Genomic DNA, 72,089 nt, shown 5'->3' on the forward strand with positions numbered 1-72,089 from the left:
CTGGGGGTTTTAATTGCACCTACAATGAGCTTTGTGGCCTAGGAGGGCACCTTTGAGTTTCAAGCGATGCATCTACTCATGTTTAGCTTACTTGCCTACAGCATTCCACAGTGCCAAGATAAAGCTTCCACACTCGTTAGATTAGCTGCTAAAGACTCATTTTTCCTCTGGGATTGATTTATTAGGGAAGTCTTGAAAACCCCAAAGTTTTAAATTGCTACAATTTTTAATAGCGGGAATTTCAGGCACCTTAGCAGGTTGATGGAAAAAGAGTTTTCGTGGAAAACTTCCAAGAGACTTTAAATCAGAAAGAGCTGATTTACTTATTTGTACTCCTGGAATAGGGGTAGAAGGAAAACATGCCTTTTAATTTGCCAGCTTAATTACATCCAACAGTTAGGGTTTTTGCTTTGTATCGAGCGCTAATGAGATGCTCCTGCGAACCCATTCTTTCCTAACAAAGCAGAGTCTGTGCAGCTCCCTCCTTTTTCCTCTGCTGTTTATTCATGACTTCAGAAATACACATTGCTTGTGGTTAAAGTTATGTTACTAAATAATACCATTGTAAATTAGGCTCCTTGATTCCCTCGTCTTGTTTAGAGCTCATCAGCGGAGCTCTATTAACTCTGGGATATTTTCAGTCACAGATAAATTGCTCTGTTCAATTTGCATTTCAACAATTTTCTGATGTAGACATGGGACTGGCGATGGGGATAATAATTCAAGAAGGGCGAATCGAAGAATGGGAATCTCGTGTAAGGCCTGCATGTTTAACAATATCCCCAAATAGTCTCTGTGTTCCACTCTGCAGTATCTTCTTAAATCTGAGTCAACAAAAGTTAATTGTCTTCATAAAGCTGTCTTGGAAATGGTCAGTGGTTTCCCCTCTTTGCTCGATTTTGTTGTCAATTTGACTCTGAATTGGGTTTGGGAAGGAGTTTTGCCCCAGATGTCCAATTTAATAGTGTTCTCTCTGATTTGTCAAAATTTATCGGAGCACACGGTCTACTAAATCCATGATTCCAAAGAGCAGCTTTCAGAAGAAAGGTGTTGGGTGGTTTTGTGTATTGATTTCGGCTTGTGTCCTCCCAAGCCTTCATTATGCCACTCCGCCTTTCCTGACAATTCCCTAGACAAGTTCGTCCCTCATTATCTCTGGGGCCCTAAGTCATGTTCAATTCTGCACACTGGTGGCCTTGTCTGCATCTTAGGTGTTTACGCAGTTCTCACTTTTTCAAAGACGATGAGCTTCTTGAAGGGGCGTCTTCTGCTTACAGGACCTCATCTGGTGCTAGACAATTAGTACACAGTAAATGAACCAGACTGACCTTTCTAAAGCTCCCACCACAGGCCTTGTCTCAAGAAGAGCATGCACAAACACACATGCACTCTGAGAATGGCTTAATGATTGGCTGCTTTGTCATTGAATACCAAATGTTCTGAAAATTGTTTTTCCCCATTATTGAGTTTATGTAGGTGCTTGTGAGATCTGGGGCAGCACTTAATCAACTGTCCCGACACATGCTTTTTGCCTTCTGAAATAGAGCTTTGAAGCAAGTAAATGGATCCATTAACTGATATGAAACTGCTGCAACCCAATGCATTACACAAAACGTGACATACATGTGAGTGTACGGGTGCATTCTACCACTTGTCTGTCAGTTTGTCATACTGTGGTGGCTTGTGTATTGCTGTGAGACTGGAGGCTATGTCACTAATATTTTAAATTAGTCACTCCAGGTAGATAGGTTCCAGGGGAGCTGCAGACTAAGAATGCACCACAACGAAGGGATAGGCTGTCTACTTCTGAGCGACGAGCCACTGCAAACCTGATGAGCAGTGGTAGGGCATTGTCAGGTATAGTCCAGGAAGAGGAAAGCTTCAGCTTGAAAAGCTTTCAAAATACGACTGGAGACGAGCTGCCTCCTCAAAGTAGAGTTGACCATATTGATGTGGATGAAGGAAAGCTTTGGGAACTTTCATTTGTTGATGGGGCCTGACTCAAACTGGGAAGAAACAGCTGCTAACATCCAATAATGATAATGATAGTAAAGGGAACATGGAATGTATGAAGTATGACTCTAGAAAAGTTGAAGTCAGTAAAACTGAAATGGGATGTAGGGAGCTAAAATTCATTAGTACTGTCCATCATGAATTATATGGTTTACCATGCTGAATGACACGTTCAAGAGGACTGGTGTCACATTCATTATCTAAAGAGAACATTTCAAGACCTACCTTGAAGTACAATGCTGCCTGTGATAGAATAATATCTATCTGTATACAAGGAAACCTGGTCATTACCAACTATTATACAAATTTGCACACTACCACTAAAGCTAGTAATAAAGCAATTGAAGAATTACACCAACTTCTTCAGTTCGAACTCGACCAAATATGCAATCAAGATGCTTAGATAATTATAGGTAAAATAAAGGAAAGTTGGAAACTAAGAGGAACAGATAGCAAATGGAAAATGTAGCCTTGGAAAATAAATGAAGTTAGATATTGAATGATAGAATTTTGCTAGATCAACAACTTCTTTATTGCAAATACCATTTTATAATACATAAATGGTGAATGATTAGACCTAGCCATACAGAATATGCAAAAATCAAATTGACTTTATCTGGGCAAAGAGAAATTGGAAAAGCTCAATATTATTAACTGAAGTGAGGCCAGGGGCAGACAGTAGAAAAGACCATCAACTGATCATACATAAGTTTGGCTGAAGCTGATGAAAATTAGACAGGTCCACTAAAGCCAAAGAATGGCTTTGAGTATATCCCACTTGAAGTTTAAGAATATCCAAGGACAGTTTGACTCATTTTGTACCAGTGACAGAAGATGTGAGGAGCTATGGAAGGGTATCAAGAACAGCATCCGCAAAGAAAGCAAACTGTCCTGAAAAACTGGAAAGAAAGAAAACATAAGAGTGGATGTCAGAAGAGACTCTGAAACTTGCTCTTGAATGTAGAACAGCTAAAACAAAAGGAAGAAATGATGCAAAGGAACTGAGTAGAAAAAATTTAAGGGGAGCACCAGAAGACAAAGTGTTATAATAATATATGTAAAGACCCGGAGTTAGAAAATCAAGGAGGAAGAATATATTCAGCATATCTCAAGCTGAAAGAATTAGAGAAAATTTCAAACCTTCAATTGCAATATTAAAAATTCTATGGCCAAAATTCAATGTTTAACTTTCACATGCATATGAGTCCATGGAAAATGCCACGGCTTGGGTCAGGCCTAGTTGTGAGGATTTTGGTCTCTTTTACATTGAATTGGAATGCATGCTGAATACTGCAATCCGGGCTCTTCCTCAGCAAGTGCTTCAGGTCCGAGTCTCTTTTAGCAAACAAGGGTGTGTCATCTTCATATCACCGGCTGTTAATAAGCATCCCTCCAATCCTGATGTCACATTCTTCTTCATATAAGACAATTTTTCCGACGATTTGTTTAGTATACAGATAGAAAAGTAAGGTGAGAGGATACAACCCTGTCGCACATCCTTTTCCGGTTTTAAACCACGTAGTAGTCCCTTGTTCCATTCGCACACCTGCCTCTTGATCCATGTGTAAGTTCCTCATGCGCACAATCAAGTGTTCTGGAATTCCCATTCTTATCCATAGTTGGTTATGATCCACACAGTTGAATGACTCAGATTTCTTACATTGAGTTATATGTATTAACCTGATAGGCACAGTTCTGCTTTTGTGACTATGTTATTGAAAGTTTTGCCTTATCACTGACCCCATTGTTGGTGTAAACAATGCCCAGTCACTTTAAGTGTTTAATCTGTACAAGTCCATAATTCATGTATTTCACCCTGAAAAGCTGGCCTACACATGTATAGTTTCCTTTTCTCAACAGTGTTTTAAATTCTATTACCTTGGCTAAATTAATGACACTATGAAGAGTCACCTAGTGCCCCGAGGGAATGATTTATAATTTTCTCTATCATAAAATGATAATAAGGTCTCTGAAGTGAACCAGAGACAGATGTAAACATAGATACATGAGTGGATTTGGGGCTCCCAATTCTATCTCTACTCTAAGAACAATTAGTTCTAATAAAATGATCCTACTTGACACTCACCCTCATGAAGAGATCACTGAAGATATGGGCGCTACAGCAAAGTGTCATGAAGAAACCAGATGATACCTGGCTAACAAAGAAACCAGATGATACCTGGCTAACAAAGAAACCAGATGATACCTGGTTAGCAGAAATAATAGCCTCTGGGGTCTTATAGGCTTCTCTTCAAACACAAGGTCATCTATCTGAATCATCAACTGTATCCACATGGAAGAAGCCTATGTGATCTAAGGATTGTAAATCATGACGTCTGAATCTGAAGGAAGGGTATCAGAAATTCAGTTGTGAACGCTTGGTTTGCAGAAGGCTAAGGATGACAGTGGAAGTCCAAAGTTCACTTGCAGGGTCCACAGTAGGTAGGATCAAGCCTCTGGTGAGTCCCCTCTGACCGTCGTCCAGGGAAATGACTAGCCTCTCTATCCATCAGAAGGCATTGTAAAGTTTATTATGGATGTTACAGTTAGATACAAACAGAACACCTTAACATTTTATCTCCCTTCTCACCCATTTTAAAGTTGTTTCAGTTTTTAACATTTTTGCTCTATATTCAATTGGGGCTTTTCTCTGCTTTGTCTTTTCAGTTTTTCTCCCCTTTTGCTTCCCTTTTGGTTTGTGTTTCATATGATTTTCTGTGTTTGAAATCCAGGATAGGTAAATCTATAGAGACAGTTATTGGGTTTATAATTGCCTAGGAGCGTGGCAGGGAACAAATGGGATTTAACAATAAGGAACAGAAGAAGAAAATATTCTAAAACTGATGTGATCATTGCACAACTCTTCTCAACATGACTGCACTGTTAAGTTGCATAATATGTGAATTATTTGCCAACCAGACTATTTTTAAAAAGGAAGAAGAAAAGTGAAAGAATTGAGTGGCTGGAATGTTCCAACGATCATCTCGGCGTATATTAAAACCACAGAGAGTGATAATAGGTGTAGTGTTGAAGAAAACAGATGTGAACTTGGACCTCTGAAGTTTCAAGGAATAAAGGGCACTGACCTGGGCCAATGGATGCCCCAGGCATTGAGGCCAGTTCTATGACATGCCATTGAAGCTGAGGCGAAGGGAGAGCGCATGCCCTGCCAAGTAGCTGTGAGCAGCAGGACGCTTACCTGATTTCCAACTCTGTTGTTCAACAAGGGAGAAAGGGGAGGAAAGATATGCCCCTAAATATGGCTGTGTGGCAGCGGTGTCCTGGGGACAGCCAGGTGAGATCAAAGGTGGGGTAGGGATATTCAGAGAAGCAGTTAAGTGTAGAGGGGATTTATTTATTTTTAGGGGATTTAATTTTTTATCTGTTGTGCAGGGTCATGGTTTGAGGAATCAGGAATGGGTGAGACAAGGGGTCAGAAACAGGATGTAGAAGCAAAATAGGAATAAGGATCCAGATGATGAGGATTTTTTATTTTGAAATAAATAGAAATGCTTGTGCTTGCCATGTATAAGCTAGCTTCATTTATTGTAAGGTGGTCATGACAGGTGCATATTAAAACAGTAATTTTGGTTAGACATGATAGCCAGGGTGCAGTATAACACTGATGAAACACACTGCTTTCCTCTAGTCCTTTAAGGCTTCCTCCACCTCTATCCTGACCCCAGTTCTATCTTACAAATCTGGCTAGACCAAAGCATGTGCACTGGTACAGATAAGAAGAGCTCTTGACACACAAAATGCAGGACAGATAAACCCCTCGGGACCAATAGTGAGAATAGCAATACCATGAGGGTAGGGATAAGGTTAAGGTTGGGGGGGGGGCGGAGAAGGGGGAGAACTGATTTCAATGATCAACATACAACCCCCTTCCCCCAATGAACAACAGAAGCATGGATGAAGGGAAATAGGGGACAGTGTGAAATATGAAAATAAAAATAATTTATAATTATCAAAGGTTCGCAAGGGTGGGAGGGGGCAGGAAGGAGAGGAAAAATGAGGAGCTGATACCATGGGCTCAAGTAGAAAGACAGTGTTAGAACAAAAAATCATATCATTGGGTGCACACCTCCATGATACGATCACTGAGTACAAATGGGTGCATAAGCAAATGTGGTGAAGAAAGCTGATGGTGCCCAGCTATCAAAAGGTATAGCATCTGGGGTCTTAAAGGCTTGAAGGTGAACAAGCGGCCATCTAGCTCAGAAGCAACAAAGTCCTCATGGAAGAAGCACACCAGCCTGTGTGATAACGAGGTGTCGAAGGGATCAGGTATAAGGCATCAAAAAAAAAATCTTACCATAGTGAATGAAGGGGGAAGTGCAGAGTGGAGACCCAAAGCCCATTTGTCAGCCACTGGAGATCCCCTCACAGAGGGGTCTAGAGAGGAGATGAGTCAGTAAGGGTGCAATGTAGCACTGATGAAGAACACAGCTTTTCTCCAGTTCCTAAATGCTTCCTTCCTCCCCTCCCCCCCCCACTATCATGATCCGAATTCTACCTTGCAAGTCTGGATAGAGCAGAGGTTGTACACTGGTGCAGATAGGAGCTGGAGGCATAGGGAATCCAGAGTGGATGATACCTTCAGGACCAGGGGTGGGAGGGGCGATACTGGGAGGGTAGAGGGTGAGTGGGTTGGAAAGGGGGAACCGATTACAAGGATCTAAATGTGACCTCCTCCCAGGGGGATGGACAACAGAAAAGGGGGTGAAGGGAGACGCTGGATAGGGCAAGATATAACAAAATAACAATTTATAAATTATCAAGGGCTCATGAGGGAGGGGGAGCGGGGAGGGAGGGGAAAAAAGAGGACTTGATGCAAAGGGCTTAATTGGAGAGCAATGCTTTGAAAATGATTAGGGAAAAGAATGTACGGATGTGCTTTATACAATTGATGTATGTACATATATGGATTGTGATAAGAGTTGTATGAGTCCCTAATAAAAGGTTTAAAAAAAAAAGAAAGAAAGTGTTTTGGAAAGGATGATGGAAACATATATACAAACGTGCTTGATACAATTGATGTATGGATTTTTATAAGAACTGTAAGAGCACCCAATAAAATGATTTGTTAAAATAAGAAAACATAACAAAAATTTAAGAAGATATTTATTTAACACTGGAAAATCAGAATAAAATTGTAATGTTAGTTTGATAATCGAGTTCTAGTCTTTGCTTCTTTACAAAATTTGTGACGTGCGGAAAGTTTAGAGTTGTGTTACACCCAACAGCTCAGACACCTTTTGCTTCATCTTGTCCCTTGAGATCCCCACAATGGACCGTCATCATTTCCTCCTTATTGTTTTCTGTTTCCATTCCTCCCATCCCACCAAGGGCTACACAGAAACTTGGCCAAAAGTACCTCATTAGAAACAGAACGCAGGCATATTCTCCCATTGGGGGTCTATAGAAGTAATGTTAAGTATTTTTCTCAATGCATGTGGCCCCACCTGATTTAACTACTAAACAAAACAATGAAATCACCTTTTCTGAGACAGAGATGCCCGTTCACCCGACCCATCCTCTAAATGTTCACCCTTGTGGGAGTGTCGCTGCTATGGGTTACCATGGAACAGTGCTCTATGTCAGGAACTAATGAGTCTTCTTCTCCCTCCAACACGAGAAACGACTCCAACTGAGGCCAGGCTTCCTCTGACAAAGTACCGTAGTTTTCAGGATGTATCAATAAGACAGTGATTCGTGGGTCACGAGTATTCACCACCCCATTGCTTAGGAGACCCGATTAGAAGATTACAAGACCTGGGAAGTCGAGATGCCTGCCTGCCTTTGTCTTGGTGTTTATCCTTGTAGTCATGGTCTCAGAGAGCCCTGGTGGCGTAGAGGTTATGCTCTGGGCTGGGATCTGCATGGTCAGCAGGTAGAAACCACCAGCGACTCTGGGGTAGAAAGACTGGGCTTTCTATTCCCGTAAACAGTTACAGTGTGGAAATCCACAGGGGGTCACTATGAGTTAGCACTGACTACTCAATGGCAGTGAGTTTGCGTGGTCTCCTAAGGTCTGTCTTTTTGTGATTGAATAACTTCTCTCAGGATAATGGTTTCCAGGCCCATCCCTGTCATGCGGTGTTTTGTGGTTTCATCACTGGTTGGGTGGGATACGTGGTATTCCATTGTGTGTATGTGCCAGCGTTTCTTTAGCCATTCTCTTTCTGGTGGGCATTGGGGCTGTTTCCGTTTCTTGCTTTTGTGAACTCTGCTGTGTCAAACATGAGAGCACACGTCTGTCCCTGTTGTCTATTCCTTCTTTGCTGCATGTAGCCAGCAGGGGTACTGTGGGTCATGTTGGCATGTCTATTCCCAGAGGAGTCAATAGGACTGAATCACTTGCTCCAATAGCTGTGCATGCTGACTAGCCCGCCAGGAGTGAATCCGAGCTCCTACTTCTCTGCCCGCTCCCCAGCAGTTGTTGTGTTCTCTTTCATCCTCCTCTTCTTCTCTGAATTGGGCTATTGACGTCGGGAGCTATAATTTCTTGTCACAAGATTTCAGAGCTTACACTGGCTTACAAAATCAGGAGACAAACAATCCCTTAAACATGTTTTTGACTTGCTTTTTGGAACCATTCAAAGCGTTATCAAATGACTTCAAAGTCTCTTGCATCAGTGATAATATTATCGTTCTCTCTGGCTGTTGTGAAGGCGAGGAAGGTCAATTGTTTCAACGTGGTTGGGGGTATGGTTCTCTTGAAGTGTGTGTCTATTTCACTCCATTTTCAGATCGCACGTGTACGACTAGCACCTGCTCCTGTCAGGCATTGTGGTCTAACATGAGACTCCATCTCTGACACCTTCCTAACACTTCTAGTCTAATGGAAGAGGCAAACAGGTAAACAAAGGACAACTTTAAGGGGGTTGGTAATCTTAAAATAGGTAAGCACAGATTATCAGAGGAGGACAAGGGATATGCACTCACTCTGGAAGCAAGTAGACAGACAGGTTGTTGGACAGCAGCGGCTTAGAGAAGATATCTAAATCTCGAAATGGAAATCTAAATCTTGAAAAAATAGGAGTTAACCACAATAAAAAAGAGGAAAGGATTTTTCTTATCTTGAAATCAAATATATTAGGGATGGGAACAAACCAGTATAGTGCACTTAATCCTGTTAAGTGTTTCACATATAGTATTTAATTTAATATTCATGCCAACTTGGGAACATATTCTAGACATACATACAAGTGGGAAATCCTTTAGGATTTGAATTCAAGCCAGGCTTTAAAGTGTCTTGTCCTTCCATAGAAATTACACTCTTCAGATTTTATATAAGGTACTTTTCAATAGTATTTGCATTCACCAGAGGACAATTATGTTTACCATCTTGTCCATTCCAAAGATAGGTGATCCGACTGAATGCATAAATTATCAAACAATATCATTATTATCACATGCCAGTGAAACTTAGCTGAAGGTAATTTAAAAATGATTGCAACAGTACATCCGTAGGGAACAGCCAGAAATTCAAGTCAGACTCAAAAGAGGACATGGAAAAGGGACATTGCTGATGTCACATGGATCTTGGCTAAAAGCAGGGGATACCATAAAGATCATCGCTTGTGTTTTGTTTACTATGCAAAGTTATTTGACCGTAAAGACCATAACAACATATGGATGATATTGAAAAGAATGGGAATTCAAGAACACTTAATTGTGCTCATGTAGAACCTGAACATATGCCACGGAGGACTTGTTTGAATAAAAACCAAGAAAACCAAACTCACTGCCACTGAGTCGATGCAGACGAATACAGACCCTACAGGACAGGGTCGATCTGCCCCTGTGAGTTTCGGAGACGGTAACTCCTTACGGGAGTAGAAAGCTTCTTCTCTCTCTATTGTTTGCCTAGATCAAGGGAATACTGCGTGGTTTAAAATGAAGAAAGGGGTGCCAGGCTTGTTTCATAATATTTATTCAATCTATGCTGAACGGATAATCTGAGACACCGGGTTCGATGAGGGAGAATGCAGTATCAGGATTGGGGGAAGGCCTATCAACAGCCTACAATATGCAGGTGACACCGCCCGGCTTGCTGAAAGCAGAGAAGACTTGAAGGACTTACTAATGAAGACCGAAGAGCACAGCCCACAGAGTGGACGTCAACATCTAGAACACAACAATCCCCACAACTAGAACCAGTGAGTGGGTGCATGGAGAAGAGACGGAAGCTGTTGAAGATTTCATTTTACTTTGATCCACAGTCAATGCCCATGGACGCAACAGTCAAGACAACAGACAATAGTCTGCTTTGGGCAATCTGATGAACAGGCCCTCTTTAAAGTGCTAAACAGCAAAGATATCACACTGAGAACTAAAAAGCATACCTTTCCCAAACTATAGTATTTTCTTGTTTTTAAAATGATTTTCCTCATTTTTTTATTTTGGCAAAGTTAATCCATTTTCTTTATATATATAGTTTTATTGGGGGCTCTTACAGCGCTGTAACAATTTATGCATCAATTGTATCAAACACATTTGTACTGATGTTGCCAGGCTCATTTTCAAAACAGTTTCTTTCTAAACCATAGTATTTTCAATCGCCTCTTCTGCATGTGAAAAAAGGAAATAATACGGAAGACTGAAGAAGAATGATGGATACCATGAACTGCTGGAAGAACAAATACCTGACTTGGCGGAAGTACAGTCACAAACTTCCTTGGGAGTGAGGCTGATGAGACTGTCTCATGGGCTGTGGACAGGCCACCAGGAGGCTCAGTCCGGAGAAGGACGCCGTGCATGCTAACGTGGAGTGAAGAAGACAAAGGCCCTCAACGAGAGGGGCCGGCAGGCACAGTGGCTGCAACAGTGGGCTCAAATGCAGTGATGACTCTGTGGATGACGTTGTGTTTTGTTCTGTTGTCCACAGGATTGTTCATTAAGTGCAACCAACTTGCTGGTCCCTCACAACAACAACAATGACATCACAGGATCTTAAAATTGGAATGATACCGAAATAGTTGTCATCGTTTAGGGCTTACTTTCAAAGAAAAAGAAAGGAAACTTTCTATATGTGATTGATAATTACAGTGAGGTGAATGCTATCAAGGAGAATATGATATTTTGGTAATAAATTAAAGATCAGTTCTTCAAAAATAATGTAAAACATATGCCATTACCAGAATCAATGTAATGGTATTCCAATAGATACTCTAGCTTATGAATCTAAGACAAGTTTAGCATATGTATTAGAGTGTGCATTCAAATTAACATTTAAATTAAACATAAATTAAACTTCATGGAAGCTTGTTTGCTTGACAAATCATTCAAACATCAAAATAGCCCTGTGCAGTTGATAAGGCAGGTAGCATCTTCACTTTAGAGAAGAGTGGGTGGTTAGGTGATTCCTTTCAGGGCTCAGCTCTGGGTAGTGGCACAGGCATCTTTAGAACGTAGAGTTTCAGAAGCCAATGGAAAAAGAGAGTGCTTATATTTATGTGTCAAGTACTGTGCTGGAAATTGTCCTGCCGCTACCACTAATTACTGTATAATCTGGAGGCAACAAGCTTCTTACCTTGGACATCGAAGATACATCTAGGCCCATGGTCTAACTTTATGTAGCCTTAGGTTATATTTGGGAATGTGTGGCGATGTGGGGTTAGTCAAAATGATTGAGGGGTGTTGCTAGCATTTAAGGAGCCTAGTGTGACTGTGGGTTACAAGTTGGGCTGCTAAGAGTAAGGTCAGCCGATCGAACGCATCAGCTGCTCCTCGGAAGAAAGCCGAGGCTTACTGTTTCCATAAAGATTTACAGTCTTGGAATGCACAGGGGTAGTTCCGCCCAGTCCAATAGGGTTGCTATGAGTTGGGATCTACTACATGGCAGAGAATTAGATCTTTGAGGCAAGACCCTCAACGCGAGGATTCATACAGCTGCCGGTAGGGGCTCAAACACCGCAGCAGTGAGGGGGCTGCTGCAGGAGCAGGAAGTGTTGCGTTCTGGTGTTCACAGGGTTGCTTGCCATGAGTCCGAAACATCTGGATGGAACCCAGCAACATTAACTATGCTTTGTGCCCACGGACCAGGACTGAGAAATGCCACGCAAGATGGGAATCAGTCTTCCACCACAAGGGCTTCTTTTGATCAGAATGTCAACTGTGCCTGCACTGAGAAACACTGATCGAAATCCTTTCCAACTCTAGCGTTCTTAGATCCACCACGTTGACGGAGAGGCAAATTACAGTTCAGTTAACTCTGGCAAAATAAACAAGTGATGATGTTAAATATAGACAAGGCACTGGCAAAATGCCTTGCAAGGAGCAGAAACAGCAAATGGGAGTATTAAATACTAGTGCTCTTTGCAGCGCACGCTGCCACAGAAGTTGGTAAAACACCATTCATTATTGTAGCACATTTTCTATTAATTATCTCAGATAATTTGTAAAACAGTAGCTTGAATGCCACATGGAACATTAATTCTGCTAATGAATCTACTGGCTGTGTATTGCCTGGCGTCTGGTCATAATCTTAGCTTCATATCACTGTGGTTCTTATGAAAAGGCCCCAGACTTAGTGAAGTTTCCTTTACACAGCTCAATTTCCTTTATTACGGACGCATTCGATGCTCCAGCCTTACTGTGGCCTATTTATTTCATGTTGTCATTAAAGTTAATTGCCAATAAGGATAATGAAAATGTCTCCCAGACATTTTAGTAATTTGAATCACCATCAGCTTCTTGGTAGTAGGATGTTGACTGGCAGCAGCGTTCGGCTGAGTCTGTCGCCATTCAGAACGCATGCCCTGTGGGACACTTCCATTCGGACTCCTTTGCACCTATTTTTTATTTTAATGCTTTAAATATATTGGAAAGAGTTGAGATCATTTTCTTCTTCCTTGTTCCCATCATGATGAGCACCTCATGACCCCATAACCTCCCCTGTCATACCCTGAAAAGCTGTTCATCCTGTTCCTGTCTCTTGGGATTCCCATCCTGGGTCACAGAAAGATTATCTCTGCAGTAATGCCCTTTCCACTGCCCCGTCTGAGGGCATGACTAGTCACATCCCTAGTCAATGATCTGCAGAAGTCCAATGTGAGAGGCAAACTGAGGCACAGGGACAAAGTTAACTGACACAGTTAACTGAAAGGACAAAGGGAGAGCAGAAACAGAAATAGCTTTCCTAGAGTTGGGGGGAGCTCCCGGGTGATGCCCCATGGTCTAGCAAGCAGCCCAAAGGAATCGTGGGCTTTGCCTGGGCTCTGCAGTTTTTAAAGGAAAGCGGGGAGGGTGTGTGTGTGTGTGTCCATGCTGCAGCAGCATGGCTTATGGCCCAGGATGTAGTTTATCCGCTCTGGCAGGCAGGCAGACCAGTTCTCAGGGAGTCAGACATTGTTCTTTGGTCTCTGCGTTTCAGGGGGGGGGGGCAGCTGCTGACCTCCAGGGATGTGTAGGGAAGCGGGGCCCTGACCTACTTCAGCTCAGCCCCATCACAATGGAAGCTTCATCCGAGTGGGGACTCTGCAGATGGATTTTGGGCTTTCACAGTCATTCAGTGCCTATTTTTAACGCAGTGCCATCTTCTCCCCATTTCACCTTGTTCCTATTTTGATATCCATAAAAGAGAGGCTGGGAACTGGTTTTTTTCCCTTCCTTCCTGCTGGCATGAGTCCTGTGTCAGGTCTTGTGAGAATGGTGCCCACAGGCCTTTATATTGCCTGCTGATCCTGGGAGCTGATAGCACCCGCCATCCCATCCGATCCACGGATCATTTCTGCCTCCACTGGCTTCTGACTTTGGCCTTCCCTGCTTCCCAGCCCCCAGCAGCCATGCAAGTCAAGAAAAGCCTTCCTCGTCATACGTGACACCCAAACTGGACTTACTCACTTCTGCCACAGGTACAACAACCTGCGTACTCCAGTTTGGGATTGGGCTCAGCGGTGTGAGTGCAATTTCTTCCATCCCACTTTTTAAGGCAACATGGGCTCATATCTTGGTTTTCATGGACATGAGTACTCATTAGTACCACCACATGGTAGGCTTCAGGACCCCAGCTGAACCTGAATCTAGGTTTTGTTTGCAGTGACCCCGAGTTCCGTCTCAGATGATGGATTTAACTGATCTGTACTCACTGATCTATGCCAGCCGTGACCAAGGGAGCATGGGTGGTGTAATGGGTTACACATTGGGCCGCTATCAACTAGATCAGCAGTTTGAACTCACCAGCAGCTCCTAGGGAGGTGACAAGACTTTCTCTTCCTAAACACTTACCACCTCAAAGACACAAAGGGCTTTATATGAATGGGAATTGGCTCAATGGCCGTAAATTTCATGAGCTATGATAAGCCCATTCATCCCTTCCCCAGCCTCTCTTGCAGAGAACTTCTATGTGAACTGCTTCTGGCCATTGAGATCTTGTGGTCTGACTGGAGTTTTTTGGGTAGGATTTCTGTGCAAACTTCCATTTCCCTGAAGTAGAGAGAGAAATGCTGCCATGCCCTTCTCCTTGAATGAGGGATGGTGCCTGGAGACACAGCAACCCTTTTGTGACCATTAGGTGGGGCAGAAAGGTACCCATGGCCTGCCTCCTTGATGGTGCCTTTGAATACCTGCTTAGACCCGTGTGTCCCGCTCAGGGCTTCTAGTATTGCGAAAGAAGGACCACCACCACCACAGCACCAATAAAACCCAACCCTTATGACTCAAAGGAATTGTAGTAAACATCTCTGTTACAGAAAAATGTAAATCTTGCTGACACATTATGTTTATGGCCAGTGGAAGATACAACTGTGGGGATCTTAGAAATTTAGTATAAAAATCTAGCTGGCCGAAGTGCAGTTTAGTCATCACAACTTTAATGTCTTAAAGTTATAGTGTGTGGCCTATTTCTTCCTTATTCAGGTCTGGAGATGGGGTGTGCCAAACACATTTGGATAAAATAACTCTTACTATTGCCCCAGATGCACTTGAAGAAGCAAAACACTGAGAAGCTAGAAGATGCACAGGGCTGGGTATCTCTTCCATAAGAAAATGGTGTAACTGGGATGAGAAGAGAGCAGCAAATATTCTTGGAAGTAATTTAATTCAATTATGCATATACAGTTGTGAGTTGAGCAGTCTACATGGTATGACCATTTGCCTTTTTTTGTGAATGATGTTCTTGATATCATCCCACAGTGTGCCTGATCTTTGGTCATTCGTACTCAACACAGCAGATCTGTTCTTGAGATGTTCTCTGAATTCATGTGGGAGAGACTCAAGGCTGTATTTGACTCTCCAGGACTTGCTTTAATTTGCTCCTCTTTAATTTGTCATTCCTGGTGTAATCAACCTTGTGACTGTCTGATTAAAAATGATCATGTCAGAATGTCAGTCCCTTTCAGCTCCCTAAGACCGTTTCACTTCTGATGACTTCTGATTTCCCTAATTCGACATTATGATCATTAACAGATGTCTGCAGCTTCTCATTCCCAGTCATGCCCAATCACCAGATCAAGGTCCGTAAAACCTTGCTCCGTGCATGTCGTTAGGATCGTCTCGAGTATGAGGAGGTCGTTCTTTCTCCATCAAACTTTGAGTGTCTCCCAGCCTGAGGGGCTCATCTGCTGGCACTACATATGAATGTTCAGCTACCACTCAGAAGGTTTGCAGTCGCTTATTTTCCAAAGGTGACTGCTTCTCCCTAGTCTGTTCTTAGTCTGGAAGCTCCAGTGAAACGTGTTCACCATGGATGACTTCCCTGGTATTGGAAAAACTGGCTTTATAGCTTCCAGTACCATAGCAACACGCAAGGACCCCCATAAGATAAGCTGGTAATTAGAACAACAGGTACTAGTTTTCATTTATTGAATTTCTTAGGGGGGGGACAAGACAATTTGTATGCTGTTTTCCAAAGAGAGTATAGCTAGCTACCCTTTTCCCTTCTACCTGGTAGCAACCTAGTTGGCATTCACATTTTTTAAAAACAGTAACGATACAGTGGCCACAACTTCTGATGTAATTGTTCATTAAATAAAATATTGTTAGAATTTGGCTCTGTGAAAAATATAAAAATATGGTTTAATATTTTGAATATAAACTTTTACCATAGGTATTCTTTATAATCCAGAAGTTATTTATTTAAATTTCAGAGATTTTTCAGTTTGCCGTTTTTTCAACATATTGCCTTTAAATTTCTCTGTGGTAGTTACATAATCTCGTGCCAACTTGTGGACATTAAGAGTAAATGGGTGGAGTTTAGCCTGTCAATCAGGTCACAAGGTCCCACCCACCATGAGGATTCTGGGAACTTCCTCTTTTTTCTCCTAGGAGGACCACATTCTCTTTCTGATTTACATTCCTGTTGACAAGCCACATGGAGTTATGCTGATGGCAGCCAGAGCCCTGGAGTTGGAAGAGCCACCGGAGATTCACACCAACACTGAGATGCTTCCACCGCCACTGGATCCACAAGACTTTCCACCCACTGGCCTATGATCTTCCTGTATTCGGCATTATTGCATGCATGAGCCACCCCCCCCACTAATCCCAGCCATAGGCTTTTCCTTCCCCCCAGATTGCAAATCCTTTCTTTTCTGTTTGCAGCTAGGTTTACTGAATGCTGATTCAGAAATGCCATTACAATCTGTTTGTGAATGTATTACTTCTGCAGAATGAGTATTTTTTATATAAAACCTTACTTACAATGCATAAAATGTTTCCAGGTTACCAGCTTCAAGCTCTGCTCATATCTGTGGTTACTTTTAGTCAAGCAGAGCCATTGAATTTCTTTTGGAATTTGAATAAAAGGCTGCAGGGATTGCCCTTAAACTAAAGACAGAAAGAACAAAGGAAAGAAAGAACATGTGTTATTTCCTGAGCACTGTCATTTGAGAAGGGACTGAACAGACTACAAGGCCAAGTTAAAGAATGGCTAGCATTGAAACAGGAAATCTGGGCCCGCATAAGGAATGACGGGGACCCAGTTCCTTTGAACACTTAAAACGGTTCCACCCGGGCACACACCTTAAGAAGAGGAGCCTAATTCTTCTCATCTCTTTCACAAATCACAAAGAAAAGATCTCTCTCTCTCTCTCTCTCTCTCTCTCTCTCTCTCTCTCTCTCTCTCTCTGGATAGTGCACAGTGGGTGGTGGGGAAGAGGTGCCCAGGGGGAAGAGCCAGCTGCTGAGTGTGTTCTGAGAAGCATCAGGTTCATACAATGTTACTTTGCTTGGTGCCTCACCCTCGACAAAGAGCATCCTGGCAGGTGAACCCCGCCCAGAGCCTCCAGGGTTTGTTTGGATCAGATGCAGCAGTCATCTTGGTGTGTCGGGTTTTCTCTAAAAATCTCCAAGAGCAAGGGTAGGAGAAGGACACAGAAACCTATTGTTTCCAGCAATTCTCCAGGGTGCTTCAGCTCATCCATGGATGGGAAGAAGACAGGCTCTGTTCTCCTAAGCTGGAGTGGTTTCCGCACTGGAGCAGGGCAGAGAAGCTGAAACACGTCTGCGAATACTTCTCGGGGATGAAGCAGGCCGGCGGGACTGCACTTGCACCTGGCCCCCAGCACAGGAGGGCTTTCCACTGTGCTCCGCGCACGCACGCGCTGCGGCACCCCAGACCCACTGAGGCCCACGTCTGTTGTTCCTAGCGCAGGGATCCCTTAGGATCCCTCAGCTGCCACTCTGGAAATGCAAATGTTGGAGAAGAGCCAGGAAGTGATACTGTTCTTTTTAAAGCAAGAGGCAACGTCTTCCTGATCTGGTGCTGCTATGGCAGAAATCCCACACGTGACTGGATTTAACACACAGACATTGATTTCCTCCAGTTTAGGAGGCTAAACGCATTCACTGCCATTAAGTCGATTACGACTCATATCGATCCTATAGGACAAAGGAGAACGGCACCTGTGGGTTTCTGAGATTGTGACACTTATGGACGTAGAAACGACTCATCTATCCCTTTAGGAGGCTAGATACCAGTTCTCTGGGGAGACAGTCTTTCTCACGGCTTTGGGGGAAGGTTTTAATTTCTTGGCTTTACAAAAAATCATTTTATTGAGGGCTCATACAACTCTTATCATAATCCATACATACATCCACTGTGTCAAGCACATTTGTATATTTGTTTCCCTCATCAGTCTCAGAACATTTGCTCTCCACTTAAGCCCTTGGTATCAGCTCTTCATTTCCTCCCTCCCTCCCCCCTCCCTCATGAACCCTTGATAATTTATAAATTATTATTATTTTCTCATGTCTTATACTGTCCGACATCTCCCTCCCTTCACCCACTTTTCTGTTGTGCGTCCTACAGGGAGGAGGTTATATGTAGATCCTTGTAATCCGTTCCCCCTTTCTACCCCACCTTTTCTCCACCCTCCCAGTATAGCCACCCTCACCACTGGTCCTGAAGGGGTCTCTGTCCTGGATTCCTGTGTTTCTTATTCCTATCTGTACCAGTGTACATCCTTTGGTCTCTCAATTTTCTGGTCTGACAGCAGGCGCTCCGGGCGGGTGAGTCTTAACTAGATGCCGTTTTCCCACGGTCCTCATTCCTTGGCTTCTTGATGGTCTTCATGTAGTCTGCAGGCAGCTACTCTCTCCCATCTTTGTTTGCTTGTTTACTGTCTTTTATATTTCAAAAGAAGTTGACTCAAGAAGATCCTACACTGATACCTCCTCATTATCCTAAGAAAGACCACCCATTCCCAGATGATAATGAAAGGTATGGAGGTTATAATTTATAACACTTGTCTTGGGAGGTACAGTTCAATCCATAACAGGCAGGGGGTCCATTTTTCTCCCAAGAAGACAGAAAGGTTTGTGTTTTTCTGTTTCTGTTTTCCTCTCATGGGATGGCTAATACCACTGAATTGGCCTAACCACTAGTTGCTAGGCTAGTTCTCTGGTCGATAGAAATTAATGCTATATGTGATTCACTGTGGTCATTGTGAATCAGCATTGATACGTTGGCAGTGTTTGGTTTTTGAGTGTGTGCAAGTATTTCTTTTTGAATTCTTAGATCCTTTATAGATTTTATTTTTTAGAGCAAAATTCTGTAGAGAGATCAAAGGCTCCACATGTTCCCTTCTTCTGCCACACAATTTCCCTGATTAGGCCTGTCGTGCAGCCAGCGGAGCATTTACAATGGGCAAAGCAAAACTGACTGACACCTTCTCACCAACTAAAGTCCGTAGCTTTACCCTTCACGTGGGTTTTGACAAATGGGTGGTGCTATATGCCCACCATTACCATATCATACAGAATTTTACAGCCTTTCAATACCAAGTTTTCAAACTTCCTTATTTTTCAGACATTGCTCATATCTGATTACACAGGCTATCACTACTTTTCAGTTCAGTGAACAAGCCTGCTGTAGAGAATGAGGGCGGGGGTGGTGCAAGCGTCCTCCACTCCCGTCTCTATCAAAGACTATATGCATCCCTGCCATATTCACAAGTTGGTCGTGATGGGGGCAAATGAGTCCCTTAGAACTGCTGCTGCTGTAAATTTGCTGTGTATGCCAGCATCTCTGGTCTGGGTCCTGGACTCCTGAATGCTTGTGGGGTCCTTTCAGCCTCCCAAACATGCTTGCATTAAGAAGACCTAAAATGGGTACTGTAATACTGATCTGTGACATACCACTGGACCCTGCATCAGAACCACCTAGGCTATTGTTGTAAAAGCAGACTATTGGTTCTCGCCACAGACTTGAATATAGGACTGGGTCTAGAAATATATATTTTAACAGAACTGGCCTAGCATATGAGGAGTATAACATAATATGATATGATTAAGAAGACAAATGCTAGAAATGCCAGATACTACCTGCTCCTTCTCTTAATATTGATGTGATTCTGGGAAAGTTACTTAACTTTCTTCTGGCTTTTTTTTCTTCTTTTCCGTCAAATGGTGAAAATAACCATAATTCTCACTTCATCAAACCCAATCCAACCAAAACAAACAGACAAAAACCAAACCAAACTCCATTGCTACAAAGTTGATTTCAACTCATCACAACCACACAGAACAAAGTAGAGCTGCTCTGAGACTACGTTGTGACAGGAGCAGACAGTCATATCTTTCTCCCTTGGAGTGGCTGGTGGTTTGAACCTCTAACCTTGCAACCCAATACATAACCCCTCTTTGCCACTAGACTTATTCTATAGAGAGGGATAAATGAAAAATATGCTTTTAAAGCCTAAGCAATGCCTGGCATGTGGTAAGGTTTAATAAAGACTAATAGTTACTATTATTATGTAGCAAGCAACCCAGACAGTTTTTGAAAATCTGCTTCTTGGGAGAAAAATGAAGCTACCTGGTCCTATAAATATTTACAGTCTTAGAAACTCTAAGGAGCAGTTCTACCCTGCCCTTTGGGTCACTATGAGTTGGAAACCACTCAATGGCAGTGAGTATAATCCTTCCCCCAATAATTCTATGCTTTTTTATTTTATACCACACAGAACAGTAGTTTGGGCATCCCTGAGGAACTCAATTCATGTTCCTTTTAAATGTTCTTTGAGTTTGGGGAGCAAAAAGAAGTGAAGAGGCAAGATCATGGCTGGTGAGTCAATAGGATCATGTTTACTAGTGAAATTCTCATAGGACAGTCCTTGCAAGACTTGGAAAATGAGCAGATGAGTTGTCATGGAAAAAATTTCCCAGGTGCAACTCTCCTGGCCTTTTTTAATTTTCTTAAAACTTCTTCCTATTATCCCACTGTGATTATCCTGTGACCTCTCTGCCCTGACTCTGCCTTGACCCAGCAGGTCCCCTTAGAAGAAACTGCTATAAATGAATTTTTTTAAAGGTACTTTAATAGACAAGAGTATTTTGAGAGAACTTGCCCACAGCCATTCTGTGACTGCAGAGATACATGTGGTGTGTGTGTGTGTGTGTGTGTGTTCATTCTCACACCTTATATTCACATGGCATCCGTGGAGCAGCATTGGATGGACTCTACAGTTGGAAGAAGGCTTACGAACAACTTTCAATATGCAGATGGCACAGTGAGGAGGACTTGAAGCTTTGCCGCTGAAGATCATGGATTGCAACGCAACATAAAGAAAACCAAAGCCTTTACTCTTGGATCAATAGGAACCATCATGATAAATGGACAAAAGATTGGAATTGTCAAGGATTTTACTTTCCAGTGCTCATGGAAGCAGTGGTCCAGAGTTCAAATGATACATTATATTAGCTAAATCTGCCACACAAGATCGCTTTTATGTGTTGTAAATAGAGGAGGCTGCTTTGAGGACTAAGGTGCGCCTGACCCAAGCCATGGTATTTTCAATCTCTTCCTATGCATGTGAAATTTGGATATTGAATATGGAAGATGGTAGAAAAGTTGATGCATTTGAGCTATGGGGTTGGTGAAGAACATTGAAGGCACCACGGACTGCCCAAAGAAGGAGAGCCAGATTCCCTTAGAGTCAAGGATGGCAAGACTTTGTCTCATGTACTTTGAACTTGTTATGAGAGGAGACCAGAGGGGTAGTGAAAAAAAGGAAGACCTTTGACAAGATGGATTGACACAGTGGCTGCAACAATGGGTTCAACCATGACAACAACTGTGAAGATGGTGCAGGGCTGGCCAGGGCTTTGTTCTCGTGTACATAGAATTGCTATGAGTCGGGAAACGGCCTGGACCGCACCTAACAGCAACAATTGTAAAGCCCAGTAATTTGATAGGGTTTTATGGAATTCTACAACATGGTGCTTAGGGCACGACACTCAGAACTTATATCCTCCCGTCTGTGTTCTTTCTGATGTGAATAATAACAAGAGTTAAAAATTTCAATTGTTCCTTCAGTCTGGAGATTTCTATGCTGATTACATTTCAGATGAAGAATGGTAGAAAGGCTTGTTTTCCCATTTCCCCAGAAGAAAAGTTTTGGGAGGGAGAAAATAAGGATTTAGGCTTTATAGAGTTGTAGAAATTAGAAATGTTGCCAAGGTAGCTAATCGATATCCAAAGAGAACACAAAATCCCTGCCTGGTGTGCACATGTCTGCCTATCGCCCCAGAGCATGTGGGCAATGATATCAAAACAGAGGAAATTACCTGAGAGGGACTGTGTTGTAGGATGAGGGCAGGGATTAGTTAATTAAAGCATGGTTTAATTATTGCTATAACTTCAGGAAATGATGTGCCACGCAATGATCTGAGCGCATGAGGGGTTGGAGCCTTGTTAGATAACAATTAATTTCAAATAGTTTAGGGGGAGACATGATTAAATGCAGAAGCAGCCTGATAAATGAATCATTAGGCAATTGCATTTTTAACGCAATGGAAATGAGTCTAGGCAGAATTGGGGGTGGGAATCTGTATAATTACATTGGTGGCCTTGTTAAGAAGAGAAAAGATGGTCTGTGGGCCGGAATAATCGCTGAAAGACTGAGCGTTGGGCTCTGCCTTTTGGATGGGAGCCCTGCTGCCCCTGGGTAGAGTCTGCAGAGCATTAAGTCCGAGAAGCAGGACTGCTCAGAAAGACCCCGGAGCTTCCGTGGGTCCATAAGTCATCACTGGACTAGGAAGCCATGGAGTATTGGTGCATAGTCCACCTTGCCTTTGCCCACCCCGCTCCCTGACTAATTTCTTGCAGCGTGTTTCATTTCCCAGGCCCAGAGGACCAGGCATCATCTCGTTCCGGTAGACACAAGGTGCTGTTATCTGAGTGTGTGCAACCGATGCTGCGTCTTTCCCTTTCCCAGCGTTTCTAGCTGTGGTTTTTCATTTGTCAACTAGGAAGCAACACCCTCATTTCTTACATAGAAAAAAAAAGGAGAAGATAATCTATAAAAATGATCCCCGAGGAAAGATCTTTATCTAGTCAAAGATCAAGATGAGGATGTAGTTAAGTGCCGTTGCCATAGAGACCCCGTGTACCACAGACTGAAACAGGGCCTGGTCCAGCTCCCTTCTCCTGAGGGTTAGCCTTGAACCCATGTCGTGCCACTGGCACTCTACCTCTTGCAGGCCTTCCTCTTGGCTGCTCTCTGTCTCTTCTTTGCCAAGGCCTTGCCCAGGGCTGGACTCTTGATGACTCTCCAAAGTCCCTGAGTGAAGTCTGGTCACCCTCACGTCCAAGGGGCGTCCGGTTATCTATCTTCCAAATACCAATGCTGACAATAGGAACGTAAAATATTGCCTTTAATTTTAAGAGAATTGTGCAACATGAAGGACAAGAGAGAAGCTTTTGATATGTTCAGGAGTAGATGGTATTTATACTTATTATTTTGAGATAATTTCAAACACATAGAACATTTGAGAGTAATTCTTTCTTCTTTGTTACTAATCATTTTATTGGGAGCTCTGACAGATACCATAATATTCCACAGATCAAACACGTCAAGCAGTGTTATACAATTGCTACCAGAATCCGTTTCAAACATTTTCTTTCCTCTTGAACTCTTGATCTCTGTTCCCTTTTATCCCCTGCCTCCCCTACCCATGCCCCCCAGGAACCTTCTCCCCGCACCCCATAACTTACAGATCCAATATATCCATTCACGGAATTTTTGTTCGATCCCCAAACATTCTTATTTTAAACATTTTACTTCATTAGTTTTCTTCTCCTTTTTTCTACACACACACACAAGTACAGAGAAATACACACACAGTATTACTTAGGGTAGTGGTTACTTGTGGTTGATTTGGCTTAAACGCAGGGTAAGGGAATAGTGCATGGTGGAAATCAGGAAAGGGTGCAACAATGCAGCATTCTCTCACCAGATTTATTCACTCTGGATATTGAGCAAATTTTTAAAGGATCTGGCTTATATGAAGAAGAAAGTAGCATTGGGATTAGAGGAAAGCTTATTAACAGACTGCAATAAACAGCCTTGCTTGCTGAAAGTGAGGAGGGATTGAAGAACAATGATAAAGATCTAGGATTGTATCCTTTAGTATGGATTACAACTCAATATAAGGAGGATTCAAATCCTCACAACTGAACCAATAGATAACATCATGATCAGTGGAGAAAAGGTTGACGTTGTCAAGGTTTTGGTCTTGCTTGGATCAATAATCAATGCTCATGGAAGCAGCAGTCGAGAGACCAAAAGATGAGCTGCACTGGGTCAATCTGCTGCACAGACCTCTTTAGAGTGTTGAAACATAAGGATGTTACTTTGAGGACTAAGGTGTGCCGGACCTAAGCCATGATATTTTCATTTGCCACACATGCACGTGAAAGCTGGGCACTGAACGAGGAACACTGAAGAAGCATCGATGCGTTGGAATTATGGTGCTGGAGATAAACAGTGATAGTACTATGGACTGCTCAAAGGACAAACAGATCTGTCTTGGAAGAAGTACGGCCAGAGTGCTCCCTAGAGGCAAATATGGCAAGATTTCATCATACATACTTTGGACATTTTGTCAGGAGAAGTCCCTGGAGAAGGACATCATGTTTGGTAAAGGAGAGGGGCAGTGAAAAAGAGGCAGGCCCTCCAGGAGATTAGTTGACACAGTAACTGAAACTATGGGCTCAAGCATGGGAACAATTGCAAGGATGGGGTAGGACTGGGCTGTGTTTTGTTCTGTCGTGCATAAAGTCGCGTGGGTCAAACTGACTTGATGTGCCTAACAACAACAAATCTCAACTGATGCAAAGCAGAAAGCAGCACGTTGCCCCAGTTTGTGCTATCTTCGTGACTGTTGGTAATTGAACAAAGTTCTGTTGTGACCACAGAGTTCCCCTTGGTTAATCTTCAGATGTAGAACACCAGACATTTTTTTAGCCTTCCTAGACTTGAAGCTCTGCTGACATCTGTCCATCATGGTGAGGGGAACTTGCTGGTATTTAAAATATCAATGGCACAACTTCCAGCATTGTAGGCACATGCAAGCCCCCACAGGATGATAAACTGATAGACACTTGAGGGATTGGTTGAATGTATCGCTACTTTTAACACTTAGTTTTGAATTTCCTGAGAATAAACATATACTTTTAATTAACTATAGTAGTTGTGAAATTTGGAAAATGCAACATTAATGTAATACTTTGCAAAATACATATTTCAGTTTGCCAATTGTTCAAGTGATTTGTAGCATATGCTGTATATAGCATAGCACAAGATCACATCTTGTGTTAAATTATCATGTCTCTATTCTCTTTTGATCTAGAATAATTATTCTACCTTAAATAAAATCTTTCAAAAATTGACATTTAAAAAAGAAAACAGGTAAGCCATTTTATAGAATGTTTCTCACTTTGGGTGTAGCTGATGTTTTTCTGATTTGATTCAGGTGATGCATCAGTACTCAGCATATCAGAAAACTGATATTTGTCATTTTCAGGCATTATCTCTGGAAGAACACTAGGTACATTTGTCTCTCATTAGTAGTGTTAATTTTGACCACACAATCAAGGTGCCATCCAGTTTCTCCAAAGGATAGTGACTGTTTTTTGTCTTGCAATGAATAGACATATTTGCCAAAGCAATTTAAGATCACGTAAATATCCTGCTTCTCATCAAGCCCCCCTCTCTGATTTAGCATTCATAGATGAGTCTTGCTAGAGCCAATCATTATTGTGATGTTTTACCTTCCTCACAGCCTGAACCTTTGTCAGCTGCCAGGGAAAATGGAATTATTTTTACATGAGTGAGTACTATCAAAGACCTTTCCTTTCTGCGCTATCTATCATCTATCTATTTCTCTATCATCTCTCTATTTCTCCATCTATCTATTATCAATATAGTCTCCTAGAGTCCTTTTATATTTAATGGCCTATAATTTAGTACCATTCTTATTTATTTGGATGATCATGTTTTCCGTTAGACATCAGAAACCCCTTCAAATCAGGCTTCATATGTAGAAACCAAGATCTTTTTCTAACTATAGTGATTAATGTGATTAGCAGAATAGGAAATATATACATACATACTGACATATATTTGAAATAATAAATTTATACCACTTCCAATCCTAATCTAGTTTCATGGGAATTTCCTTGCCTTCTGTGGTGGTTAGGGATTATGTCAATTAGTCACTCTTGGCTAGGGATGGAGCCAAACCTATGAATCACATTACAGCCTGATGTCATAAGCCTTTTGTATAAGAGCAAGATGAACAGAAATAATATCTCTCTTTGCCATTTTGCCTTCTTTTTTGCTGGGACCACAATGGGACTCAATCTCCAGATGTGGGCCCATCTGGGTTGCCCGATTCTGACAGCTGTCAGTGTTCCCACCGACCTTGGATCCACACAACTCTTCATCTGCTGGCCAGTTATCCTCTTGCTTCCTGTTTCTGTGTCACTGGCCTGCAGCTACATGAGTCTAAAGAGGGATTGATGGACTAACACATAACTTATGGATGTGAATTGGACTGGACTGAGATGTCTTATCGATATATAATTACTTCTTGATATAAAGTTTTTCTTATCCAAAGATGAATGTCACTGAATTTGTTTTTCTAGAAAACCCAACCTAACACATCTTCCTTCTATTTCACATTTCCATACCTATTTCTTCTACGGTAAGTATCCTGGCTCTAACAATATCATCATATTTACTCACTCCTTCAATACATATAAAACAGTTTAAGAATCACTGTTTTCATACCACTATAAGAAACAAAGCATCAAGAAATTTGGGATTTGTTTGTAGTTTATTCCCCCTGTAGAGTGAGGGTATATCATCAAAGTACTGACTTCAAAAGAGTTCTCTTTACATTTGTTGGCCTTCCTTCTTCCCTTTCCCCAAATTCTTAGTTATGTTATTCACTTATCATACTCTTGGGACATTTGTTTTAAATGGCACTCAGTTTGTCCTTTCCCATTGGTGTTGACATCATTTTAAAATTTGTTAACGTGCTTTCAAACTCAAACCTCTATAAAAAGATGTGTACCGTTGTCCTCATGAAGGAAATGCAAAAGATATAGGTGCTACAGTAAAGTGTGGTATGGCAAAGCTATAGCTAAGAAATTAGTTGGTGCCTGACTATCAGATACAATAGCCTCTGGGGTCTTAAAGGCTTGTTTCCCAACATGCATCCATCTAAGTGGAACATCAACTAAACCCACATGGAAGAAGCACGCCAACCTTAGTGATCCATGGACTGTAAAGTATGTAATCCAAATTCGAAGGAGGGAATAATATCAGAGCTTAAGTTGTGAGATCCTAGTGTTCAGAAGGCTATGAATGACAGGGGAAGCCCAAAATACATTTGCAGGATCTACACAGAGAATAAGCCTCCAGTAATTTCCCTCTATCCATAACTGAAGGATGGGAATAGCCTAGTTATCCAACAGAGGGTATTGCCGAGACCAATGTGGTAGATTAAAAGGATAAGTCTGACTCAAGCTGTTAAAACCTTTTCTCCTTCCTAATACACTTTGGCTTGAACCTGGTTTTTACTATTTTCTGTGGTTTTCTTTTTCATATTGTTCAAACACAGCATTTTATGTGTTTCTTGACTCCTTGTCATAGGTTTTTTGGTATATGACACCCAGGAAAGGTCAATCATAGAGACAACTAGGGTGAGGGTCCCTGGGGGTACGGAAGGGGAAGTGGGGGGATAAGGTGTTGGTGATAGCAATGGGTTCAAGAAGGAAGAAAATGTTTTGAAACTGATTTTGGAAGCAATTGCGCAACAATGATTGAACTATGATTTAACTATGGAATGGGATGATGTCTGGATTAGCTGCTAATTACATGTTTGAAAAAAGAAAAAACAAAAGGTGAAAGTTTTCGTTCCCCCGCCCCCACAGGCATTCTACAGCAGCTCCTTCAACTTCAGTAGGTACACATTTATGTCTTTTTTTTACACATTTCTATTTTCTAGTTCATTCTTTCTACCTTTCTTTTTAAAAATCATTTTATTGGGGGCTCATACAACTCTTATCACAATCCATACATATGTCAATTGTGTAAAGCACACGTATACATTCGCTGCCCTCGTCATTCTCAAAATATTTGATTTCTGCTTAGGCTCTTGGAATCAGCTCCTCATTTTTTTTCTCCTCTCTCCTCTCCCCCCTACTACCCCCACCCTCATGAACCCTTGGTAATTTATAAATTATTATTTTATCATATCTTACACTGACCTATATCTCCTTTCACCCACTTTTCTGTTATCCATCCCCCAGGGAGGAAGTTATATGTAGATACCTATAATCGGTTCCCCCTTTCTACTCCCCCTTCCCTCCTCCCTCCTGGTATCGTCACTCTCACCACTGGTCTGAGGGGTTCATTTGTCCTGGATTCCCTGTGTTTCCAGTTCCTATGTGCACCACTGTGCATCCTCAGGTCTAACCAGGTTTCTAAGGTAGAATTGGGATCATCATAGTGGGGAGGGTGGGTGGAGGAAGCAAGTTCATTCATGTATGTTTTCTTATTTCCTGTCACTTTTTTTAATGCAAAAAAGGTAGCATACTACCTATACTCTTTTGCATTTTGCTTTTATATAGTGGAAATCAGTCCATAATAGTTTATGATATCCTTCATTCTTGTTTTACAGCTGCAAAATAATCCATCCTGTTTTTGTAACATAGTGTTTAAATAATTCTCTATGTTTGGGTAGTTAGGTACTTACCAATAAAAAAATTACAAGTAATGAATATAGTGCATTGAATTCTTAACTACAGCTCTTCTAGCCTTTATTACTCCCACCAAAATACCTTAATTTTCCTCCTGGGTCTGGGTTAAAATGTGGGGGAAGATACTGATTGGATTACATAATTCAGCTATGTGTAATAGTAGGCTTAATAGTGATTGCTGTTGTGCTAGGTATAAAATGAGCTGCCTCAGAAGCAGGAAGCGTGATATCACCACCAGCAAGAGAGTAGTTTCAGAAGTAGAGCATGACCTGTAGACCCCGAAATCCGTGCCCATTAAACCTCCTTGATCCAGGAGACAGCTCTGATACCAGAGTGGCAGAGGAGCAGCAGCAGCAGAGCCCAAGACAGTGGTGGGTTTCCCAGCCCACAGAGCAAGCAAAACTGAATGTGTGGGCGGGAAGCTGATTTGGGGAGTGGGATGCCTCTGGGCATTTAATTGAGGGAGTTGTGTTTACTGACCTCCCCAGAGCTGGGACTGAGTGCCTTTGGATGAGGCTTATAGCACAGTGGCATGACCTTTGGGCATGGGTTGGCAGCCCTAGAAACATCTATGCAATATTGCCCAAGCTGGGCAGAGTTTAGGCCTAGGGCTGAGGGTAAAAGAGAGAAGCTAGCAGAGCGAAAACTTTCCTGACTGAACAACCATCTCCTGAGCATGTCTGACCTGAGCTGTAACTAGTTTACTTCCACAATAAACCGGTACTGTGAGCATTGTCTGTCAGCACTGAGTGGCCACTGTAATAAATTGTTGAACCAAACTGTTAGGTTTCTGGAGTCAGTTTTTTGCTTTCACGTCAAAGCACGTTGTGTGGTCCAAGTGGGCTTTTTATGAAGGAGAAGACAAGTTTCAGGTGTTACCATCTCAAAACGGTACATGCTATTACTGGAAAGTGTGCTAAGCCACGCAGAAGTCAGGCTGGGGTTCACAACTGGGCACAAACACCCATATGGAAAAGAGCACCCACACATGAGGGACTGGGTATGTGTAGGGGGGATAGGACTACAGGAAGCCAGAACTCCCAAATCCTAGAGACTAAGAGGTTGTGGTCCCTGAGTAGGCCCAGAATAGGCATATATGTGCCTGTGCAGGGGAGGGAGACTCACCTGACCAGGAGCAAGGTAAGAGAGGGGCCTCCCCACAGCCAGGATCTTTCAAACATTTGGCTGGGAAGATGTGGTTGTTGGTATTGGTTAACCCTGTTGGCTGAGTTAAACCCACATGCCTGATATATCTAAGGCGGATGCGTCAGATGCTGGTTTTACCTGGGCCTAGGAGACTTGTGTCAGTGCATGCTCAGTTTGGGGTCTTCATAGGTACTCAATGATTGTCTGATTTATTTCCAACCTCCTCTGCAGGGACCTTTGTAGGCATGGGAAGGACAACCTCCTTGTCCCTAAATCTAGCTAACAACCCCACAGAAGTAGAGTGCTGTGGGAGGGGTTGTTTTAGAATAGGGATAGAGGCCTGTCTGATCTCTGCCTTGTGGTAATCGGCCTTTGGAACCGGAAACAGTCAGATGTGGCCCCTATCCTATTTCCACAATAAATAACCTTTCATTTGGTAGGGGTATCTTCAGGGTAAATTTTCTAGAAGTAAGATTTCTGGGTTAGTTAAAAGTCAGTGCATACATAGTTTTGTTATATTTTGCCAAATTCCTTTCCTTTGGTCTATAATTTTAGATTTCCTTCAGCAATTTATGAGAGGAAGTTCCCATTTTTGCACAGTCTCAGCCCAGAGTGTAGATCATTAATATTTGGATTTTTGCCTGAGAAGTGAAAAGGAACGTGGTTTTTAAGTTTTATTTATCCTTATGAATGAAGTTACATTTTTTATATAGTTAAGAAAAAATTTGTATCTTATTTTATTACAAATTGTTTTTTATATCCTCTGCCTGTTCTATTACATTTTAGTTGTTTTTTAAAAAAATAAAATTTAAAAAGATTTTTAGAGACATTAGTTTCTTATCTGTGATACGTGTTATACATATTTAATCTTAATTTTTCAGTTAACTGTTGAGTTTGCTTATGATATATATTTAGCACTAAAATGTTCCCCCTTTTATTGATGATTGGGGCAAGTTAAATTGAAACTCTTTAAAAAGAGTAGTTATGATAGCAGTCGTCTATTTTCTTTGAAGTTGGAGTCATAATTAGGAAGCCAGGCCCTGCTTCCACCCACATATCCATATTGTAGAGGAACTTAAACTCTATTTTCTTTTAGTATCTGCATGATTTTATTTTTTACATTTAGATTGCTCATCCATGTGGCCCATGTAGGTGTAAATTGTGTGAAGAATGGATTTTTCCTCCTTCTCTCCAAATGACTATTCAGTGATAATACCATTTATTTAGAAATTCATCTTTGTTCTAGTAATTCAAAATGCATATTTTGTCATGCACTAGATTTATGCACAAAGCTTATCTGTATGTTTATGGAGTTTACATTACATTTATATGTTAAGGGCAACTCACATCAATCCTGTCATTTAAATATTCTATCTAAGAACAAGGGAACACTTTGGTTCAATTTACTAGAATTTTAAGTCCAAGAGACTCAATTCCTAGGAGCATATTAGAGGAAATTATGTCCAGTGTGTGAGTGTATATGCTCATCATACACTCTCCCAAATTCATGTTTACACAAAACACGTACATACACACATTCATTCTATGCTTGAGGGATCTTCAAAAGTCTGTGTAAAAAACGTGTGCATAAGCAAATGTGGTGAAGGAAGCTGATGGTGACCAGACATCAAAAAGATATAGCATCTGGGGTTGTAAAGGCTTGAAGGTAAACAAGTGGCCATCTAGCCCAGAAGCAACAAAGCCCACATGGAAGAAACACACCAGCCTGTGTGATCACGAGGGGTCAAAGGGACCAGGTAACAAGTACTAAAGGACAAAAAATCTTATCATTGTGAAAGAGGGGGAGTGTGGAATGGGGACCCATTACCCATCTGTAGACAAGTGGACAGCCCTTGCAGAGGGGTTGTGGGGAAGAGATGAGTCACTCAGGGTGAAGTGTAGCATCTACGAAACACACAACTTTCCTCTAGTTCTTAAATGCTTCCTCCTCCCCCACTACCATGATCCCAATTCTACCTTACAAAAATGGTTATACCAGAGGATGTACATTAGTGCGTATAGGAACTGTAAACACATGGAATCTAGGACAGATGAACACCTCAGGACCAGTGGAGAGAGTGGTGATACTAGGAGGGAGGAGGGAAGTAGGGTTAGAAATGGGGAACCGATTACAAGGATCTACATATAACCTCCTCCCTGGGGGATGGACTGCAGAAAAGCGGGTGAAGAGAGACATCGGACAGTGTAAGATATGACATAATAATAATAATAATAATAAAAATTTATGAATTATGGAAGGTTCATGAGGGAGGAGGGAATGGGGAGGGAGGAGGAAATGAGGAGCTGATATTAGGGACTTAAGTGGAAAGCAAATGTTTTGAGAATGATGATGGCAACAAATGTACAGATGTGCTTGACACAATGGATGTATGTATGGATTGTGATAAGAATTGTACAAGCCCCCAATAAAATGATTTTTTAAAAGTTTGTGTAAAAATGGAATTAAATGATAATGGAATCGTTCCATGAAGTTTTGGAAGCTCCCTTGTATTTCATTTGAACAACAGAGTTCAAGAGAACATAAAATTTCATAAGCTACAAGCCCTTTCCCTTCCTTTTAAAATGAAATAAATAATGTAGGAGGCCTTATTGGAAGAAGTTCTGGCATTATGACAGATGGATGTTGTTCTTGTCCTAAAAACATTAACTCCAGATGGAAGAAAGGTTTTTCAAAAAAGGAGAGAGAGAGATAAGAGCCTGACTGATGAGAACTCTATTCAGAATAGTTTCTAGGTGTCTGTGACTCTAAGTTATTATCATATCTGAGAACTCAGCTGTGTGAGTCAAGCACCTCCTCCTTCACATAATAGGTTCTTCATTAGAGTGATCTGATTTGCAATGTTAAAAGTACTTGTTCAACTTAACTTTGAAATCACTGCCTTCAGATAGCCCCTCATTATTGGCTTGTGAGAAGTTGATGGCTTAACATAACACTAGCACAGGCATTTCAAAGAGAGACTGAAGACAAAGTGAAATGTGCAGAGACCTAGAGCTAGAAAATTGAAATGCACCTGGCATTTCTTGAGCAGAACCAACTGAAGGGGGTGGAGTGGGGTGGGTGGGGGATAAGATTCTACTTGCAATAGTGGATTCTCAGGGAAAATTGTTGAATGATGCAGGAAATATCAAAAGAAGAGGAAAGAATATACAGAGTCACTGGACCCAAAAGACCGTTAACCATTTTAGGGGGTAGAATATGATCAAAATAGATAGTATTGAAAGAAGTTCAAGTTGTAGTGAGGGCAGTTACAAAAAAATAAGGCTCCAGGAATTGAGAGACTACCAACCAAGATGTTTCAACAAATGGATGAACACTGGACAGGATCACTTGTTTACGCCAAGAAATATGGAAGACAGTTACTTTGCCAATTGACTGGAGGAGATTCTTATCTGTGACCATTACAAAAAGAGGCAATTCAATAGTTGTGGAAATTGTTGGAAAATATCAATATCACATGCAAGTAAAATTTTGCTGAAGATAATTGGAAATTGGTTGCAGCAACATTGAAACGAGTTGCTAGAATTTCAAGTTAAATTCAGAAGAGGATTTGGTATGAGGGATATTATTACTGACATCAGGTAAGTCTTGGCTTAAAGTAGAAAGACATTTACTCGTGTTTTATTGACTATGCAAAGACATTCAATTGGGTAGATCACTGTAAACTACAGAATAGAAATTTTAGAACACTTAATTGTGCTCATGAGGAACCAGTACATAGACCAAAGGACAGTTAGAATAAAGGGATACTATGTGGTTAAAAATTTGGAAATGTGTACATCACGGTTGTATCTTTTCATCATACTTATTGAATATGTATGCTGAACAAATGCTGAGAGATAATGGCGTGAATGAAGAAGAATACAGCCTTAGGATTGGAGGATGGCTCATGAGCAACCTGAAACAGGGAGATGGCACAACTGTTGAAAGCAAAGAGGACTTGAAGCACTTCCTGATGAAGATAAAAGACTACAGCCTTCAGTATGACTTGAAACTCAATGTAAAGAAAACCAAATCACCACACTGAACCAACGGATATCACGATGAACGAAGAAAAGATTGAATTATTTCAAGGGTTTTACTTATTTGGATCCACAATCAAGACTCATGGAAGTAGCAGTCAAGAAATGAAGCAAACTAGTCAACTGCTTATGGGAAAATATAGTTGCTTAGCATTTCTGTGCTTTACATTTACCATCTGTAAGGGGTAAAAATAATCCTGCCTATTTCATAAGATCATGATGTTTGGTGCTTGGTAAGTTAGCCATTAATTCTATGGTAATATTATTATCACATAAATTGGTAGCACAGTGTAGTGGTAAACCACACGAATCCTAGAAACAGAATGCTTGAGTTCATTTACAAAAAGAGCAACTTCTCACCTCTCGTGTTTCTTGTTATCTCACATTTCACATTCACAGCAACAGTAAAACATCTATTTCCCAACTATTTTGCACATTAGCAACATGTGTCTGGTGGCAACAAATGTTGAGGTGCATGGCAAGAGGAAAGTTGCCTGTCGTGATTAAGGTTCTAGGTCAACTTGGTGGAGCCATGACTCTTGGTGATCTGGCAGTTAAGTGAATGATACAATTTGTCGGTTATGTGCTGATGTAGTCATACTCCATCTTGTGATTTGATGTGCCATCCTCCATTTTGCCATCAATACTTTTGGAATCAAACTATGTCCGTATGTTAGAAATAGGTGCAAGGCCCATTTTAGTTTTAAGAACTGTGTGAACTTATTTACCTTACCTCTGCTTCATTTAAAAAATTTGATAAATAGGGATTAACAACTATACTTTTCATGAGGTTATCATGCTGATGATTAATATTTATAAAGCAATATGTAAGTTCTTAGTTTTTTCAAATACTGGCTAAATAAACAACCACGTGGAACTATTTTTAAGAGATACTTCTTGTAGTTCTAACATTTTAGGAATAATTGTCCTTTTTATTTAGTTGCCTTTATATTTTCTCATGAATTCTGAGTTTAAAGAAAGCAAAAAGATGGCAAAACAGATCAAACTATTCTTTCAAGTCATGAGCCCTGGAAATTTTGGGTGTCTAGAGGTTAAAATCAAGTGTCCTGCAATGGTCACAATCTCCTAGACCCTTAACATGGATTTCCTGGGCTATGTTAATTCCCGCTACGTGGTTTCCGGTGCAATTTCCTTACCAACTCACATCTTCCAGGTCTGGAGATCAATGAAGTTCTTCTTGTTATCTCTACTTCTGTATTCATTCTTTGTTTTTTAGCTCAGTCATTTAAGTGTTGGGCTCGCGAGTCAAGATTTGAGTCCTTTGTCTGCTAGGTCCTGTCTATGTACTTGGTCAAGGCACTTAACTTCTTGTGTTTCTAGTTCCATAATTGTAAAATAGGGACACTATTGGTAGGTACTTTATTGGTTATTATGAAGACTAAATTTGATAACACAGATTAAAAGCCCTTTAAAGAGTTAGGTATATTGATTGTAAAATTCTCTACTTATTTTTTTTTTAATTTTAACAATTTATTGGGGCTCATACAATTCTTTTCACAGTTCATATATATACATACATCAATTGTATAAAGCACATCTGTACAGTCTTTGCCCTAATCATTTTTTTCTCTTTTCTTCTTTTACATTTTATAAGGGACTCATACAACTCTTACCACAATCCATACATATACATACATCAATTGTATAAAGCACATCCATACATTCCCTGCCCCAATCATTCTCAAGGCATTTGCTCTCCACTTAAGCCCCTTGCATCAGGTCCTCTTTTTTTTCCCCTCCTCCCTCCCCCTTCCCCCCTCCCTCATATGCCCTTGGTAATTTATACATCGTTGTTTTGTCATATCTTGCCCTATCCGGATTTTTGGTTGTTATTTTTAATTTGTCAATTTTACAATAAAAGAAAAATTGGAAAAGCCAAAGCAACTTTTATTATTTTGTTTTATGTCTACTCATTTTATAAAGAAAAAAAACATGTTTTGTGAATTCCATTTTAACTACTTTATATTTTTACATGGCACTTTTTAATCTTACTGAACAGTCCTCATAACTGTTATTTTAATGACTATATAACGATTCATTGAGAAGATAGACCATAATTCACTTATTGGTTGATCTAGTAATGGATATTTAGGTGATTTCAAATTTTTTACTTCGCATATTATACAATCTTATTCCTCCATCATTTGGATTATTCCCTTAGGTAATAATTTTAGAAGTGAAATTATTGGGTCAATGAACAGAAAATTTTCATGGCTCTTAGTACATATTGTAAATTGCTTTACCAAAAGGATTATTTAAATTTGCAATGCCATCAGCAATAGATAATTCGAAACAGTTTTCTTTCTTTCTTTTTTTATATAACAAAGGGAATTTTGCTCTTTAAATGTTTGGAAGAATTTCATAGTTAAGGCTCCATGCCTTGAAATATATTTAGCTCTTTGATAACGTTCTTCATTTTTCTCTGGGTGTTGCGCCCCCTCTCCCTTCTCCTTTTCTTCCTGGTAGTAGACTGTCTGACTTTTAACTTGGCTTGTAACCACCTAGAATCAAGAGTATACTTTTCAGCTTCTCTAGAGCTACGTGGGGCCAAGTTAATACGTTTTGGTGACTAGATTATGTATTAGTTTTCTATTCTTGCCTCACAACCTTAGCACAATAGCAGCTTAAACACACACATTTATCACCTCACAGTGTTTGTGGGTCAAGCGCCTGCACGCACTCTACCTGAGCCCCTTAGCTTCAGCATGCCGTGTACCCCGTTTCTTCCTTCTCTTATAAAGCTGCAATCTGGGGCTGATCGGATCTAGGGTGTGACTGGGGAGAGACGCTTGGTCTCAGCAAGATTTAGTTCTTTGCAGACTGCTGGATGGCAGGCCTCAGCTCCTTGTTAGCTGCAGGCTGGAAACTGCACATGATTCCTTGCTACACAGGCCTTTTCTGATGGCAAATTACTTCATCAAAGCCAGTAAGGGAGAGAGTAAATAAAGGGAATCTGCTAGCAAGATAAAGACGGTCAATTCATATAATGTAATCAGGAAGCTGATAGCTCACCGTATATTTTATTGATTAGAAGCAAATCACAGCTCATGCCCACATTCAAGGAGAGATGATTGCATAAAGTCCTAAACACCGAGAGAGGGATTTGTGGGTGTCATTTCAGAGTCTGTCCAGCACAGAGCTGTTGTTTTTAGGTGATTGCAAAGTTGATTCTAACTCACAGTCACCCTATGTACAACAGAACAAAACACTGCCAGCTCCGGCACAATCCTCACAATTCTTACCACGTTTGAACCCCTTGTTGCAGCCATAGCCATAGCGCCTAGCCGTCTCACTGAGGGGTTTCCTCTGGTTCCCTGACCAGATGCTTTACCAAGCCGGATGCTCTTCTCCAGGTACTGGTTTCTCCTGACAACATGTCCAAAGTGCATGAGACATAGTCTCGCCATCCTTTCCTCAAAGAGCATTCTGACTGTCCTTCTTACAAAACACATTTGTCTGTCTTTCTGGCGGTCCTTGATGTATTCAGCATTCTTCACCAATGCTATGATTCAAAGGCATCGATTCTTCTTTGATCTTCCTTATTCATGATCAAGCTTTCATATGGATATGAGATGATTGAAAATACATGAGCTGAATGAGGGATACGTTAGTTCAAAGTGATGTCTGATTTTTTTCTTAACACTTTAAGGAGGTCTTTTGCAGCAGATGTATTCCGTGCAATTTGTCATGTGATGTCTTGACTGTTGCTTCCATAGGTGTAGCTGGCGATACAAGTGAAATGAAATCCTTCCCAGTGTCTGCATTTTCTCCATTTATTAGGATGTTTGCCAGCACAGAGAGGATGTAAAACTGATGTATTCCATTTTTGGGAATTGTCTTTTAAAGGAGGTTGTGTGCCACTTTTTCCAGAGACTGGTCTCTCTTGATAGTACTGGAAATTTTTCTTTTAAAATTCTAAATGATTTGCTGATTTTTGGTTTGTGTTTGTATTTTAAATAAAATTTTCTGTTTTGGGGGAGGAGGGTACAATGTACTTTATTGACGGTACATAGCAAGGTCAGGTTCTCTAAGCCCCTCCCCTTCCTTTAGGGAGTCTGGATGGAATATTCTCAGTGTGTTGGGGGATTGAATTGGGGGCAAAGACTCCACAGCGGCCGAGGGCCTCTCTTCCTCTAGTGCTGTTGCTGGGGCTGCTGGTCCAGGGCGCCTCTTACTCCTTGGAGGCCATGTGGTCCATGAGGTCCACCACCCTGTTGCTGTAGCCAAATTCATTGTCGTACCTGGAAATGAGCTTGACAAAGTGGTCATTGAGGGCAATGCCAGCCCCAGCATCAAAGGAGGAAGAGTGGGGGTCACTGTTGAAGTCACAGGAGACAACCTGGTCCTCAGTGTAGCCCAGGATGCCCTTCAGGGGACCATCGGAAGCCTGCTTCATCACCTTCTTGATGTCATCGTATTTGGCAGCTGTCTCCAGACGGCAGGTGAGATCCACGACTGACACATTGGGGCGGGGACACAGAAGGCCATGTCAGTCAGTTTCCCATTCAGCTCTGGGATAACCTTGCCCACAGCCCTGGCTGTGCCAGTAGATGCGGGGATGATGTTCTGGGCAGCCCATGGCCATCACGCCTGAGTTTCCCAGAGGGGCCGTTCCCGTTCTTCTGGGTGGCAGTGATGGCATGGACTGTGGTCATGAGTCCTTCCACGACGCCATAGTTGTCCTGGATGACCTTGGCCAGGGGCTAAGCAGTGGGTGGTGCAGGAGGCATTGCTGACAACCTTGAGGGAGTTGTCATACTCCTAGTGGTTCACGCCCATCACAAACATGGGGGCATTGGCAGAGGGGCAGAGATGACCACCCTTTTGGCACTGCCCTTCACGTGAGCCCCAGCCTTCTCCATGGTGATGAAGACACCAGTGGACTCCACGACATACTCGGCACTGGCCTCCCCCCACTTGATGTTGGCGGGATCTCACTCCTGGAAGATGGAGACGGCCTTCCCATTGACGATTAGCTTCCCATCCTCCGCCTTGACGGTGCCGTTGAGCTTGGCGTGGGTGGAATCATACTGGAACATGTAGACCATGTAGTTCAGATCAATGAAGCGGTCATTGATGGCAACAATCTCCACTTTGCCAGAATTGAAAGCAGCCCTGGTGACCAGGCACCCAATGCGGCCGAATTTGTTCACTCCAATCTTCACCATTGTGTCTCAGGGATGCCACTAGGAATGCACCGGAACGGGAGAGGCAGCTGTTTGTCGCAGAGGAGGAGCAGAGAGCCAAATTTTCTGGTTTTATTGTGATTAGGGAATGTGACCTACACTTTTGTACTTTAAAAAATTTATGGAGGTTTTCTCCTTTTCCTACGTTATGATAAATATTCTACAAATGTCTTATGGCTTCCTCAAAAAGGTACTTATTTTCTATAGAAAACAAAGTAACAATTCTACCTTGCAAGTCTGGATAGAGCAGAGGTTGTACACTGGTGCAGATAGGAGCTGGAGGCACAGGGAATCCAGGGTGGATGATACCTTCAGAACCAGAGGTGTGAGGGGCAATACTGGGAGAGTAGAGGGTGAGTGGGTTGGAAATGGGGAACAGATTGCAAGGATCCGCATGTGACCTCCTCCCTGGGGGACGGACAACAGAGAAGGGGGTGAAGGGAGACGCCGGATAGGGCAAGATATGACAAAATAATAATCTATAAATTATCAAGGGCTCATGAGGGAGAGGGGAGTGGGGAGGGAGGGGGACAAAAAAGAGGACCTGATGCAAAGGGCTTATGTGGAGAGCAAATGCTCTGAAAATGATTAGGGCAAAGAATGTACAGATGTGCTTTATACGATTGATATATGTATATGTATGGATTGTGATAAGAGTTGTATGAGTCCCTAATAAAATGTTTTTTAAAAAAAGAAACAAAGTAATAGCAGGAGTTCCTGCTCAATTAATATTCAAGTTCGATTATGCCAGCACATGAGGGTGAGCAACACTCTTGAGAGATACACTTCCTCTTCCCTACGTGCGTGGCAACAAGTCCTTTGGGAAGCAATCTGAAGTCTGTCCTTATAAAATTTAGGCATGCATAGACACAGCTCATGGTTTGGAGTGCAGGAGCGTCAAATCAGAGTAGAGGGCAGGGCTACATAGTTGAGAGTTAACAATATTGTGGGCAGCACACACTGGGGCTCGGCTCAGCAACAGACTCTGACTAGGGAACCGCACTCTCTAGCAAGGCTGGGCTGCCCTGTCCAAGCACCTAGGCGGCTGTAATGTTCCTGGGAATTCCCTCTGTGAAACTGTCAACAAAACCTGGGAAATGCTGCGGGTTCTTTCCATCTTTTCTCCCCTGGAGAAAGAACAGCTCCAGGGTGGATTCGAACTGCAGCAGGGCAGTTACAGGAAGCACTGGAGTCCCCTGAGAATGTTGGACATGCAGCAGCTCCTCTCGTCCCACAGGGCAGAGAAAACCAGCGACCAAGGTGACAGTTTTGAAGCTGATGTGCACCGGAGCAGATACTGTGCTCAGGACTTAACATGTAGTGTCACATATGGCTGCCTTTATGATTTTCCCATTTTCACAGATGAGAATATTGGGCTTTAGAGAGGTGACGTCATTCTCAGTGAACTGAATCCCTGGGACGTGAACCTAGGTCTGCCTGATTCCAGGGCCTCCTTCTTTATTTCGGGTCAAAGACATAGGGAACAGTGATGATAGGTCTTACTCCACATCTAGTCTTGAAAACTTATAAGTATATACATATAAATATGTATGAGGGAGCTTCAAAAATTTCTGTGAAAAATTCCCTTATTTAAAATATCATTTTCCCCGGGATTTTCTGAAGCTCACCTACACGATCTTTTGCTAACAGAATATTGCCACATGTCTTCTTGTTGCTGCTCTCTTGGAGGTGGTGGCGAGGCGCCTTCAGTTGGCTCCGACTCCTGGTGGCCCGATGCCCAAGAGAATGAAACACCGCCTGGCCCTGTGCCACCATTGTTCTATGTCGGAGGCCATCCGTGCAGACGTGGTGCCGTTCATCGTGTCTGTTCTTAGTCTATAAGCCTGCTCAAGCCTGTTCACAGTGGGGGACCTTGCTGGCATTTGCAATACTAGCGATAGAGCTCCCTGAAGCCATCCCGCTCTGACAAACTGACAGACAAGTGGCGATTTGTAACTCGTTAGCTCCCTAAGCAAGCTCATAATCTCTCGGGTTACGTTAGCTGTGAGTGTTGTATGGCCATTGCCACGGGTTGCTGAACCCAGCAGAGAAGTACAGTCCCGTGGGAAGGATGACTGGTGTCAGCATAGGGTAAAGCAGCGGTTCTCAACCTGTGGGTCGCCCAATTCATAACAGTAGCAAAAATGACAGTGATGAAGTAGCAATGACATAAATTTTATGGTTGGGGGGTCACCACAACGTGAGGAACCATATGGAAGGGTCGCTGCGGCATGAGGCAGGTTGAGAAGCACTGGGGTAACTAACGCCTGCAGGAGGGTGGTGGCTGGTATGAGCTGTGGCTCAGAACTCCTCCTTGGCGAGCTGGGGAGCTCCCCCCTTGTGTAGCTGGAGGATATTGGACATCCTCCCCATGCCATTTCCACAGAGAAAGAAAGGTTTGCTATTGTTTTGTCCTCCCTGTCTCCTGCTTATTTTTATCTATGAAATTTGCACAATAAAATTCATGCTCTTTAATATTTTCTTTACAGGTTCTCCCCTTTTTTGTTTGCCTGGTAAGCACTTGCTTGAAGGATCACTTCATTGTTGTTTCATCGCAAGTTGTTGAATGAAACTCTTTGGCCTCTACCCAGCTCCTGCTTGCTTACGCCTAGTGGCTGTCTGGGGATTCTTTTTCTCCCAGGTTTTAGAAGATTTGGGGTGTAACATTATTATGTAACATAAAATACTATAGTTGAATGTTCATCTACTTTGTACCTCACCTTAGATACTTCCAGAGACTGTTTTATTCTTTTGTCATCATAATTTAGCTCAGAGTCTGGGTCACTTAGCATGAATGGATGCATATAGACTGTGCAGTAGGGGGGGGGGTATCTTTAAGACCAAACAGCTGTTTGGCCCTGAAACCACCCCTCAGGCACCTATTTTCATGAATTAGCAGTATAGCCTTAGAGGAAGGTGCTTTCTGAGTATCCTCTGATCCACAGCCATGGTCCACGAGGAGACAGAGAGGGCTGTAAGGTTTATTTCTCAGCTTCTAGGAGCATTGCCTGCTGAAGACAGAAGAGCTGCTTCCTTGAGGACTTTGGAAGACTTCCAGAGTGAGAGGGACTAGGAAGAATCAGCTGATGAAAAGCCAATGGACTACAATGGTTCCATCCACAGGGATCGTGGGGGAGGCCCAGGACCAGGCAGAATTTTGTCCCATTTTGTCTGGGGTCATCATGAGTCAGGGACTGACCTGATGTAAGCTAACAGCAGTACTAACAAGGGTGCAGAGAGGAGTTGAATAAATGCCAAGACACTTGCCATCTTGATATACCAAGGAACATTTTTGCCAACTCTTAGAGATATGTCGTAGAGGAAGGAATCTCACAGATAGTGACAGCCTCAGGAACGATACCAAAACCCCAAACCAAACTCACTGCAATCAAGTGAATGCCGACTCAGCAACCTAGAGGACAAAGTCGAACTGTCCCTGTGAGTTTCCAAGACTGTAACACTTTATGGGAGTAGAAGGTCTTGTCTTTCTCCCAAGGAGCGCTTGGTGGTTTTGAACTGCTCACCTTGTGGTTCGTAGCCCAATGCATAATCACTATACCCCCAGGTTCCAGCATACCAAAACAATAGCGGTAGCAAAGGGCCGGCCCTCTTGCAAGTGACCTGTGGGTAGTCAACCTCAAGCAGTAGCAAAGAGGCCAGGGCCGAGGGCGACGAGCGCACGTGAGATCCCCTCGGAGCCTCCCAGAAGAGACTCCACACGCGGGGCTGCCCAGGCAGCAGCACATGGACTTAATGGCAACAGACCCTAATGTCTGGTGAGGCTTTAGAAAGCTTGGCTATGAATGAGTCATAGCTTATTTTGGACAGAGGACATGTTAAAAAGCTAAGAAGTGCATTTCAATGGCAGTATACTGATTGTCTAGCTAAGGGCGGGAGCAGATGCCACACTGTGTGCGTATCACCGTGGACTGAGTGGGCCTTTACAGGGAGCGTTGCCTGGAGGACTGAAGTCCCGGTGAGAAATGTGTTTGACAGGGTGTGGAGAGAAGGCCGCCGTCTGGCTGCCAGCGACTTCAGAGAAGGACTTTACCTTGGTGATTTAACCACAGTGTAGGGTCTGGCTCTTAATTTTTCAGGTTCAAAAGCCGAGAAAATTGGTTTTGTCAGCACACAAAGGTAAGATCAGTCTATCAAGCCCTCAGTCATACTAACCAAGCTCACAGGAGACTGATGTGTAGATCAAAGCACCACTGTATTCATTCGCAACGACAATAACATTGTCTAGAAGATCAGGCATGCATTCCCTTTCAAGCACAGCCTCTGCTTGTGTCACATCTCGGTGGGAAGTCAAATTCCCATCAGAAGACAGGGAGGGGAGCCTGGAGTCCAAGCGAAGAGTCAGCGGGCAGCACGACCGGAATGCTGAAAGACACGCAGGCACCACACGCACCGAAGCCAGGGGCGTGCCTGAGGCGTTCACAGAGGATTCTTGGGGCAGTCCACGCACCCCATGTGTAGACTGCAGGTTCCGCGCTCACTCCCCTTCTTGGCCTCATGCTGACCACATCTCTGGGTGCTGGCCGCATCTCTGGGTGTTGGTCGCATCTCTGGGTGCTGGCCGCATCTCTGGGTGCTCACCATATTTCTGGGTGCTGGCCGCATGTCTGGGTGCTGGTCGCATTTCTGGGTGCTGGCCGCATCTCTGGGTGCTTGCTGCTTTCTTTCTTAAGGTGTGTCAATTCCAGTTTGTTCCTGCCTCCTCAGCGGGGCTGGGAAATGGACAATCGTCCCAGGGCAGCCTTAGCATCGTTTTAGGTTCTGCAGGGAGTGCCCATCCTGCTCTGCAGAGTCTCACCTGCTGTGTCGGGTTACTTCCGGCTCCTAGCCACCTTCAGAACTGATGTGCACTGACCCACAGGGCTTCCTTGGCTGTAATCTTTCGGGGAGCAGAATGCCAGGGCTTTCTCCTGTGGCACTATGAGGTGGGCCTCAGCTGCCAACCTTATGGTGAGCAGCCAAGCACTTTATCAGTGTGCCAGCAGGCCTCCTTTTGCCGTCATCACCAAAAGAATCAAACCCATCGCCATCAAGCTGAGGCCAACTCCTAGAGACCCTGTTTAGGGCTTCTGCAACTCTGTAAATCTTTATGGGAACAGACAGCCTCATCTTTCTTCTGAGGGGTGACTGGTGGATTTGAGCCCCCAACCTTGCAATTATTAGAAAGCTGACAATATCATTTTGGAGCAGCCCATGCACCAAATAGCACTCTTTCCTCAAAAGGTTTCTTCCAGGTCTTATTCAGCGGGACAGGGGAGGCTAACATAGTGTTAAAGTCAAGTGACCACATGTATCTCAGAACGGGAGCTACTTTTTCTGTACATCATTTTGCTGCTTTCATTACACACACAGTGAGTCCTGTGGGGAGCTGAGCTGAGGAGAGTGGCCTGCCACCGTCCTAGAGATACAGGGACCATCTCAGAGTCAGCACTGGGGACCTTTGAAATGTTCTTGATGTTAGCCGATCCCTTTGTGAAAGAAAAGAAATGTCCTAAAGGTACCAGCTCTCTTTGACTCGGAGGGGAGGGAAACACTGACCTGCATGCAGTGCTTTGGATGCAGCCCTTTGGTGTACTGGGGTGCAGGCCTCCCCTTCAGACAGTCAGTGAGGTTAGCCCTCACATTACTTACGTCACGTTACTGGACACAGTGGTATCACTAGGGTTGATGTCACCCCGTGTGGCTACACATGGTGCCCTGTGCTCCCCACAAACCTGGGGACCTTCTTCTGTCCCACACTGTGTTCTTGATGAATTTTAATCAGAGAATATCGTGATACGTGGAATACCTGTAAAGTGGGTGCCTGTCGTATTTCTTATGGTAGATGAATATGTCAAACAAAACTAGTTTGCATAGGCTCTCTACCCTGAACTGCAACACTGTATATTTCAACACTATTAGCAACTTGGTGGGAGCCTTTTCAACATGTTCCTCCTCTGTTTCTTTAATGTCTACTTCATTCTCAAAAAATGGACAGATTTACAAATACATTCCAAGTATAATGCATCCAAAAATATACCAGAAAAATTGACCAAATTATTGATCATAAAAAGACCAATAGCAAAGAAAATGATAGTGCGGGTGTGATGATGAAACCACGTGATTTGAAGCATCATTGTAATTGGGGGATCATGACAGCTTTGAACAGAGTCAGCAGGAAGTTCAAAAAGGAAATTAACATGCAATTTTAGACTGGTAGGTACCTTTCACACATGTCCAGTGGGCTTACAAAAATGTTTTTTGTTGTTTTAGCTAACTACAGGGGTGTTTTTTAAAAATGAAAACAATTACTTTCTACAGACACATGGCACACAAATTTTGTAGACAGTCATTTTGGGGTGACCCTGAGTGTGTCATCTAGTGGCTTGCTTCCCTTCTCCCCACACCACCTAGGCGACTCTACCTAATAGATTCAATTCCTACACACTTGTCATGCTCCAGCCTCTGTTCTAAAGGCTTTATATCTTAGTTCATTTGCCCTTCATTGTTATCTTGTGAAGCTTGGTGTCTGGATGTCCTCATTTTCCAGATGAAGAAATGGGAAGCAGAGAGGGAAGACGGTCAGGAGCTTGCCCAAGGTTACTAGAAGGTGACAGAGTCAGATTCTGAACAGAGACCCTCTGATTCCAGAGCCAGTCCCCTTAATGACAATGTTAAACAGAGCGGGAAGGTTCCAGTTTTGCCTTATTCTCCCCCTCCACCGGCTCCCAGTCCCCATGGCCATTGAGCTGATTCTGACTCATATTGACTAGAGGGGTCAATAGGGTCTCAGAGACTGTAAAACAAATATCTACAGAAGTAGGCTGCCTCCGATCATAGTACATTAATTGTTTGACTTATGCAGATTAAATTCCTAAGTAATTAGATACTACTTACACAAACATTTGGGGTTGGTGAGAAGCTAAAACTTTAAGGAATACTTGTTCACAAAGGCAGAAGCATGTCTACCAAAATAATACAGATCATAAGAAAGCACCGAGGATGTTAAAATAGTGACTATATGGTGGTCCTGGGTCACCATCCCCTGGGCACCTTCAAAGCAAGAGCTAGGAACCAAAGTCCAGTGATCACTAATTCAATAATGTTGGAACAGCAGTCATCTGCCTCTCCTCAGACTAGGGAGTTTCAGCCTCAAATCCAAGGAAGTATGCCAGTTCCTTAAATATGGTACAGGTGAGTTTAAGGGGAAACCCCTGAACGCCCTTTTGAAAGACCCATTTTAAAGTTGTTTCAGTTTTTAATATTTTCTGCTTTCTTTTTGATTGAGGTTTTTTCTATGTTTTGTCTCGTCATTGTTGTTGGTTTTCTTTGTTTGTTTGCTTCCTGTTTATGCTTTGAATTATTTCTGTGTATGAAACCTTGGATAGGTAGATCCATAGGGATAGTGTTTGGATTGACATATGCCTAGGGGCATGACTGGGAATAGGGGGGAAAATGGGGGTCTAAATTAACAATCAGTACCAGAAGAAAATGTTCTGAAATTGGTTGTGGTGAGGGTTGTACAAATCTTCTTAATAGGCTTGAAAGATTAAATTGTATGATATGTGTATATCATTAAACTATTTTAAAAAGAAAACTATTTTAAAAAGAAAAGAAGCAGACGGTCTCATCTTTCTCCTATGGAGAAGTTGGTGGGTTTAAACTACCAACCTTACAGTTAGTAGTCCAACATTTGGCCCAGTACACCACCAGGAGTTGTTAATTCTCCCTTTAGAATGGCTTAAATTTTGAGCTTATCAGAGCAGCGGTGATTCAATAGTGGGGTTCTTGCCGCACAGGAGAGCCAGGTTTGATTACCAGCCAATGCACTTCAAGCACACCTGTTTGTCACTGGAGACTTGCACGTGACTGTGATGCTGACGACAGGAGGCCCTAGGTGGTGCGTATGGCTCAGTGTTTGATGGCTAGCTGAAAGTTGGCTGCTCAAGGTGCCTCAGGAGATAAGCTTGGGGATTTGCTGCTGAAAAGTCAGAGCCTTGTAAATTCTGTGGACTTCTATTCTGCACCATGGTTTCCATGGCCACTAGCAACAATGTGATGCTGGTCAGACTTCAGTGGAACTTTCACAGACAGAGCAGGAAGAAGGGCCTGGTGAACTCCTTCTGACAATTAATGAAAACCCTATGAATTGAAATGGCCTAATCCCATCACACATGGCTTCACCAGGAATCGGGGTCTCAAGGATGGAAGCTAACAAGAGCAGTAGACAGAGCTTTTACTGAGTTTCTAGAAATGTTCTTAAAAACTACAGTGTGCTAATAATAAATAGATGTGGGAGAAAGATGGGGCTTTCTACTCCCGGAGCGTCTCAGAAACCCAAAGAAGCAATTCCACTCTGTCCTATGAGTTGGAATCAACTTGGTGGCAGACAGTCTGCTTTTGGGTTGGTTAGTTGTATGTCCTTGGACAAATCATTTTTCGCTCTGGAAATTGGCTTGTTCAAAACAAGGTTAGACTATCCAATCTTTAAATTTCCTTCTAATTTTAATTTTCTGACCTGACTGCCACCAACATGACTACCAACATTACTACTGCAATTACTTCTTTGTCTGGAGCTTGACAATTTAGATAAATAATTTTACATAGAATTGACTATTTGATCCAGAAATAATCTCCACTTATCGTTATATTTCCAGAAATAGCTATTACAGCTTATAAATTCTCTGAATCATCCTATGAGATTGAGAGGCAATGTATTGTCATCATTTTAGAGAAGAAGAAACAAATATTCAGAGGTGGCAAAAATGACCTCAAGTCATGGAGTTAAATTCCTATCTCCTTTGTTCCCTTCGTTCATTCCTCGCCTGCATTCCTTCAGCAGCAAAGTCTCCAATTATCCACAGCAGCACCAAGTGCACTTCCTCCCAGAGAAATAATGAGGTTGGGCCTGGCATAAGGCAACGCCTCTACTTTCGGATTTAAGAGACAGATTCTTCTAAGGTGGTTTGTGTGGAGTGACTGTGTACGCATGCTAGTTTCAAATTGAGTAGCTGAAGGTGAATGTCCCATCGCCTTTCATTGGCCGAGTTGGAAATTCCCCTTGTTGCACAATGACTCAGATATGAGCTCCCAGGAACTTGACACAATGAAGAGGTAGCTCGAGTGACTCAGGCTTGGGAACCCACTTTGTGTGATGGGGGGGACACGATCCAACTTCTGTAAACCACAAATCTGAGGGACATAAGACAAGCAAGCCAAGAGTAGAGCTCATACCTCAATCAATTCGGGTTTTAAAGCTGATCATTAATGACTTTATCCACAAGAGTCTTTCTAGAGGGATACTATTTACCCGCGGAGGGGTTAAAGAAAGCATGCATGGTATTAAGGTCACTCCAAGGTTGTCTTTCAGGAAGCTCTGTTCTCTGGGAGCATTGAATGCCTCCAAGCTTCAGATTGTCTGACTGCAGAAGGAAAACTGGCCTCAGATGGGATGATCCGCTGGGCAAACAGAGCCCTGCAAGTACATCAACTCTAATGATCAGTATGAAAAATCTTTTTTGGAGATGCCCGGGTGTAGGGAGGACTGGGGAATACACAGCTACAGAAGAGGAATGAATGAGACGAAAGTCAGAGAGCTGAGAACTACTTTCATTGGAAAAAGCAGGGTGCGAAGCCCAAACCCCGGGATCTCTCAGAAGGGCAGTCTAGACAGTTATGCCTGCTATTAGCTGTGGGTGTGTTGGCTTTCCTTCTTTGTGAAATAACGAAACTCCTCTGCATGGCTGTTATTTTTGAGAACTATCCGTGTGAGCAAAGAAATAGCTATCTGTACCTACAGTGAGTTTGAGGTTTTGGTACCTAGGTACAGTGGGGTAGTGTTTATTCCCTTAACTTCCCTTAGAAGTTCTGGGCTCTTCTAAGCTATGAGCAACTTGAGGGCGGACACAGTTCAGTTTACTTCTCTAGCTCCTTTATTTCCCAGACTCCTTACTCTCCACAGACTGGACCGCGGTAATTCTTGAATGGATCTCCAGTGGGGTCCCACATGACTTTTTACTCAGAAAATGGTCTATCTTCCATCAATAATTTAAAGCTTATGTTCACACAGTGCACTTTGAGGTCTGGGCTAAAGGGTAGCAGTGAGCTATTTCCTGGGGATGGCTAATGTGTAAGAGGCCAGACAGAAACCCCAGGTGCACTTTAAGATCCAAACTTGTTATTCCCTTGGCTAGAGCAGGTCAGTTGGTCAAGTTCAATGCCAAGTTGGTGGTACCTTGTGTGGCCATGGCATGGGAATGGATACCAGGAAGATAACGGGTTGACAATAATTTAATATATCCCAGATTTAAAAAAGAATGCTGTGTTTCAATGTTTCCCAAAATGGGTGATTCCACCCACTAGGGGCACTGGAACAATGTGTGTGGGTGTGGGAGGGGCTGCAAAAAGCAGATACCTATACTTTATTCAAGGAGAACTTGAAGTATTTGCTGATGAAGATCAAGGTCACAGCCTTCAGTATGGATTGCAAGTCAATGTAAAGAAAACCCAAGTCCTCACAACTGGACCAGTAGAAAAAACTTGATGTTGTCCAGGATTTCATCTTCCTTGGATTCATGGTCAGTGCTCATGGTAACAGCAACCAAAAGATCAAACAACTCATTGCATTGGGTAAATCTGCAGCATAAGACCTCTTAAACTTGTTGAAAAGCAAGGATGTTACTTTGAGGACTAAGGTGCCTGACCCAAGCCTTTTTCTTTCTTTTTTTGGTTTTAATAAAAACAATCCCTCAGAGGCTATTTAGTGGTTCAGTAAGAACATAAGGGTAGAGAAAACAATATGAGCATAAGTTTTAGAACTATATTCATAACAAAGGACACTTAAAAAGGCGGGTGGGGGGAGCTATTGGCCTCCACTTCTCACTTCAATGATCATTTGCAGTTGGACACATTTTGTAGCACAGTAATGTTATCTTTGTTCCAGTTGTTTTCTTGACTTTGTTTCAGAATGAGGCTCTTCTGCATCATCTAATACAAGGTTCATATACTCATGAAAGCCTCATTATGCAGCCTGCTATCCACACAGAGCCACACCTGAATCCAGGATCGATTTCACACCTATCTGAAAATGATCATGATGAGCTGCACCATCACCTGCACTCGCTGGCCCTGGCCACAGCATGCCATTGTGGAAGCTCACAGAGACCGCACTGAGCCGCTCATGACTTTAGAAAGTGAAGTTCGGAATCCAGAACTGGAAACAGACAATTCCCATGGTCTTCTCAATTGCCTCCTGTGCATGTGAATGTTGGACGTGGAATCAGGAAGACCGAACGAGAATCTATGCATTTGAATTATGCTGTTGGCAAAGGACCTGGAAAGTACAAGGGACTGCTAAAAGGACAAACAGGTTTGTCTGGGAAGAAGAAGGGCCAGAATGATTCTTAGAGGCAAGGATGGCGAGGCGTAGAAATCCTCATCCTTCCCCTGTGGAGTTGGCTGGTGGTTTTGAACTACTGACCTTGTGGTTAGCAGCTGAATGTCACTGGTAGTGCCATTAGTTTAGTCAATGGTATAGAATTTCAAACACTGTTGAGAAAAGGAAATTATATGCAGATAGGCCAGCTGTGAATTCAATACTTGAATTCTTGGCTTCTACAGATGAAACTCTTAAGTGATTGGATACTGTTTACACAAACAACAGGCGTTGGTGATTGGGCAAATCTACCAGATTCATAAATGTCATAATGAAGCAAGGAAGGTAGCAACATAGTAGGTAAATGGTAGTTCTCAGCCACGATTCATTGGGCACTCTGAAGACAAAAGATTAGCACCCAAACTCAATGTCACCACTAGGGAATTTCAGCCTTAACCCAATGGCAACAGGGGAGAAAAACATCATTTAAGGTATGTTAATATCCCTCTGGGTAGACAGATTGCAGATCACAAAAAAAGGAAGACTCTATCTGCATACAGAAATGCCAGTTAGTTGAAGAGGACTTTAAACAGAATATAAAGGAAAACACTGAGGGGGGAGGGGACATGACAGAAATAGTACTGAGAACATTTGGCATCAATATACCAGCATATAGATCCTTGGAAATAAGTAGACATAAAATAAAAAAATACAATTCTCAACTCTGAATTCCAACACGAGGAAGGAAGACTAGACCTTTTTTCTAAAGGAACCAATTTGTAGAAGAAGACATCATGGGGCCCAACTAGTTGAGAAATATTTACCTGCTATAAATCCTGGGGAGTGTAAAGACTTCCAAAGGAATCAACTCATCTGTCCTGGAAGAATTAGGACCCAGGATGGTGAAACTTTGTCTTACATACATTGGACATGTTGTCTGGAGAGACCAGTCATGCTTGTAGAGAGGCAGAGAAAAAGAGGAAGACTCGTGGCAAGATGAATGGCTACATCAGCTGCAACAACAGGTTCAGACACAAGAACAACTGTGAGGGTGGTGCATGACTGGGCAGTGCTCTTCTGTTGAAATAGGCTCATTATGAGGCAGAACCGACTCACTGACATCTAACCACACCATATCTATAGATTCGCAACTCTGACCAAATGAGTGGGTGAAACCAGGCAAATAAGGTGTGTGAAACAGTAGTAGAGTTGATGAGTCGGTGTTGCAATTGCTCTACATATAGGAGAGTCATCTCAGAATCTCTCTGTCATCGAGAAAGAAGAGTCACCATTGGAACATGCGTGCAAGACCGCTGCTGAAGCGGTGGAGACAGCAGAGACACCTGAGGTGATGTCACTCAGACCATGAAATACAACCTAGGACCACGCCGCTGGGGTTCTGTGGCCCATGTTGGCGAAGGCCAAGGGACCAGAGATACATGCCCGTCAATGTGAGTGTGAAGACACATTGTAGAAAGAAGAACTGTCTTATCACCATTTTTATAAACTGTTAGCTTCCCTAATAAATTCTGCAATCATTGGTATTGTCTATGAGTTCTGTGTAACCATCGCAATGAGTTACAAAACGTAGTAGAGAAGCAGCGTGATATGAGCGGGATCATTGGTGTCAAAACAGGGTAAAGAAAGGAGGGTGGAGGCATGTTTCATTTCTGCCTTGTGGTAACTGGCCTTGGCCTGGTGTGCCCTTGAATTCTCCTTCTCCCTTGTGTAGCCAGATGAGGTCAGATGTGGTCTCCATGCTACTTCCTTAGTACTTAAATCATTACATACATTAACACATGTAATTCTTGAAATAACCTTATGAAATTGGTACCTTTTAGTCTTCCGTTTGCAGATGAAATAACTGAGACAAAGAGTCCAATTGCTGAAGGCCACCCAGGGATTGGCAGAAAGGGCACCAATGTGCACTGAGTTGTCCTGCCACCACTGCTCCGCACGTAGGCAGATCGTCATTACCTGTGAGCAGAAGGCATTGGGGAGACAGTTATGCTGAGGGTCTAGGGCCTTGGTTACCAACTTGTTTGGACCATTGCCCCCTTTTCAGAAAAGAAATTGCTCAGCAATTAAAACTGTTGTGCTATAGTCTATAATCCAGGGTAAGAAGAAGGCATCCCACCCCAGTCCCCAGAACATCCCGGTACTCCCCCAGGGGGGGATATCCACTTTGGGAAACAACTGGTCTAATGGGTGGTGGTCAGAGCCAGCCGCCTGTTGCTGAAGGGCCAGGAAACCGAGACTCAAGTGGCCACTGACACAGGCCTAGGTTACCAGTTAATAAGTGCACACCTGTCTATGCTTTGACCAATTGCAAGTAAATTCACATTTTTGTTTACAGAATGCCATTTTTGTTTACACGAACATTGCTGCAAAGAGTTTTGGCACCAAGGACCTGAAGGTGTGTACTGTCAAACATGACATACTATCTTCCATAGGACTACCTCATTTCACACACTAACATGGTCACGGGCTGCCAGAGCCATCTGAACTTCTGACCAGATAATCCTAAATTTGGGTGTTCCCCCTACCCACTTCAGGTTTGATTATTCATCATGATGACTCTCAGGATTGCCTGAAAGCATGATAGGATGCACATTGGAATCAGCAAAGGGAGAAACTCGTAGGTCAAGGTCAAGATCTGGGAAGCTTCTTTATCCCCAGGGATGTGTCCCAGTGGACACAGACTACTGTGGCTTTTAGGGGCTATCGAGTTGACATTGACTCACGACCTTATGTACAAGAGAACTTTCTGCTACTCACTGTTGCGAGTGGCTAAGTCCTCAGAAGTAGACAACCTATTTCTTCTTCCTAGTCTTGTCTGGAAGTTCCCCTGAAACGTGTTTACATGGGTCACCCTCCTGGTACTTGAACCACTCAGTGGCATGACCCCTGGCATCACAGCAACATGCATGCCATCACAATAACACACGCTGATAGACCGCGGTGGGACACAGGCTATTGTCCATTATACCCGAGTGTCTAGAGATTTTTATTGAAGCTGTATTATGTAGTCATAATTAATTGAATTACGCTACTTGGGTAAACTCTGCCTCCAGCCTCCCTTCCCTAATACTCTAAGGCTAAAAGCATCACATGTCTATCACATGGTTAATCTTTCTGCCTCAGTCAGCCCCCATCCTGAGTCACCTCCTTAGCTCAAGCAATCAGGTGGAGCCTGAGAAATTTATCAGCAGTAACAATGACACTCCAATCACTTAGGAAGTTCCAAAGGTTTTGTACTTATGTCCCAGGACCCAGGGACACACGTTTTCTTAAGGCAAAGTGAATTGTGCACCACACAACTTCCCTACGAAGTGAATTCTCCTCATGTCACTTGACTTCATCATTTTCAGCCTTTGCCTACACTGCTCTCCTGCTTGCAAGAGTAGTTCTTCCCCCTTCATCATCTGGCAAACTTTGCTCTTCTTTTAAGACTCAGATGAATTGATATTCCTTCTTTTGAAACATCTGCCCAACAGTCTATGAGCTGTTTGGAGCAAAGCTGCCGTCTCCCTAACCTTGTCTGAGATCTCCAGCACGAACAGACACAGGCGATGTCAACACCTGCTGACTGCATGCGCACGTCAGGATGAGGACATATGTGTAAAAGCATTGCTACTTTGGGTAACATTTTGCATGGGTTATTCCAAACGAAACGTCTCTGAATGAATGATGGCAGATACATGATCTCAGAAATACACTTACCTCTAGTCTCATTAAGATGCTTAAGAAAAAAGTCCAATCAAAATAGCCACTCTTGAGGGGATCAGTATGTCAGTTTATATTGAAGGCCGAAAGGTCAACTCGGAAAGTTAGGGTGACCGCTTTGGGGTTAGCTTGCTAGATTTTCTTAAAGGACACAGGAGGACCACGGAGGCTGATTATAAAGAAGGTTTAAAGCTGAACTGACGAGTAAAAGGTCAGAAAATTTGTACAGAGACTCCCCACCCCCACTAGTACAACAACATCCCTGCTCATTCTTTGAGGGCATCAAGGACTGAGCTGTGAGAATGCCATCGGGATGCTGTCCCCACATCTACCCTACATCATGCTCTTACCTCTTCACACTTCCTTTTGATTCCAGAACTCAAAGAATATTTAGGAGAAACGTGATTTTAATCCGTCAGGATGCCAACCCTGCCATTTTGATGGGCCTGGGGGTGGGGGCATACAATCACAGAGCACAGAATTCCTCAGGGGCTCTCAGAAATGTCTAGACCTAGATGGAGGCCATGCTGATAAATAATAGCTTCACATTTTGATGTTTTTGCTTAATAAAGATTTATATGATTTTGTAGCAATATTTTTGACTTACCCTTGGTAAATCCATATGGCAGTTGCTATAAAATCATAAAAAAACGATATGAGAAGTACACTGGGATATTTGGGAAGAATGCTATTACTCTCACGGAGAAGCAAACAGTAAAGATACATGTAACCTATTTTATTTTGAAGAAAAATTTGTTTCGCTTTTATGCAAGAGGTAAAATATACTTATAGAACAACCAGCTTAAGAATAGCAAATATAGCAGAGAAATTTCAGTGGAATAAAGTTCTTTGTGATTTCATTACCTAACTCTCTGTAAAAGTGAGTGGAAAGATAAAATATATGGATGAAGGAAATGACTTCAATTATAATAGATGGAAGCAGAATTGCTGAACAGAAATATATTACTAGGGAGAATATATGCAAATCTCGAGAGCACCTTAAATTAATCTAAAATTTTTTTTTATTATAAGAAGATTGTGTTTTAAGGAAATCATCTTGGGTAAATCCATGGATGAGGGAAACAACTTTATTTCACAACTTAAAGAAGTATAGTCTGTACTATTACCAATGATTTAGGATTTATAGTCTTAGTTAAAATGCTGTCAAAAATGTTTTCATTGCTATCTCTTCCCTATGTATTTTTGAGGCTATTTTTGATAGTTAACTTGGTTAGCTCAACCCTGCTCCTTATATCAAATTATGCACATGCATTTTAGAAGCAAAATATTTTCTTTGGAAAAAAACCCCAAAAACAGAAAACACTGCGCTTTTGGGAGGATGAGTGCTGGGTTGTCAGAGTTCACAGAAGAGGAAATGATGAGATCCCAACATGAAATTGTTCCGGCAGGGATAGAAAAAAAGGCAATTATAGAAATCTCATTACTTGTTGATTCAGACACTTCTGTGCTACCCAACCAAAAAATAAATATAAGGCACCGGAAATGTGAATTCTAAGCATTTGCCAAAATATCTCGTGGTCCCTCTACTGAGTCTGAAAAGAGTGGACTCTGCTTTTACAGCCTAGACTGAACATGATGGCAAATCTGGCCTCCTGGCCAGTCTGAATGGGGCTGTGGATCAACTGTGTCCCCCAAATATGTGCTGCATTTCTGGCCCTTGCATCTGCGGAGGTAGCCCTTTGGGAAATAAGGTTTTCTTTATTACGTAAATGATATCATATCTAATCTGGGTAGGTTCTTAGTGTAATCACTTCAAATTAAAAAACAAAAGTCAAACAGCAGGATGGAGACCCACACACTGAGGAAGAGAGGCAACACATGAGAAGCCAAGGTCTCCTAGGAACCAAGGTCGGCCCAAGGTTACTGACAAAGGACGGCCTCCTCACGCTGAGAACTTAGTCTTGACTGTTAACCTTCAGAACCCCGAGAAAGTCTGTGCCTTAAAGCTGCCACTTGCAACATTTTGTTACAGTAACACTTGGTAAGGCAGGTGACAGGTGGACCTTCTTTTACAAGGTATTTCTGTTTAGGCCTCAGAGATGTAACATAACTGGGATTCAAGAAATTTTAGTTACAAAGAGAGCAATTTAGCGGTCCTTGTAAGAGCTGTCATTCACTGTTTTGCTTGTTATGTTTGATGCTGTTGGATTGGTTTGGACTCACAGCAACCAGATATGCAAGAGATCAAAGCCCTGCTCAGAACTCAGACCTTCTCTACATTTAAACCCACTGTTGCAGCTACTGGGTCAAGTCTTTGCATTTACAGTATTCCTCTCTCTCTTCCCCTCCCAGCCCCCTCTTGTTTTTAACTTACCTTTATGTTAGACCAAGGAGACCAAGTGGTGCTGTGGTTGTTACATCATCTGCTGTCAATTTGAGGCTTAAGAGTGGAAGGGTGGAGTCTCGCCTGTCAATCAGGTCGCAGCTTGATGACCTCATTTGGAGGAGCTGAAGAGATAAATAGCTCATTGGCAGTGGGACACACACTCACTCCCTGAGAGACGTTCCTGTGGAGAAGACACATGGAGCTATGCTAGAGCCCTGGAGCTGAAAGAGGTCTTATGGAGACCTCTTCCAGTTCTGAGATACTTCCACTGTCACTGGATCCACTAGACTTTCCACTCACTGTCCTGTGATCATCCTGCATTCGGCATCATCACATTTGTTTTGTGAGTCTGAAGAGGAATTTATAGATTGGTATCAGACATATGGGCTTATATTGGATTTATGGGCTTGATCTGGACTGGGATGGTATGTTTTCTCAATATTCAATTGCTCTCGTATATAAAGCTTTTTCTTATTCACACAAGTCTCCTTGGATTTGTTTCTATAATCTACCCGAACTAACACAGCTGCTGTGAGTTAAATGTTGAGTTGCTAATCAAAGGTTTCCAGTTCAAACCCACCCAAGTTGCTCTGTGGGAGAAAGTTGAGGCAGTCTGATGCCAAAAAGATTTACAGCCTTCTAAACTCTCTGAATCAGTTTTGATGTGTTCCATAGGGTCACTGTGAGTCAGATTGGATTTATCTATCAACAGTGGGTTTGTAGCTATGTATCCAGCATCAAGCTCTTCTTCAGGGACTGGTCCCTCTTGGTAACATGTCCAAAACCCATGAGATGAAGACTCACCACCTTTGATTCTAAAGAGCACATCAACTTTTTTTCTTCCGAGATACATTTGTTCATTCTTTCGGGTAGTCAATAGTATACTCAATAATCCTTGTCAACACCATAAATTTGGAATTTCTATTCTTGGCAATGCTATTCATTGTTATATTTCACATAATTGAATACATTTGAAAAGCCTATTAAACCCAAGGAGCCCTGGTGGCATAGTGGTTATGTGTTGGCCTGTAAACTGAAAGGTCAGCAGTTCACAACCACCAGCCGCTCTGCAGGAGAAAGATGGAGATTTCTACTCCTGTAAACATTTACAGTTTTGGAAACTCCCGGGGCAGTTCTACCCTGTCCTTTAGGGTCGCTGTGAGTCAGTACTGACTTGATGACAGTTTGGTTTGGGTTTTTAGAAAACAAATATAGATATTTTTGGATTCTTTGCTCTCTGCTAACATTTATTCAACACCAGCAATGATAATCCTTGTTCAACATCCTCTTCTAAATCTGACTTGACTTTCTGTTAATTTTCTGTTCAAATACTGATCATTTTTAATTGCCTTCTGCAAAATTTTATGTGTGTGATATTAATGATGTTTGTTGTTTGATGATTTCTGCATCCTATTGGATCACCTTTCTTTACAATAGGCACAAATATGCATCTCTCCAGGGAGGTGACCAGGTGGTTGTCCTCAGGTTTTGTATGGTCTAGGCAGGTGAGTGCTTCCAATATTGCGTGTGTTGGTTGCAGCATCTCAATTGGTGTTCTGTCCATTCCCCATGCCCTCAGTGCCCTTTGGGCTTTCTCTTTCCACCCCGTTTGTTGTTGATTTTATTCTGCTTTCTGAAATGCTTGAACATTGATGGATCCTTTTCTATGCAGGAACTCTTTGTGTTCTTCTATCTCCTATTGATCCCTTTTATGCCATTTCATATTTAGCCCATAGATTTCTTCAGCATTTCCACCTGGAGCTTGATTTTTTCCTTCAACTTTTTCTGCTTGAGAAATGCCAAGCATGTTCCTCCCTCTGGGTTTCGAATTCTTGGTCTCGGCACACTTTATCATCGCACTTTACTTTGTTTACTTGAGACGGTCTTTGAAATCTTCTGTTCAGCTGTTCCCCTTCTGTTCCCTTTATGCTCTCATGCAAGTTGGAGTATCTTCTGATGGCAATTTGGGTCTTTCTCCCTTTTTTTAACGGTATTTTGCCATTGTTTTCATTACACAACTGATCTAGTTTCTGGTCATCAGTGTTCAGTGCATCAAATCTATTTTTGAGGTGGTCTTTCAATTCTTTAGCCTCAACTCAAAACTTGCATGTGAGCCATTGAAGGTGTGCTCAGGAGTAGGCCCCTGGCTTTGTTCTAGATGACTGTATTGAGCATTTCCATCTTATCTTTCCCGAGACACACTTGACTGAATTCCTGTGCATTTCATCTGTTGAGAGTCACATACATACACATAGTTTATGCCATGAAAATATTTCCAGATATGAAAATAATAATTATTTATAATTTATCAAGGGCTCATGAGGGTGGGAGGGTGGGGGAAGGAGGGATTAAAGAAGAGCAGCCGGATTTGTAAGGTAGAATTGGGATTATGATGGTGGGGGGTGCAGAGAAGCACTAAAGAACTAGAGGAAAGTTATATGTTTCATCATTGCTACACTCCGTACTGCCCAGTTTTTCAGGAAATAGATTGCTAGATGCTTCTTTCTAAATCTGGAAAACCTGCTGAAGCCTTCCCAGCTGCAGGGACCCTGCTAGTATTGAAACACTGGTGGCATCACTTCCAGCACCGCAGCAATGCGGAAGGCATCACAAGAGACAAACTAGCAGACGATGGTGGCCGTTATTAGAGGACCCAGTTCCCGAATGCTTACCAGGTCCCAGAGGTGCCAAGCAACATTTTGTTTAATGCTGGCTCTCATTTGATTCTCAGTAATAGCCGCATGAAGTTAGTATTCTTATAGAAAAGAATGCTTAGAAAATTACAAATGCTTAGAGAAATTAGTGCCTTAACATCTCACAACTGTTAGGTGCCAATTTCAGCAAAAGCTGAAACTGGGCTCTAGCTGGCTTTGTAGTTGCATTTGAACAAGGCACCTGGATCTCCTGCCCATAACAGCGTGCATTCATGACACGAGCCCTATGGGCGCAGAGGTAATGTGCACGTGTCCTACCATTCCCCTCCGTGTGGGCCCTTGAGAGCCATAAACACCGCCCTCACTGCTACGATGTCCATTCTGACTTACACGACCCCATAGTTGCTCAGTCTTTGTAGCTGTTCCTATTTGTTGAAGGAACAGACTCCCACAAAGGGGTTTAGGTGTCCATCAACTTCATGGGTATAGACCTAGAGAGAAATATAGTACTAGAAGAAACAATGTCAGATAACATATAGTTATGTAGTTTCTCTGCTTCGTTAAGAAACATAGCTTTTAACAGATGGTGAACACAGAAATCTAAAGGGATTGAATGACTAGACTAGCATCGTATGGCCAGCAGTCAGTGATTTATACCAGATATCCCCACTCCCTAGCCAATACTTGGTGCCAAAGTGTATGTCTGTCTCTGGCGTGCTGACTTGCCGTCTCTCTCTACTTGTTTGTACATCTCTCTCTCTCCCTCTCTATTTCTCTTTTCTCCAAATCAGAGAAACAGATTGTGCCAACCTAAATAGTCTTAGTCATCTCTGTATACCTACCTGGTGCTTAAAAGTACTTGTGGAATAGATAGACGAGTCAATAAGTCTCAACCCAAACACCATCCTACACTTTTTTTTAAGACACGAGACCATTCTCTACACGGTAACTAGTTTCTGTAAGTCACACTTTTATCAATTAATGCGGGGGCTAGAGAAAAGAATTCATACCGCCCAACGGTAACTCATGGATTACATGTTGTGTTCCAGTGACCTTCCCACACCTGTGGTCGCTGCTTATTTCATTTTATTTATTTTTGGTTTGCTTTTGTATTTTTCATTCCCGAGGACCTGTATCTGTTTTAGCTCCTTTTCTCCCTTGGCTTGTTGCTTAGCACAGGTGAGGGTAACACTTCTGCCTCTGCTCTCGGACTTACCTTCTAGAGAACGTTCAAAACAATCAGGAGCAAAGCTCAGGTGGAGGGAGAATAGGTAGAACCCTCTCTCTCCTGAAAGCAGCTGACAGCTCGACACATGTAGCTCTGGAACATCATGAAAGGGGATTTTCTCCTTCCAAACCACTCTAAAAATGCAAGTCATGCACAATAGCAGATGCAGCTTTGCTAGTGGAATCCCAGCTCCGGGCACCGCCTTGTGGGTCTTTCAGACTGATAAATGTGCTTCTTTGTTCTTTCGGCAGATTTCAAGGTTACATTTGGGAAGCTACAGAAAGCTGGAACTGTGTGCCTGTTTGTAAAGGGGCTAGTTTGCGGGCTCTTTCTGGATGGCCCGCTCCTGGTTTGGGGGATGAGGCACATCTCAGGATTCCTGCCCAATTCTGCCCCAAACTATGGCTGCAGGAGGCATTCGACAGACGTCTGCTCAGAGCTTGGAATGGCAACATAACCTGTAGCCATGAAGAAAGCATCATAAAACATTTTTTTTTAATTCAAGAAAATCTTGGATTTGCTTGCTTCATTGGAGTCCTTGTGGGGAGACATTTCTGCCAGGTTCCGTGACTGTCAGTGTCTTTCTGTCCCACATACCAACACATGATGTCTTTGCTGGCAGGCTGCACACACGCCTAAGTCACTGTGGTCTTACAACATTTCATTCTTTAACGTGAAGAGAGTAAAGATGAGAATGCGTGAAATCTGCTTTTAGTCCCTTACTTTCTGTGTTCTACTGTGCCAGGCTTCCCTTTTCTCCGACCCCTGCAAATAAAAGAGAGAGAAGAAGGGTAACTCTCCCCCCATCGTGGATGCAGCGTAGAAATAACAGAGGCGGGGAAAGCTAAGAGACTGCCACCCAATGTGGTGCTGCGGCCAGACGCCATGGAGGGAGTCCAACCTCAGGAAACATCACGCGGTCCTGCTCGCTTCTCAGAAACCACAGCAAGGCTGGAGCCCATTGCTCCAGCCGCTGCTTCTCGGTCCACCTTGCTAAGGGTCTTCTTTGTCCTTGACCCTCTATTTTACCAAGCGGGAGGACCATCTCCACAGACAGGCCCCCTGGCTAATCTGTCTAAAATATGCGAGACAAAGTCTTGCCGGCGTCACTTCTAAGGACCATTCTCGTAGGTCTTCCGAGGCAGATCTGTGCATTCCTCTGGCAGTCAGTGCTAGAGTTAATCGTCTTTGCCAATACCACGATTCAAATGCATCAATGCCTCAATCGTCCTTATCCCATCGTCCGTTTTCTCATGCCCACTATAAAGCGATGGAAAATACTCGGGTTTGGGTCAGGAGTACCCTAGTCTTCAAAATGACATCTTTCCTCTTATTTTCTTCCCAGGTGAATGGACGTTATCCTACCACTGGCAGTGCTTCGGGATCCAGGCTGACATTCTCGTGGATGATGCCCTTGACTCCAGGCTTCTTTCAGTTGTCCTTACCAGGATGGATCATGTCAGTGTCCAGTAAAGAACAGCCCAGGCACCAGTCTGTTTCAGCTCGCTAATACCTAGCACATTGATCTTTCTCACTTCATTTCATTGTTGACAACGTCCAGGTTTTCTAGGTTCATGCTTTGTACATTCATTCCCGGTTCTGACGGTCAAGGGATCGCGGCAGCGGTTTCCTCTCATGCGGAGCCTCGCCGTCAGCACAGGAAGGGTGTGAAAGTGGTGCTCCTTCCACGTCATTGGGGTTGACTCCACACTGAGGAGGCAGATCTTTCCTGTTTGTATTTTGAGTGACTTCCAGCTTGAGGGGCTCACCTTCCGACACGGGATCAGATCCTATTTGGCTGCTATTCTTAAGGTTTTCCATGGTCCTTAAAAAAATTTTTTTAAATCAGAAGTAGACTTCTCATTCATTCTTCCTAGTTAGTCTTGAAAGCACAGCCGCAATCTGCTCACCACGGGGAGCTGGCGGCTGCATTCCCAGCCCCACAGCAACCCGCAGGGGACTGCAGTGTGGCAAGCGGACAGGTGAGTGCGGGGGCGATCATGAAGAGTCTGTTGCACAGACAGGAAAGAGCAGAAGCAACTGAAATGTTGAGATAAGAGAATAAAGGGGTAGACATGCTGAGCGACTTTGCTGGGGCCTCAGGCTGATGAGTGATCCCAGGAAGACTGGCCACCCAAAGCAATGCCGCCCTGTCAGTTCTCCTTGCTTCCTTTTAGGGGGACGGATTGCCTCAATGATTATTAGTACAGTAAAGATAAGAGACTATCTGGAAACTTTAAGAGATTATGGTCAAAGGAGAAATGTTGTTTGTGTGCATCCACAGACTGCAGCCCAAGCTGCTCCCGATGCCATAACTTGTGCCTAGGTCCGCTCCCCTGGCTTTGGAGACTGGTTACACCTCAGATTCCAAGAGAATATTCTTCCTTTTTTCTCCTGCCTGTAGCTGCTACAGCCCCCAAGCATTGCTCAAAGTCTCTGAGCTACAGGAAGATTAGTTCAATTTTTTAAATAAAAATGGATCTTTGTTAAAAGATTGCAAGCTCACTTAAAGTTATTCAAATAATAAGTTTTTCAAAAGTCCAACTGGGGATGCGAGTCGCTCTGGAGACATATTGGGTTACCAGTTGGGCTACTAATTGCAAGGCCGGCAGTTCAAAACTACCAGCCGCTCAGATGGAGAAAGATGAGGCTTTCTGTACCTGTCAAAATGTATAGCCTTAGAATTTAAGACAGTCAATTCATGGTGCCTGAGGAAGCTGAAGACAGCTAGTCTTACAACGTCAATCCCTTATATACTGTATTAAGATATGTATTATTCCGGAAAACCTGTGACTGACATTCTCAGTGAATACTATTGTAAAATTTCCCTGATAATTAACTCCCATTGTTTGTGTAAATAGCATCCAACCACAAAAGGATTGATTCTACACCAATGAATAATTCAGGTACTGCAATATGGAGTTAACCTACAGTGGCCCAATATCCCTCTCTGAACAGGGCTTTAAAAAATTAGTACCAGGGGCTAATGAATGACACTATTAATGGAAGATTGTTATGTTGCAGGGGGATGATTGATAATACTCTCTACCAAAATTAACTAGGAGGTTTTGAAAGGGAGCCAAAGACAGATAAAAATAAAAAACAAAACCCCCCAACAAAACAAAAAACAGATCTGGGAATGGGTTTCGAGTGCTCACTAATTTCTAGCTCCAATTTAAGAACAATTATTTCTTACATTATGGTCCTGCTCGATACTTTCCCTGAGGTAGGGAACACAGAAGATATGGGCGCTAAAGCAGAATGTTGCAAAGAAATTAGATGGTGCCTTGCTATCACATAAAATAGCATCTGGGGTCTTACAGGCTTGTCTTCAAACAAGCAGCCATCTAAGTGAGATCAACTAAATCCACATGGAAAAAGCACACCATCATCAGTCACCGAAGGATTGTAAATCCTATCATCTGGAGTTGAAGGAGCTTAAATTGTACGTATCCAGTTTGCAGAAGGCTATGGATGGCCCAATATACATTTGTGAGAACTACATAGGAAATAAACCTCTGGTGATCTCCCTCCATCCATAATGGAGGGATGGGAGGAATGTGGTTTCTAAACAGAGTACATTAGAGAGATGAGTATAGACATTCAAAGGGATACACCTGACTCGAACAGTTGAAACTCTGTCAGTTGATTTCGCCCTCTGATGCACGCTGGACCTGATCTGTTTCTTTAAAAAATGGTTTCTGTATTTTTAAAATGTTTTTGTTTGTTTTAGGGTTTATCTCAGAGGTTTTATGTCATTGAAAGTTACCCTCTTGAAGTTGTGTTATATGTTGTTAGGTATATGAAACCCAGGACTGATGAACCTATAGGGACAGCAAGTAGAATAAGGGTTTCTGGGGAGGGGTGTGTACAGTGGTGGTGGTGGGCATAAAAGGGAGACAGTGTCAAGGAAGGAACAGCATGTTTGGAAACTGATTGTGGTAGCAATTCTACAATATGGCGTGACATGACTGAACTATGGAGTGATGCATGTGTTAACTCCCACTTAATAAATTAAAAACCCCATTATTACAAGTATTAGGGGCCTCCAAAAAAGACTGTAAATACTCCATTATCTTTTGACTTTATATTTTCAAGAACGTCTTGAAATTGCTTGTATATAAGTCGTTTTCTGCTTAGCCAAGTGGTATGTTTACTCCAAACTTAGTAATTTAAAACAATTATAATTTCATATTTGAGAATTTAAAATTTGAGGAAAAATAGAATTTCAGAGTGTCTTTGCTGGGTGGTTTTAGCTGGGGGGGTCTTTCATAAGGTTTAAATAAAGATGTTGACAACAATGATTCATGTCTCCCATATGCAAAATTCCCTCCCCACTCTCAAGGTTCCCCAAAGTCTTACCCTGTTATAGCAGCCGTACAAGTCCAGAATCTCATCATGTAAATCTGCTCCAGGGGAGGGTAAGGCTCCTTGTGAGCAGTTCTTTGAGGACAGCTCTTCAAATGAATTTCCTCTCAATCTAAAGATGTCTGAGCTAAAGAGGGAAGTTATCTTTAGCTTACTCATGAACACACATCACAGGTGTGTGTTGCACAGGTATATGACAACTTCTAGAAACCCATTCGAAAGGGGAAAACGGGACACACAGGAGCCACTGTTCCAATAACAATTTCGACAGTTCTATGAGTGAGATTCAAGAGCTGAGCAGAATTCTCTTTGGCTCTTGCCAATGGCTCTTGCCAAGCTCTGGTTTCTATCCTCTATTCGTCCATTTCCATAAAAGTCAGTCCATGTTTGCTCAGTGATTTTTCTCCGCTTTCTTTCTGCCTCTAGAAGTTTGGAAGTCCCGAGTCTGCTTTATAATTTGTTCGATTGCAGTTGAGTCTGGAGTTGTTTATACCCATACTTTTTTCATAGCAGTCTTTATAGGTCTCCTATGCATCTGACTGGGGTTCACTTTGTTTCACAAAAGTCTTGCAAACAAAGACTTTGAGGTAAGTCTTCCTCTCCCTTTCATCCTAAAGATAATACCTTTAAGACTTTTAGAAGTCCTGTTGTTTTGTTGAACAGTACTCTGAAGTATTGCCTTAATATTCGGGAAGTTTTACTTATTTTTACATCCATACTCTCAATTTCACCTTTGTGTCATGTTTTTTTGAGAGTGTCCTGGAATTGATCTTTGCCTGTGAACCATTTCCTAGTTTTAGAATCATTTGCGGTCTACAGAGGCTGTGACTGTCCAAACTATCAAGTCCCGTCTTCTTTTTGTTTTAATAGTCTTTCTTGTGGCTTATCTCTCTACTCTGTCATATGCCTATAAGCAGCTAAAAGAAACCACATGGCCCATTCGCCGTGCTGTGTGCAAATCCGAGCTAAAGGACTCAGTTCGTAGTCGTTGTTGTTAGGTGCCACCGAGTGAGTCCCCCTTCAGGACCGTCTCTCTGTATAACAGAATGGAACGCCCCCTGCTCACGCACTGTCCTCATCTTTGTTCTTATGTTTGAACTGACTGGTGCAGTCGCTGTGTCAGTACATCTTGCTGAGGGTCTTCCTCTTTTGGCTGCCCCTCTACTTTTCCAAGCATGATGGACTTTATCAGCGATTGTTCTCTGTTATCAAACATGACAACACGTTTGAAGTATGTGAGACAAAGCTTCCCCACTTTTGCTTCTAAGGAGCATTTTGGCTGTACTTCTTCCAAGACAGATTTGTTTGTTCTTTGGCAGTCCATGGTACTTTCCAAATTCTTCACCAGCACCAAAATTCAAATGCATCGATCCTTCTTCAGTCTTTCTTATTCAGTGTCCGACTTTCACGTGCAGATGGGTACCTCATGCATATGAGATGATTGAAAATATCCCGTTCATTAGGTACATGTTCTATTTTCCATAATACTTCAGACAGCAGCATTGTTAAATTTCTGTTAACATATACCAAGGATCTTCTTTCCTTCCAGTTTTCAGTAACAGCTTCTTGATTTTTGGGGTCTTCCCTAGCGCCAGCTCTGAAGGTCAAGATTCTGCTAGCATTGTTCTTTAAACCATTGCTAACACTCTCCTCAAGACCCTTCCGCTTTCTGCCCCCTGCTCAGTCCGTATAAAGAGCCACATAGTTAGGTTTTCATGGCAGAAGGCCTCGCTTTCAGGCACAAAAGCCAAATTTAATGGATCTAAACCATAAACTTTTATTTTCTTGTGGTAGATTCTGTGGGTCTGAAGTCAAGAGTGGTTTGACTAGGTGGTGCTGGTTTGGGGTTCCCCAGGAATTGTTTTCAAGATGTTGACCAGGGGCTGTCGTAATCTAGAGGGCTGACTAACGTTAGGAAAGCTGCTTCCATGGTACCTCGCTACCATGATTAGCGGGTTGTGCTGACTGTTGGCTGACTCTCGACTCCAAGGCTACTGGAGTGTCCTCCTATCACGGAAACTGGCATCCTTCGCAGCGGTGGATCTAAGAGAGCAAGCTGGAAGTTCCAGTTCTTAAAGGTCACACACTATAGTTTCCACAAAATTCTCATCATTACACGGCTAGTTCAATTCAATATGGGATAGTCCTACACAGGACAAGGAAACCAATAAGTCGGGATCATGGGGGACCATCTGGGAGGCTAGTTTTTTTTTCCCTTCTGCATAAGCTTTTTACTATAATTGATAATGCTCTTGTTTTGTTTATTCTTAAGGTTTTCTATTCATTAATCACTGTTTTTCATCAAATGCGTCAACAACTTTCAAACACTCAGAACGTTCTAAATGCTGCAAGACAGACGGTCCTGGACTTGCACGGTTTCTCCTGTGAACCTTTCCTTCCTTCCCTCTGCTCCATCTGAGCGAGGCTGCCCAGGCTTACCGCACGGTGGCCATGCTGGGATGACACTTCACCATTATTTTATATTAGAACTCGTATTTTCTGGTTCCGTGTCCAGCTCTCTGATGTTGCTGCGTTTTCATTTTGCCACGGCAGGAGCTCCAGGACGTTAAGAAACAGCAGCACCTGCGGATGAATTCCTTGAGTTCTTTGTTTTGCACGTGTCGTGCATATCCCCTTGCTCTTCGTCCCTGGCTGTCCACTCGCGCTCCAAATTGAAGAACGAAAAAGATACCGTGGAGTTTGCATACGTGGGTGGGGTTTGTCATGTTGGAGGCTTCTTTGTAGTGTGTCAAGAAACGTACGGGCTTTATTTATTTTTCAATTTTCATTTTGCTGAGATAATTTCTCTGGAACCACTTAGCTTCCTAAGAAGGTTTCTCTACTCTTTGGCGCGCTGTGCTCGGGGAACGGGCCTATCAGAGTATTGAGGGCCTCATCATTCAGTATGCAGACCCTTAATCCCCCGCCTCCTCTGTGCCTGGTGCCTCAATCTCCAGTTTAATTTCTCCAGAAATAAAGCCCCAACCATCCTATTCTTTCCCTAGGAACTTTCCTTTGTCCAAAATGATATACCCTCTCATGGTTCCAATCTTCCAGAAGATGACTCTTCACACCACCACTAAACAGGAAGCCACTGTCCCGCTCCAGCACCCAGCCACTTTAAAGTATCTGTAACCCGGGCTGCTGGCAAGGAGTCCCAGCCAATGGAAGGAAGCAGATGGCTTCCAAGCACTGATTAATCACCATTCTTTCTTCCCCGTGGTTTCCAGATGTAGTGCACTTCCTTTGGCCTGGCATGGAGTCGTTGCTTCTGGTTTCTTTTCTTCCTGGAAAAACTACCTGAAGCATCCCTGTCTTTTACGAAATCATTTCTCGTTATTGACTCCCTATTACTGGTGCTCAGCATTGCTTTTGGCTTATCTCAAAGGCAGTCTTAAGCCATACGCTCCATTCATTATGACATGATGAAAATCTATCCTCATCTAGCTCTTTGAACTCTGCTTACACAGGAACAGAAAGCTAAAGAAAATCTCAAAGGATTCTCTGTGGCATTAGGTCACAGATGTCTTTCTGTGTGTCTTCTTGAGTTGAATTCACCTGTTGTTTTTAGTCGTCTCCCGAGGCTTATTTTAAAGTCACATGATGCATCAAAATAAAAACGAGTCATCTCCAAGGATGAAGGAGTTGGGGTCTGGTAAAGGGTCATTCCCATCTGTTGGAGCTCAAGTGGTACATTTTCCCACATGCATCTAGACATTAACAACTCACCCTAAGGCAGTGGTTCTCTGCCTTCCTATTGCTGCGACCCTTAATACAGTTCCTCATGGTGCGGTGACCCCCAACCACAAAATTATTTTCTTTGCTACTTCTTCACTAATTTTGCTATGTTAGGAATTGGGCAACTCCTGTGAAAGGGTCGTTGGACCCCCCAAGGGGCTGTGACCCACAGGTTGAGAACTGCTGCCCTAAAGACCTCGTTCTGTGTGCAGTGGTTCTGAATGGGAGACGTCCATCAGGATCGCCTCACATGCAGGCGTCCCTCCAGAGGTGACTAGCGTCCAGGTGTTTGTGTTCTGAAACAGATCTCCAGGTGATTTGGTGAAGCAGCCTTGCTCTGAAGGAGTGTCTCTAAAGTGAAAGAGACCATGTAGTATGCTAAACATAAAAAATATTGGATGCTTGGGAGCCAGTTCTGTCCTCGGCTAAATTTCTCCTCCTATTAGGAAGGCGACCACATGACAAAACAGGCTGGGAGTAAAAGTGGAAGGACTTCCGGCAAGAGGGCACCCAGGTGAGCAGCTTGCACGGAAAGCTCCAGGGCGATCAGGAAAGTCACCAAGCTGGAGACGAGTGGGATTCAGGAGAAGGAGAGGGACCAGCCTCAGTCTGGCGCCCCAAGCCTCGAGGGCAACATACCGGCGTGAAGCAGTGAACTAACAGAGAGGTCTGAGGGCCCCCATCCCAGCTACATTGGCCCGCCCTCCCCAGAAGAATGCACTACAGGGGACAGCACTGAAGAAACAACCTGGGGAGAGGGCCGGGGCAGCCCAGACCCATGTGAGCAAACTAAGAGAGAAAGAAGTAAGTGGACCACATCCTGGTCCACTAAGCGTCAAGGACAACATTCCAGCTCGGTGCAGCCAATGCACAGGGTTGGCCCCACCACAAGTCAGGATGTCGCCTTACTGTCCCACAGTGCAGAAATTGTGCCCTGTTGACCGCCCCATACACATACCAGTACATAATAGGAAGGGAGCACAACAGAGTAGCAAGGGGAACAAAGCAACATAGTCCCTGAAGAATTCTGAAAATAGACTTTGGCTTGGGGCAGGACTTGGCACTGCATCAGACCACACCGGAGAACATGCATAAGGGTCAGCAGACAGACCTGGAACTATTCATAGGCTATTTTTTTCATGTCTATCTATATAAGATAGGCAGGATAAACAATCCCCAAAAGAAAACAGGACTGACAGTTCTGGGGGACAGGGCAGAGGAGGAGGTGGGGGAAAAGCTGGGAGGAACCACCAAACCCAGGGACAAGGGAACAACAAGAGACCTAAAATTGATGGCAAGGAGGACATAGAGTGCCTGGTGCGGTTCAATCAAGTGCAATGTAGCCAAGAGGAAGTACAGAGAGCCGAATGAAAGTAGAGCATGATAGTGGGAAAGGAGGAAGGAAAAAGGAAATAGAGGAAAGAACTAGGAGGCAAAAGACATTTATAAAGGTAGAAACATAGGCATGTACATATGTGAATATATTAATATATAATAGTGATTTCGGTCTATGTGCATATAATTATAGGTTAAGTATTAAGGTGGCAAACACTGTGCTACTCAAGTCCTCCCTTAACACAAGAACACTTTGATTAATAACCTGGCATTCTGGGATGCTAATCTTTCCAACACGATCACTGAAGACAAAATGGGTGTATAAGCTAATGTGGTGAAGAAAGCTTATGGTTTCCAGCTATTATAAGCTACAGTGTCTGAGGTCTTAAAGGTTTGAAATTAAACAAGCAGTCATCTAACAGGGAAGTAACCAAGCTCACATGGAAGAAGCACACCAACCTGTGTGATCACAAGGTGTCGATGGGATTAGGTATCAGGCATCAGAAGACTCAAAACAAACAACCATTTCAATGAGATTGAGGGGGTTTGGAATGGAAACCCAAATCCCATATGTAGGCAATTGGACATGCCCTTACAGAAAGGTCACAAGGAAGGGACAAGGTAGCTAGGGTGCAGCACAGCACTGACAAAGCACGCAGCATTCTTCGAGCTCTTTAGTGCTTCCTCCCCATCACTATCATGAGCCCAGTTCTACCTTACAAATCTGGCTAGACCAGAGCATGTACACTGGTACAGATAAGAGCTCTCAGCTCACAGAATCCAGGACAGATAAACTGGCTCAGGACCAATAATGAAAGTAGTGATACCATGAAGGTAAGGGGATGGTGGATTGAGAAGAAAGGAGAAACTGATCTCAATGATCAACATACACCCCCACCCAGGGGATGAACAACCGAAATATGGGTGAATGGAGAGAGTGGATGGTATAAAAGATGAAAATAAAAATAATTTATAAATTATCAAAGGTTTAAGAGGGTGGGAAAGTGGGAGAGAAAGGGGAAGAAAGAGGAGCTGATACCAAGGGCTCAAGTAGAAAATGTTTGGGAAATGATAACGGCAACAGATGTACAAGTGTGCTTAATACAGTTGATGTATGAATTGTTATAAGAGCTGTAAGAGTCCCCAATAAAATAATTTATTAAAATTTTAAAAAGAGATTAAATGAGGGAGCTATTAATAACCAGGGCATGACAAGAGGCATACATTGGGACTGTCCTGGACAAACCGGTCACCCTTTTAATTAGTCAAATGAATGATTGGAGTAGACAGCTCTGAGGTCTCTTTCAGATTTATGATTCTATAATTCATGACCACTGGGAATGATGTAAAAGATGGTCTCATTCCAAATGCATGCAAAACATGACTGCTTAGGCATTGTCTGCACTCCTTCCGGTGAGCTGAAATGGGAAACACATGCAGCTGAGACCCAAACTTGGTGTCACATGAGGCTGAGAGGTCACGCAGATAAAGCACACAGAGAGGGGACCCTTCCTAGAACAAAGACCTTAAAAAAGGCGAAGGCCAATGGGGCAGATTCCAAGTCAGGGTTCATCAGTGGCAGTCACCATTGCCATTAGAATCCGAAGGGCAGAAATGAATGTCATTTGAGGTCTGTTGACATTATACTCATTTATGGGTTATATTCCAATATGATACTCAGAGACATTTATACTCATTTCTGTATTATCTTCCAACATGATATTCAGGGACATTTGCACATATTTCTCTGCACTATCTTCCAATATGTTACACACATAATTTATACAGCTTTGGTGCCTCTCTGCTATGTAGTGCAATTCTGGAAAGGGTGCTTGTGTTTTCAAGAGCTCTTCTTAATTATAAATTAGTCTATAAATTATACCAGAAACAAATGACCACTTAAACAAAACCCAAACCAAAGTGTAATAGAATACAAAACAGAAGAACCTCCCCCCAAAAGTCCCAATCATCCTGTGCTTCATGATTTCGAAGGAACTTTAGTGCTCTGAAAGGAACGTTGGTGGCGTAATGTTCACCAGTTGGGCTGTTACTACAAGATCAGCAGTTCGAAACCACCATCCATTCTGTAAGATAAAGATGGGACTTTCTATTCCTGTAAGGAGTTGTCCTAGGGAGTCAGTTCCACCCAGTTCTATAAGGTTGCTATGAGTCGGAATCGACTTGATGACAGCGAGTTTGTTTGGAGTGTTCTGTACTTTCACGATAAGCAGGGGGGCTCATGAAGCTGTGGCAGCTCAGGCTAATGGATCTGTGACATGCACACATTTAATGAGCACAGACAGTTAAGCTCTGTGCCGATTGGTTTTTATTATTTCTTCTCTTCTGTGTTTCTTCTGTTGGTGCTTATAAGGCATTATTAGTGAAACGTGGCAGAGTGCGACATTGAGACATTGTGAA

Source organism: Tenrec ecaudatus, chromosome 8 (assembly GCF_050624435.1).
Source record: "Tenrec ecaudatus isolate mTenEca1 chromosome 8, mTenEca1.hap1, whole genome shotgun sequence".
In the NCBI taxonomy this organism is placed as follows: domain Eukaryota; kingdom Metazoa; phylum Chordata; class Mammalia; order Afrosoricida; family Tenrecidae; genus Tenrec; species Tenrec ecaudatus.